Source organism: Castor canadensis, chromosome X, assembly GCF_047511655.1.
Source record: "Castor canadensis chromosome X, mCasCan1.hap1v2, whole genome shotgun sequence".
NCBI lineage: Eukaryota > Metazoa > Chordata > Mammalia > Rodentia > Castoridae > Castor > Castor canadensis.
In genome coordinates, this window is record NC_133405.1 from 46,490,429 (window position 1) to 46,561,360 (window position 70,932).

General features: G+C 47.6%; 1 protein-coding gene across 7 annotated transcripts; it reads left to right on the forward strand.

Moving 5' to 3' along the window:
- The first annotated feature begins 578 nt into the window (after positions 1–578).
- On the forward strand, positions 579–60,326 carry Tsc22d3 (TSC22 domain family member 3). 7 transcript variants are annotated; one of them, XM_020186770.2, is made up of 4 exons: positions 579–758; positions 998–1,423; positions 57,681–57,732; positions 58,790–60,326. In XM_020186770.2, the coding sequence occupies exons 2-4, from the start codon at positions 1,104–1,106 to the stop codon at positions 59,018–59,020; spliced, it is 603 nt and encodes a 200-aa protein (XP_020042359.1). In that variant the 5' UTR covers positions 579–758; positions 998–1,103; the 3' UTR covers positions 59,021–60,326. The 7 variants fall into 7 exon arrangements, with proteins under 7 accessions (XP_020042359.1, XP_020042358.1, XP_020042357.1 ...); XM_020186769.2 differs by having other exon boundaries at positions 1,012–1,423; XM_020186768.2 differs by lacking the exon at positions 579–758 and having other exon boundaries at positions 780–1,423.
- Positions 60,327–70,932: the final 10,606 nt, after the last annotated feature.

Here is a 70,932-nt window from a genome sequence, read left to right on the forward strand (position 1 = left end):
GCAAGTGCGGAGAAAGAGAGGATGCAGAGGGAAGAAACGGAGAGTCTGAGCGTGACTCTGTGGCTTTTGCTTAAGGCATTTATTGGGAACTTCAGAGGTGTGCCTGGCGCTCTATGACTGCAGAAGTGACTTATGTCGCTTGGCGCCTCCAAAAATCGGTTCGGAGGCTTCAAGCCACGCCACGCCACGCCGAGCCTTCGACGCGGCGTTCCTCCTGCAGGGGAACTCCTCCTCGGGGGTGCTGGAAACGTTTGCCCTCCCGCCAAGCTCGAGACCCACAAGGCCGGGCGATCGCGGGATTGGGAGGCGCGGCGTCCCGGCCCGCCGGCTGTTGGCAGATTTCTGGCGGAGGATGCGCCATGAGCGTTGAGGGCGCCCGAGCTGAGGAGAGCCGGGGCAAGCCGGGCCGGGCTCCGCAGGAGGGCGGGCGAGGGTGCGAGCGGCCGCGTGGGCGCAGTGTGCCGGCGGGAGGGCGGGGCGGGGGGCTGGACCCTGGCGGCCAGGGAAGCGGTGGCTGGGCGTCCTCCGCCAGCCCCTCAGGGGTAATTTATATGCTGTCACAGCCCGGTGCGGACTCCAGGGCGTGCAGCGGGCTCACTTGCGCACTCGTGCTTAGCTCCTGCCACCGCTGCTCCGCAGGCACAGCCCAAGGGAGCCTGAGAGCCTGTGATCGCGGAGGGCGAGAGCCAAAGGGGGAGGGAGCGAGGGCGCGCCCCGGCTCTCCTGGTGCCCTGCGCCCGCCCTTCCTGCCGCCACAGGTCCGCCCCGAGCCTCGTTCACACTTGGGAAACTTGGGAGCGCGCTGGGGCCACGGGTGGCACCTCGTGGGGGCGGCCCCCGCCTCAAGAGGAGGAGGAGGAGGAAGTGAGCCCGAAGGATCCGCTCAGAGCTGTTTGTCCAGCTGTTTCTATTCGCACCCCAAGCAGTACAACCAGAAGGGGGCCCGAACCGAAGGTGGCTGGCTTTAGGGACTAATTTCCAACTCTTCTCCTCACAGCTTGTCTTTTCCAGGCACCCTGGAGTCCCCTCAAGCCAGCCCGCAGGGCGCGCACCTGCCAGCCGACCCTGACCTCACAGACCAGGCGGCCTCCAAGCCTGAGAAGATGGCCCAGTCCAAGAATGACTGCCGCTCACCTGTCGGTCTCGACTGCTGCAACTGCTGCCTAGACCTGGCCAACCGCAGCGGGCTTCAGGGAGGCAGCAGCGGGGAGAACAACAATCCAGGCAGTCCCACCGTGAGCAACTTTCGGCAGCTGCAGGAGAAGCTGATCTTCGAGAATCTCAACACTGACAAGCTCAACAGCATAATGCGGCAGGATTCGCTACAGCCAGTGCTGCGGGACCCCTGCTACCTGATCAATGAGGGCATCTGCAACAGCAACATCGATCAGACCATGCTCTCCATCCTGCTCTTCTTCCACAGGTGGGTGACTGGGCATCCGAGTGGGAACACATCCCCGCTTACAGCACCCTCTGCCGAATCCTTACCTCTGACAAAACCAGGAAGTTCACCGGAGTGGGGGGGACTGGGGAGGTCTGACTCGCTGTCTGTCACCACTGGACCTTGAGGCTAGTTATAGTCCTGCAGAGCCTAGGGAAGGAAGGCCTGGCAGGTGCAAGCCTATTTTGAAGAGTGCCTGCAAAGTCTTGCCAAGGGGATGCCGGGGCCCAGAAGATAGGCAGACTCCATATAGTTTAGAGGTAGCTGTAGGTATCCCTTTCTCAAATGCATACATTTGCCGGCGAAATGGCTCAAGTGGTAGAGTGCACCTGCCTAACAAGCATGAGGCCCTGAGTTCAAACCCCAGTAGTGCCAAAAAAGAAAAAGAGGACTCAAATGCATACATTTTCACAGACCCTTGAGCCTGCCTTGAGGTCCTCTTGGAATCTTGAGTTCTATCCGACTCAAAAGCCCATTTCGAAATGTGTAAACTCGGATTGAAACTGCAAGGATTTTTAAATTACTGAGTGGCCCTGAGTGACAGTAAGGGCAAGTAAAATGTCAAGATAAATTAGGCTGCTAGTGGTGGAAGGAGGAGGATGGGGGATAGGAAAAGTCAGAGACCTGTGAGAATTTTTGGACCCCACCCCCTCCTTGGACTTCAAATGTAGGTAAAAAGCAACCCCAGAGAGCATCTTAGGACATCTCCTTGAGTGCCTGAAGAATTGTGTGTGTAGCAGGAGGATGGGTGAGTCCATATCCATGCAAGCATGTATTCCAGTGCACCTCTGACGTTCTAGAAATCCCTCTGGGGAGGCAAGTGAGGAAAGGAGAGAGGAGAAAAACACAGTGGGACTATCCAGGGTCTGAGACACTCGGTAAGAAGGACCTATTACTGAGGTAATTCAGAGACAGAATTACTTCAGGAAACCCTACTGTGGGTTTGGTGTTAGTGTCTAGGTGTGTGCACACATGTGTGCCAGGAGTGTGTGTGTGTGTGTGTTTGTGTTTTCAGGGGTGGATTTTATTCTTGCTCAATGACACAGGTTATGTAAGAGGGACATCCCTGCTGTGGGAGACCTTGTGGGCTCTACCTTTCTATATGAGACTGCGCCTGACCTTTCTGGTACCTCTAAGGCTCCTTCTTTTTAGCTCTGAAATTCTAGGTCATAGGCAACTGGTGTGTCCAGACAAAGTGATAAGAAATGCTGAGCACTCATAAAATACTTGGCTGGCAGTGAGACTCAGACAGGAAAATTTAAAAGCAACCTAAAAAGGCAGGAGCTCCCCTCACTAACTGCTAAGACCAGGTTTGCCTCTCTTCTCTCAAGACAAACCCACCATCACCTCCTTCTCACTCTAGCCCCCAATGGTTCCAGACTGGAACAAGCAAGGCTGTTGACTTCATTATTAGTGTCCTTCTAACAAGTTGTATTTCTCAGGCATTTTCAATGCCATTGAAGCTCTTTCCCACCTATTATTTCACTTTAGGTATCAAATTATCTCACTGTCTAAAATAAACCAGGTTGTGGATGAAACAGGTTTTGAGAGAATCTTCATTTCTGGTGAAAGATTACTACAAGTGTATTCAGCCCACAGACAGTGAAATCCTGATGAATGAAATCCCTAACAGGCTCCTAACAATCCCCTTGCTCCCTCCCTCCTTGCACTCTGTTGGAGAGTGGCTGGGAGATAAGGGTGGGAGAGAAACCTGGAAAGAAGGCCCATAGCATTTGCATTCAACTGGAAGGCTTTGGCAAAGTGTGAGAAGGGGGTGCTTCCTCTGGTTCTGGGCCTAGGAGGGTCAGGTTGGGCCTAAGTGAGAGAGGTGTGAAGCAGGGAGCCTGACATTAAAGTGTTCACTTGTGCCACACCTCTGGGAGCATCCTGGTTGTTTGGATTTCTTGAGTGGAAAGACCTTCTTTGTGGGTGTATTGATGCTTGGTTTATGGCAAATCCTGGAAAGGTGCAGGGTCAGGAAGGGTAAAGGCACTGGTTGAGGGAAGAGAGTGAACTGTCCTGTCGGGGAGGTGCGCCAGAGTACCCTGTCTTCTGGGGTCAGGAGCAAAGCAGTGTCCTAAACCACTCTTGCAGAGCCAGTCAGCAGGCTGTCAGGCTTCCTTGAAGCTGAGGAATGAGTGACAGGGTCCTGCAGGGTTCTAGTAGGATAAATCATTCTCTTACTTTCCTTGACAACTGGGATTGGAGATTCTGAATTCAGGTTAGGCTGTGTGCAGAATAGCATACTCCTTAGCAAACTAAGAGACCATTGTTGCTGGTCATGGGGTGTCTCCAATGTCTGCGATGAACATTTCCTTTCTCGATTCATTTAATCTAAGCCTGGGTTTCTTTTTTCTTTTCTTTTCTTTTCTTTCTTTCTCTTCTTTTTTCTTTTTTTAAATTTTATTTTATTGATCATTTTTACATTTCCTTACACCTGTATACATTGTTTTGGCCACCTCCCCCTCCCCTGCCTCTGGGCAGAACCGGTTTTGCCCTCTTGTTCTCCAATTTTGTTGAAGAAAAAACCGTACATGATAAAAAGGAAAACATAGCACTTTTGCTAGTTTGAGATGAAGATAGCTATACAGAGAGATTCCTAGTGTTGTTACCATGCACATATGTATTGCAACCCACATTGGTTCATCTCTGCCAGACCTCTTCCCTACTTCCTAGTCCCCTTCCCATAGTGGCCTCTGCCAGTTTAAGATTACTATACTCACTCCTCTACAGTGTGCACATCAACCATATTCAAGTTTTAGGTTTCCTTTCCTTTTCCTATTCCTCCCATGCGCATTCTCCCCTTAGTGTGTGACCCATGTCCAATAATATTTGTGCATTGGTTTTGGGTCTATAATCTGCATGAGAGAGAACATGCAATTTTTGGCCTTCTGAGCCTGACTTCCTTCAATCCTTCCTTCCTTCCTTCCTTCCTTCCTTCCTTCCTCCCTTCCTTCCTTCCTTCCTTCCTTCCTTCCTCCTTCCCTCCCTTCTCCCTCCCTCCCTTCCTTCCTTCCACAGTACTGGGGTTCCAACTCAGGGCCTTGCACTTGCTAACCAAGCACTCCACCACTTGAGCCATACCTCCAGCCCAGTTCCCTGGGTTTCTATCTTCATACTTCAGCCTTCCTTTCTATTCCTGTCCTAATTCATGATTAGACATTTCAGGTTCCTGTTTGGGTGTCTTTTTTTTTAATTTGTCAATTTTCAGAGCTGTATCTTCTGCTGGAGAAGCTCTTCTCCCCACTCCTCATCCTGTGCCCCATTCCCCTGCTGCAAGGACGCCCATATTCTTGGGAAGAGGACAGGACACACTGTGGTTTGTCTGCCTTGACACATCCCTCGATCCCAGCTTAACTCTCAGTTTCCTTGGAACATAAGAGTAGAGGAATTTGGGAGTAGGGCTGCATGTTATTTGCTTGATTTTCCTTGGTTTCTACTTAGACAGCCAGTATTCAATAAAGGTTTTTTTTTTTTTTGGCTAAATGACTTCTTAATTATTGGTGTGGCCCCATTAAAGATTTTACAACTTTATTCTTAACCTGGAAAATCCTTATTAAAGTTTCAATGTGGTTGTTCTTTTTTTCAGTTTTAACCACAAGTAGTAACTCTAGTAGCCCGATAGAAGTCCTGATGGACTGTACTGTGTATACACATAGGAATCAGCGGTAATGTGTGTGCAGCCTGTTGGAATGTAACTGGTGCCTGTAAACTATTGGGGGGAGAGGTGTATTTTAAACACCATCCCTTCATTCTTATGTTATGTAACTAATAACTATAAAGGATTAATAGCTAACATTTATTGTACATTTATAATGTATAGTGAACATTGTATCTGCATAATCTCATTTAGTAGTTGACCAACCCAAATGAAATGGGTGCTCTTATCACCCACTTTCATTTTATAGAGAAGGAAACTGAGACTTGGAAAAATCAAGTAACTTGCTTAATGCCTCACAATGAAGAGCAGAGCCATCACTCCAACTGAGATCATGGATTCTGGTGTCTGTTGCATGTCTGTGAAGAAAGAATTGTTAAGAACACTAAACAACTAAACCAACACTAAGGAAATTGTTAGAACACTAAAGATTTGTCTATGAAGTAAAGGAAACTGTAAACCCAGAACCTTCCAAATGGTCAAAATATCCTTATTAGGTAGGACGACCAAGGATTCTGGTGTTGGGACACAGACTTTTGGTGACATATTGGGACAGTCCCAGGGAAACTGGGATGGTTGGTTAGTTACCCTATTATTAGGGGATTCTACTTTATCATTTGAGTATGCTTCAAATACTGGAAAATTTAGGAAGGAGACAGAATATGCTGGGAAACAGCTGAAGTTTCCAATTTAAATGTAGCATATAAAAAAACTTCTTTTTTTTTTTTGGCAGTACTGGGGTTTGAAATAAGGGCTTCACACTTGCGAGGTAGACACTCTTATTGCTTGAGCTACTCGACCAGTCCTTGTGTGTGGTGGGTTTTTTTTTTTTCAAGATAGGGTCCCTGGAACTATTTGCCCAGGACTGGCTTTGAACTGCCATCCTCCTGATCTCTGCCTCCTGAGTAGCTAGGAGTACAGGTGTGAGGCACCTGTGCCCAGCTGAAAAAAGAAAAAAAAACTTCTTAAATTGAAATTTGAAGGGGTTTAATTCTCGAACCCACAAGGGATAAAAGGCTGAGATAGCTTTGGCAATATTCTGTTCTCATGATTATTGTTAAGTATATCTTAAGATTTTACCCAAAACTTTTTTACCAAAACTTTTTGTTTTATTTTATTTTTATTTATTTATTTGGTTTTTTGTTTGTTTGTTTTTGCAGTACCGGGGAGTTTGAACTCAAGGCTTCATGCTTGCTAGGTAGGCATTCTACCACTTGAGCCATGCCTGCAGCCCTCTTTGCTCTGGTTATTTTAGAAATAGGGTCTCACTTTTTGTCTGGGCAAGCCTAGATCTTGATATTCCTATTTTAGGCTTCCCACCATAGCTGGGATGTTAGGCATGAGTTGGGGGGGTGGGGTCTCACAAACTTTTTGCCCAGTCTGGCCTTGAACAACAGTCTTCCTGATCTCAGCCTCCCAAGTAGCTAGGATTTACAGGTGTGAGCCCAGTTTACCAAGAACTTTTAAATGAGCTCTGTTCTGCTTTTGGTCCCAGAGCACACCTGCCCAGTGGTCTGAAATATTCTGAATCTGAGTTCCCTTCAGCTCCAAAGTTTCTAGAATTCTGCTTTTAAGGTTCTGACTGGCACCAACTGGTTCTTACACACAAATGCTCAGAAAATAATAATAGCAAATATTTCTGATTGCTTCATATGTGCTAATTCATTTAATATTCTCTATCAAACTGGTATATAGTAGTATAGGGAAAAGATATAGATTCAGAGATCAGGTTTTCAAGAAAAATTCACATAAAATTATTTGTTCCTTAAATGAGTCTTAGCACAAATGATTTTATAATTTGTAATACTGGACTTGGCTTCTGAGGAGGTAGCCACTTTCATGTCGTGTTATGAGGGGCTTCCTGAGATCGTGCCTAAATTCATGTTATTTAAGAGGAAGTTTTCTGTCCCTGTACCATCTTTAAACTCATGTCGCATAGCACCAGTGGTATTCGGACCACACAGTGAGAATCCCTGAATTAGAGATTGCAAATGTCAACTAATTCACCATTCGATTTCGAGGATGGAATTCTTTGTCATAGAGAGGTTTTGAGTTTCTATGTAGTTAAGCCTGTCATTCTTTGCCTTTGTGATTTTGGCTTTTTTTTTTTTTTTTGCTCTTGATATCAAGCTTTGAAAGTTCTTCCTTAGCCCAAGTGTCTAGTGTTCTGACAAAGAATAGACACTCTTGGATTAAGGGAGTGTCTCCATTAAAACCAAAAATGCATTTGTAAAGTTAACATTCATAGTTTGGATACTTCATGAGAACCTTGACATAGAAGAAATTGTCCTTTTCTGAGGCACAAATGTGAATCACATGTGCTAGGAGGCTAGTACTTGGAGGCCAGTCCTTTTGCTGATGAGTGAGCCTGGTGCCTTACTGGCACCTACTACTATATATAGGTGTGCATATGTGTGTATGTATTATATATGCATGGATTGCATATTATATATAGTGATCAAATCTATACAGATTTGCCCTTGAACCATTTTAACTGTGCAATTTGGTGGCATCAAGTACATTCCCAATGTTGTACACCATCACCATTTCCAGAATTTTGTCATCATCTGCAAAAGAAACTGTACCCATTCAAAAATAATGTCTCCCAGCTGGTGGAATGGCTCAAGTGGTAGAGCACCTGCCTAGCAAGTGTGATCCTGAGTTTAATCCTCAGTACCACACACACACAAAAAAATAATAATGTCCTATCCCCCTTCCCCAGTCTCTGGTTACCTAGAACTTTCTGATTCTATGGATTTGCCTATTCTAGATATTTCATGTAAGTGGAATCATATAATATGTCACTTCTTTACTCAGCATAATGTTTTCAATGTTCATCCACGTTGTAGAATGTAATGGTACTTTATTTTTATGACTGAATAATATTCCATTGTTTGTATATAACACTTTTTGTTTATCTGTTCATTCATTAGTTCATTTTGGGCTTTGAAGAATGCAGCTATAAACAGAACCCACCCCTGTTCCAGTTGCTGTTTTCAGTTCTTTGGGATGTATACCTGAGGGTGGCATTTCCCTACCCCTACTTTTCAACACAATTTTTGGTCCTCTGCTCATAGCCACTTTACACATATGTAATAATTCTCATGAAATAAAGACACATCCATTTCTTTGGGGAGAATGCTGCCCTTGCCCCAGTAAGCTGCTGATGCTACTGATTACAACAAAAAGAAACCTAAGAAGCTTAACCAAGAGCTGGCAGAGTGGTTAGAGCAGTAAGAACACCTTCCTGACAAGTGTGAGGCCCTGAGTTCAATCCCCAGTACTGCCAAAAAAAAAAAACGTTTAACTAAGTGATGCTACTCATGGGGGACATGATTTGCTTTTGTGATGTTGATGAGTTGGGGACTGGAAAGAATTTTTGTGGGTATCTCTCATGAGTGACTGCACTCTAGCATACTTTTTAAAAAAGAATAGCATGTGACACCATTACACATCATTGACTTCTTTGTGTGGATTTGTTTCTCAGATCTTTGGACAGGGTGCAGCTTACTGGGAATAGGATTCCATGAGAATGAGACATGGGAAAGCCAAGTTTAGATAGGAGAAGTGGAGAGACAGGGCCAGAGTCCATAAAAGGCCCAGGTTGGGTGGGCTGCTACAGTGTGGGTCTCTGAATAGCGTAAGAGCTCATGCGGTCTGCTTGGGAGGTTCGGCTCTTAAAAAAAAGAAGATGCTCGAGGGCCATGGCTCGGGTGGTAGAGTGCCTGCCTCACAAGTACAAAGCCGTGAGTTCAAACCCCAGTTCCACCAGAGAGAGAATGTAAGAACAGAGCATTAATTTCATCTACTCAGTTTAGCGTTTGGACCCATGTGAGCCCATAACTTAGAATATAACTCTTTCCAGGGTGATCTTATTTTCCCTCCCTGCCTGAAGAGAAGGCTAATACTCCTTCCTATATTTGCACTTCCAGATAAACTGACAAGCTCTCAATTCCAGGTAGAGTGTTGGCTTCTTTCCAGACCTGGCCATGAAGGCCAGGGAGTCTGAGGAAATGGGGTCTCTGGGATCCCTGAGTGATAGACCCAGCAGAGTTCTTGCTCCCACCTGTGGGTTGGTTGAGAGGAGTGAGGTCAGTCACGTCTGCACCTGGTGGTAGCCATTGAACTTTCTCTTGTTATTGTAAGGCATCCCTCAAGATAACTGCAAAGCCCTAATTTGCTATGGCTAGTTGGATTTACATAACAAGTTGGTTGGTGTCATGCAATAGCTTTTTGAGCCCTGGAGAAAGCAGTACTGAGGGAGACTCACGCTTGGGCTCACTTGGAGGGGCACTTTGTGTGCTGGATGTACTCAAGGGAGAGCATTCCATGACCGCAAGGGTCAGAAAGATGAAGTTCCCCTTTGAGATGAAGGGAGAAATAAGGCTCAGGACATACCGTGCTGTGCCAATGCCTGCAATAATGGGACAAGGGTTAGGACTTCACTGTCATGCCACAGCTTTGGCAGACAGGGCTCTTCATGGAACCCCATGGTCTAATGAGAAGGCCAGAAGGCTAAATGCCAGCCTCAGCAACCTCAGTTTGAAGAGTCAGCTCAAGGAAAATGGTTTCCGGAGGTCACTGTCTACCGCGCAGAAATCCAGTTTTGCTGTAGAGTTGGAGTGGGCATAAAATAGGAACAGCAGCCATTTCCAAATGCTGTTCCAGGGAAATGGAAATCTTATTAGCAGGCAAGGCGAGTTCAAATGTACCTTCTAGCTAGAATCACTGCCCCAAAGTAGCTATTGCACTTGTGGAAATGCTCTAAGAGGTGTAAGATCTCAGCCAGCATGGGAGACTGAATGTAACGCTTCCCATTGTGCAGACACTAGCCCAAGGGAAAACAAGAGCTGGAAGCAGGCTTGGTCATGATGATCCAGGCCCAACATGCTTATCACCTTCCACTCCTGGGAGCCATGCTGCTCAAATAGGTCCCACATGGAGCTGGTGGAGTGGCTCAAGTGGTAGAGTCCTGCCTAGCAAGTGTGAGGCCCTGAGTTCAAATCCAAGAAAGGAAGGAAGGAAGGAAAGAAAGAAAAGTCTAGCATGAAATCAGAGGGGAGGGAGGGAGAAAGAAAAGAAAAGAAAGGAAAGAGAAAGAATGAAGACCAGCATGAAATCAGGCCCCTGCCCATGGACTGAGTATCACAGGGACCTTCCCTATCCTTCCTCAAAGGAATAATTTACTCACAAAATAGCCTTGAGTTTTCAACCCACTTTCTTTTGTCTTCTCTGCAAGGGAAATGGAGAGCAGCCGCTTACAGCTTAGGGGTCTGGCCAGGATTCCCACTGCTCTGTGCTCTGTAGGCTGGTGATTGGCTCCAGCTATCCCTGAGGAAAAAGAGGGTGAGAACTGAGAGGAAGGGAAGTGTTTCCAGTGGCTCATTCCTGACTTATCCCACCAGACACCCCTTCTTCAGCACTGCCATTTAGCTTCACTTTCCAGACTAGGCTGGGCCTAGGCCAGCCTGAGGGCCCTGACTCACCTCTGGTGTAGTGCCTTATGTAACAGTGCCAGGTTACTGAGGCATCAAGCTTCTGCTTGCTCAGTGGCGGGCTTCCCTGGGGCCAGGCATTCAGAAACCTGCTGGGGGCCTAAGTGGAGCTCATACTTTCCAAGGAAAAGCTTGCTCTCCACTATGTCAGGCAAACAGTCTGCTCAGGAGTAAGTGCCAGGCTTCAAAGGGGATCCCCCTCAGGCCTCACACTTAGCAGCAAATGCAAGCAGACAGGCGAGCTGGAGTGGATTTGGTTGGTTTAGAGGCTTTTTCTTGTGGTAGTGCACTGCTAAAGACGACCTGGTGCATGAAGGGTCCCAGAACAGTTCTTAGAAGGTCTTCTTTTGTATCTGCTTGTTGCTTCGGGGACTGTTTTGGGGAACCCAGTCTGATTGACACTAGGTGTACAGGTTTAACCAGAAGCTGGAGGAGCTGTTTAAAGGAAGATCCTTCAAGAACCAACTCTCAATCCACTCTCCACGAAGACTCAAAGTCCCCAGACTGCCCTGAATTTACAATGATTCTTAATCTCTTTCTGGCCTATTCAGAAAATTACATGACCAGTTTGGTGCATCTGAAGCAAAGTGAAGCCCGAATTACTGGAATTTATGACATTCTTCTCTATTAAACTAATCTGACTATTCACAACATAAAATATCCCCATTAATCTAATATTCCATGGGCTCAAAGACTGTGACTAATCCAATAGCTCCTCCCCTGTTTTTGCCCCAGCTTGTCCCACTGTGTTGCCACCATGTAAATGGCTCACAGGCTGAGCTAGGTAGGTGAGAACAACTGCTCTCTAATCCAAGAAAAAGAGGGAGAAACAGGGATACAAAGTTAAAAAGCTGGCTTGGGAATTACCAGCAGCATAATTTGTATCCAGAGCTCAGACTCATAAGTCTTTGGTCTGGGAGAGTGGCTCAAGTAGTAGAATGCTTGCCTAGCAAGTGCAAGACCCTGAGTTCAATTACCCGTACCACTAAAAAAAACAAACAACTCATGAGTCTTTGGACAAGACCATCTCTTGACTCAAAAGATCTGGATACCCCAAGTCACCAGACCAAAGCCAGAATCCATGGAAATTGTGGAACCAAAGCCAGAATCCATGAAAATTGTGGAACCTATGATGGAAGTGCAGAATTTTCCGTTTTCGCCACCCCACCCCACCCCACCCCCCCCCCCCGCCCCGGGATTTCAGCATCTCACATCTCTGTCCCCTCTGCCCTCTGGTTCCTATTCAGTTGCAGTAAAAAAGAAAGGAAAGGAAAAGAAAAAGAACTGGTCTGGTTTAAGGCAATTGAACCTGCCTGTCTTGGTGACCAGAGAAATGAGTGATGGCAATACCTCATTCAGCCTTGTACTGAGAGACCAAGCACTTCCTTAATCAATCCATCATTTATTGACCAAGGGCCGCTATTTTAGAGCACAAGCTATGGATTTATTGAATGCCTACCTACCTTGTTAAGCACTATAAAAGACACTGGACATCAGAGGCCAGGACCAGGGTGAGGAACTGAGGGTGCAGCTGGGGGCAGTGGAAAAAGCTGCACCCAAGGCCTGTGGGGAACAAAGCCCTGGAGCTCCTCCTTGAGAGAAAGGCCTTAAGCTTTGTGGAGCTTGGGCCTTGCCAAAGCAAACTAGGAAGGGAGAGTCTCTTTATGGCGGCGGCTTCCAGCAGAGCCTTAAAGAATGGGTTGGCTTTGGCAGGTAGGAAGTGGCTAGCTGGCTGACTGCAAGGCTTTCTGGTTGGGAGAGGGGGAGGGAGAACCTTGCCAATCTAGCAGGGCTTCTGGTAGGAAGGGGCTGGCCTGGGGTGGGAACTCTTATTCTTCCTGTGTTGAAGCTTCAGGAGCAAGAGAGAAAGGCACACTCTGGCCCTCTCTCGCTCGCTCTTTGCTTCTCTCTGACTCTGGGCAAGCTGCACCCTGGCACCCTCTCCTCAGAGGCTGGGAGAGGAAAGCACATCTCCCCTATGCCTGGAGCAAGCCCACTGGAACCAGGAGAGTTGAGCTAGGGTGGGGGTGGGGAGCAGTGGAGGATGGGCACCAGAAGAGTCTAGGGGTACAGCTTCATATTTGGGGCTCTCTGCCCTCAGAGTCCGTAAGGCCGCTTTGTAGGTGGATGGCAGAACAGCAGTGCCAGGATGCTACCCTGAGAATATACTTACCATTTGCCCAAGTCTCTCTGGCAAAAAGGGTGCTGGCAACATTGGAGGGTGTCATTTTAGCTTTGTTAGCACCTTGGTCAAAACCCCTTTTTTCCCAGATGCTATCTAAATGAAAGTCCTGGGGGCGGGCTGAGACAGGCAGGAAGCCTGAAGCTGGCAGGAAGGGAGAGGTAGCTGGGGCTGCAGAAGAAACCAGCCTCAAGTAAGCTGGGGAAGGAGGGTGCTGTTAAGGGTCAGTGCTCCTTCTTGCTTTCCAGTGCCCGCTCCCTGGGTTAGTGGTCTGGACATGTGTGCCCATAATCCTTTCCTACAAGTGGTATGGAGAATTCACATTCAAATTCATGAACAGATTAAGTCAGCAAGAAATAGTCATTGGATACCTTCCACGTGCCAGGCTCAGTGTTAGGCACTGGAGATGCAATGGGAAACACATGAAAGGGATGGTTTTAGCTGTTACAGAATAATCAGTAGGGTGGGGAAGACATGAACCAAATAGTCACACTAATGACTATGTAAATTACAAGCTAATTGTCAAGAGGAAAAAGGAATAGGCTCTGTCACAGTATAACAAACCGACTTCCCTGAGGAAGTGATATCTAAGCTAAAGAAACGAATCTCTAACGCTGAAATTCTAACCATCAGATCCAGTCAAAGGATACATTTTCAGTCAAGACTTTCTAAAGCACCCTTCAAGTCATACCACGTAGGTAGTTCTCACAACCCGAGAAATACCTCTAGGCCATGAGTGGCCAGCAGATCCAAAAAGGGAAGACTAACAACATTCTGACAAGTGGAAGAGATAAGTTTGAAGCCCATGGAGGGACTTGTACTTAATGTCATTCACTGCTAAAAATAGTCCATGACAGTATGGAAATGTGTAAAGGCTGGCCCTGGGGACCAGTGATAAAGTGGGTATAGCCTGTGGGGAGGAAAATTTGTTTCGTAAATTATTTACTGTACAGAGAAAATGAAGGGGGGGAGTCACATGAGTTTCTTTCCTCTTTGCGGGCTTCCTTCTGAGCTATGAATTCTCCTCATTGTACAGAGGCAGCGGGGCACAGAACTGCAGGCTGCACTTTTTTCAGGGCCAAGGTGAAAATTTTCTGGGTTACAAATGTCAGATATTTGTCCCAGCTGACAAGCAGCCTGAATACAGAAGGGAAGAGGAAGCCACACCTCTAGAGAATGACAAAGAAATTGATCAAAGGTCTCCAAGGAGAGAAGTGACCCCAGCACAATGGGCAAGACAGATGACAGATGACAGCTCAGGGTGATCCAAGGGAATCTGATCATGAAGGGTCAGGATAAGAGGAGCAGAACTTGTTGAGCCAACAGGAGGCTTGATGTTCCTGCCAGGTGAGGCTAAAGGAACTAAGGTCCTTGATCTAAGAGAAGTTTAAGGGCAGGAGGAGGGAGGTAGTTAGGAGAGAAGAGAGGTTGATTTTCAAATATGAGAAAAGTCATGGGCAGGGCATGGCAGATGGTGCCTGTTGTCCCAGTGATGTAGAAGGCATAGGAGGAGAATTGCAAACCAAGGCCAGCCTCAGACAAAAACACGAGACCCTATCCAAAAAATAACTAAAGCAAAAAAGGGCTAGGGATAGAGTGCATAAGTGGTAGAGTTCTTACCTAACAGGAGGCCCTGAGTTCAAACCCCGGTACCACCAAAAGAGTGGGAAAGCGAGAGCGAAAGAGAGAGCCAGAGCCAGAGAGAAAGAGAAAGAAAATTAGTTACAATTCAGTGATGGTGACTAGCTGTTTTCCAGTTACACTAGGAAAAGAACAAGGGGAAACAGGCCTAAACTGTAGCATGAAGGATTGAGATTAGATCGCAGAAAAACTTCCTGACTACAAGCATTCATAGAAGCTAGACCAAATTACCAAGGGATGTTACATGTAATTTTAAAATATGGGGAAAGTGGTGGCAGTAGCAATAAAGAACTGGATAAAAAAGTGAGAGGATTAGCTTTATAAAGTCCACGGACAGAAGGGGACAGGCAGTTGGGGAAAGCAAAGGGGTCAGGAACAAGTACTTATAAGGAAAAGGAAAGTGCATGTATGAAAGATGAAAGCACTTTCATGAAAATGCTTTCATAATAAAAATGTCAGTGAAATTTCCACTGGAGGCAAGTCATTAAAGCTAGCATACACTCTTCTGTGACTCAGTGGTGCGAGGGAATGGACTTAGGAGCTGATAGGGCCTGGCTAAACTAGTCTCAATGGGGCACTCTACCCCTATACTCTGACAATTTGGGAGAACACCCTCATGCTGAAGCCAATGAAATAAGACTGCCTACCCCAGGCACTTGTTGGGGGGACAATTTCTCCATGCACACAACAAAGATTAGACACTGGGAATATAATAGCAAACCACAAACCATGTGTGTCCCTGCCACAGGAAACTTACAATTTAGTGATCGGGACAGACATCAAATAATTACACAAATAATGATATCATTACAATTAATCATAATGAAACAAAACTGCAGAAAGCTGGGAGAACCTGTGCTGAGTGGGGCTTCACCTGGGGTTAAAAAACTTGCAAAAGAAAATTCACCTTAACACCTTGGGCACTGCCTGTGGCCCACTTCAAGTGAGCATTGCCCAAAATCAGTAGCAAGAAAAGGCAAAATGAGCCCAGTCACCATTAATGTCTTCAGATGTGGATTTTGAATATCCTCTAGCTTGCTGAAGCCCTGTCAGATAGGAACAAACCCCCAAGGAAATTTTCTTACTGCCAAGATCAGGCAACCTTGATTTAGGCAGAGTGATTTTTTAAGGGTCCGATGACCTATTAGCTGAAGATCTGGATCTGGAAGACTCTGGAAGAGCTCATCACCTGCCAGATGAACAGGGTGGAGGTCAGTAAAGAGAATAAAGAACTAATGTTTTTTATATTACACTTGAAACCACCCTCTAGAAATGACCATATCTCCAAAACACTGTGTCCCCAGTGTCCTCTTTAAACGTGGGAGGCTCTGTTAAGATCTTCTAGTTTTAGCTTCAGGGTGAATGTGTCCAGTGCTGTGGAACAGGGGCCTGGTGTTGGGATCCAGGACCCTAGAGAGATAGGGTATTGCTCTGCTTTGCCCTGACTCTCTCTCAGAGGCATGGGAGAGGGTTCTGGCCCTTGTAGGAAGTTGGGATGGGTCTCTCTGCCCTCCAAAGGTCCTGGAGGGCCACCAACTGGCTCAAAGGGCATTATCACTGGGTTCTCATGAAGCCCAGGGGTTTCACATCCTATGGACAGCCATTGACAGACTGTGACCTTGGCAAGTGGCAATCTCTCCGTTTCCTCATCTAGAAATTGGTGGCAATGTGGTTGGGAAAGTTAAGTGAGAGGACACTCCTAGAAAGCATACAGTATCCCTTCATTATCGTTAGGCAAGCCACACGTGGTACCAGAACAAAACCTTACCTGGCTGGCCTAGCCTCCCTCTCTCCCAAAATCCTTCTTCCCTCCTGCCCAGAGCCAGCCCACACCTAAAACCCAATCTGGCAAGCTTTGTCCCTGGCAAGGCTTGCTGTCCCCATCTTCTTCATTCCCACTCAAATAGAAATGACTGGGAACACTTCTGTTTTCTGTCCTGCTGAGGTGAGGAAACCGGTGAGATCTTTGACATTTTTACCAGAGATCCAAACCTAAATAAGCACAAGGGTACACTCCTGGCATTGCTAGCAAATGTGAAGGAGTTCAGAGGGCAGTGGGACTGGGAAAGCCTTTTCAAGACCTCAGCTCTCCCCTCCCAAGGTTGGTTGATGTCACCTTCTGCCTCCACATATACCTTTGACAGATACATAAAGGCTCAGAAGTGGAGGGAACTTTCTCAGTCATCTGGTCTAACCCCCCTCATACTTCATGCAAGGAAACTCAAGCCCCAAGTGGGATGGGTACTTGACCCAAACCAAACAGCCAATTAGGGAGCAGCTGGAAAGAGAAACCATGTCTCCTGATTTTCTGATCCAATGGTCTTCTGACTTCTGGTTTCTAGCTGGCTGGACACATCCCATCCCAGTAGGTACACAATATCTCCATGCCAGGAGACCAGCTTCAGGACTATCTGATGCCAACACGGTATTTTTTATTTGATTTTATTTAATGGAATTGACCAGTGGTTTGGGTGTTATGGAGTCCCAGCCCTAGAATCCTGCTTCTGCTCAGCTGGGGCTGCATGCCACAGCCACAGTCATGCAAGGGGGACAGAAAGGCCTGCTGTTCGGGTTGGAAAAGGAATCAGTTGCTGAAACATTGGTCTTTTTGAAAGTTCCAACCACAGGGGCTGGCTGGCAAAGCTGCCGTCTGGGCTCCCCCAGAAGATCCGGCCCTCCCCTCCTGACTAGGAGTTAGTTTAGGAAGCTGGCCCAACCTCAGCAGAAGATCCTGAGGGCAGCACTTGCCCCAGGAGCTCCAGTCTTCCCTCAGAGCCCCAAGGCACTCAAGGCTGTCCCACCTCCACAGCAGAGCCAGCCCAGGCTGACCTGAGGCTTCCTGAGCACTTTTTCTTGCGAGCGTGGGAAAGAGTTTCCAATTGCTCCCTCCACCTTGCCCAGAATCTAGAGAGAGAGAGAGAGAGAGAGAGAGAGAGATTGAAAGATTGAGAGATTGAGAGAGAGGAAGGAACCAACCCCAGCCAGGCCACCAGTTTCCCTGTGCAGCGGTGAGATGAAGGTGGAAAGGCTGGAGGAGCCCCAGCTCGTGGAGGAGCCCCAGCTCGGGGAGCACCCAGAGCCTGGGGAGGAGGCACAGTTCCTGGAGGAGTTACAGCTCGAGGTGGTAGAGAGTGGGTCAGATTTGGATCCAGAAGATCTGGGTTCGAGTTCAGACTTTGCCACCAATCTGATGCTTGAGCTTGAGTAAGTAACTTCCTACCCTTCTGTGGGTTGCTTTCCCTCCTTACAAAATGGGGGAGGGAGAGACGAGATGGTCTTTAAGGTGTCTTCCAATTCAGATATTCAGGAAGATGATTCCTCTAAAATCTCCATATGTGGAGGTGGCATGCACAGAAACTTGAAACAGATATTGTACACCTGAATTGAGGTCAGAATGGTGGTGTGGGGGCAGAGGGGCTTCACGTGAACAAGACAAAAAGAAAAAGAATAAGGTGATAAATGCCTAAGAGTCATGACTCCAAGAGAGGGCCTAGGCTGAATAGAATATTAGCTTTGATTTTCAAAACTCAAGGATAATGGGCTTGGAGCAGGCTGGTTAATAGTGAGAATCAGGGTATTTGGGATCTCATTAACATGCAGTTGCTAATGAACGCCTCAACCAAATGTCTCCCAGTGACCCTGTCAGTCTCCGAATGCAGACACTGATCTCAGATTTTGTTTCTTGAGTTCTTCTTGTGTGTTTTCGCAGAAATTCTCAATCAAATGGAGTGGAGGGTTTCAGATGTTCACATTCAGACCTGAAAGCCTAAGAAGAGAGATTAGACTGCCCTCCTATCTTAAAAACCTACTTTCTTGGTAAACCACAACTCTGACCAGACCCACTGCTGCATGACTCAATGCAGGTCCTTTGAAGAATCTGAGGGCCACTATATATAGCTGCTCTCCCCCCCCAGTAATGTGCAAATAAGCCACCAAAATCCAATCCACTTCATGAATGTTGGTGTCTGGTACATGGCACTGCATTCAGATTCCTTCAACATGGGTCATCACTCCCTAGTCTATAGGTGAGTGTCTATAAGCCATACCAGGTAACATTTCCCTACCCTAAGAGCTCCTTGCCAGGGCAGGCATGATATCTCGGGTCTCTATATAGCAGATCACCTACAATGTCCTCTGCCAACTTCGTATCCACCAGTGTGTCCACTGCTGGGGTGAGTGCAAAGAGAACCTTCCTCCACCTGCCCAGACACCTGCCACAGCCCTAGCACCATTAGCACTACACAGCCTGTGCCCTTGCTGCTCGTGGTGCACCCCTACTTCTTCTTGGCTCAGTTCCTTTATTCAACAATAATTTCTTAGCTGGTTTCTGGACACATGGTTAATCTTAATAATAGATTCCTAAGACTGGAAGGGATCTTAGAACAGAACAATGGTTTTCAGGGTGCTACACAATATAGAGTCCTCTTTAGCACCTTAGAGACTGTGGGAATGGGAGGAAAAAGGGAGAAGTGGAGGGGAGGAGAGGCCAGAGCAATGCTGAATTTGAGGGAGAAAAAGATTGGAGAGAGTTTGGAGGACAAGAGAAAGCAGGAGGTAGATTTTGCCACCACTCTCAGCAAACAAGGCCACAAATAATCTGTATATGTCTCTTAAAAGTTTGTAGCATTTTTGATCCTCAACTGGCTTGCTTTTTTCACCAGAGAGTTTTCAAACTGGGCTCCACTAAATCGTGTCTCCACGTGGGTGGTGAATATAAGGGGAGCTGGGAGCACTGGGAGCTTGGTGTCCAGAGCTCCCAGCCTCCCGTAGAGCAGTTCCTCTCTTTTAAGGACTTCGCATCCAGAAACCATGAGAACTTTTAGGGTAGGTTAAGGGCTAGGGACAAGAATGGGGGGGAGGATTATTGTTTGACAAAAAAGAAAGTTGGAAGCCACCAAGGGACCTTAACTCTCCAGCCAAACAAGAATCTCATTTAAAGCATCCTCAGGGGGCTAGACATGCTGCCTGGGCTTGAAAGCATCTAGCAGGAGCCAGTTCCTTTGCTGGTCAGCCTTGCTTGTTAGACAATCCATCTGTTTGGTCCAAATCAAATCAGTGCACTTCTTTCTTGCCTGTAGAATGCTTTGGCCCCTCCTCTGCATTCCTGCTGCTGGCCTCCTTTGTCTCTTGACCACCCGGGGAGCAAGCTCCCTGGGAGGGGTGTGCCTGGGGAAGGAGAAGCCAGTGTTCTCAGCTAAGAGTACGATGTGCTTCTTGGGGCCTGTGTGAGCACTGCGCTGCGCCAGGCAGACAGGCAGCCTACTGATGTGGGCTTGGGCCACTCCAGCCTATGCAGCCCCTGGGGCCAAGGTAGAGGAAGTCCACCCCACAGAAGGCACTAGCCAAGTTAAGCGAAGTCTAGTGTGGAATTCTGGGCAAGGGAAATAGCTCGAGGGAAGGAATACTTGACCTGGAATAAGGGCCCTGTGTTCTGTTGCAAACTCCAGCCTTGGCTAGGGCTGTCACCTGAAAGAAGAAAAATAATAACGGTCATGGCCTGGCCCTGAGAGGAAAGAGAGAGGGAGCCAGGCTGAGGAGAGTGTCCTGGCCATTTGAGGCAGTATGAAGCCCTGCCGGCTTTACATTGGAGCAAGAAATAAAGCCTTGCTTGTTGGTGGTGGGGCCCATTTGCGTACACTATAGAGAGAGCACTGTTTCCCCAAGTGTGGTAAACATATGCTGGTGGTGTGCAAGATGGTTTAAGGTGGTATGTGAACTAACTTTGTTACCTTATTTTTATAGCTATTTGTTTATGTAGCATACATTAGGGGAAATGCGGCTAACACATACATTGTATGATTTCAGAAATAGTATTTCTAAGGTTGTGGCATTTCTAAAAGGTGAATCTGCTTAAAGTTAATTTAGAAAAAGTATCTTGGCGGCAATAGATGAATAAATGGAGTCCAGGCTACCACACCGTATGTTAGCATGGATGGGGCCAGAGAATAAGTAACGGGAGCCATACCGCACAAGATTGTCTTTTCCGTGTGCACCTAGCTTGAAGCCCTCTCTGACAGCCTTATTCCAAGTGTAAGAACAACCTGCTATTTTTATATCCCCAGTGTCCTGCTCTGCCCCATGACACTCAACACTCCAGATTAGCAGCAGGCCTTTCCCTTCATCAAGGGTACTGTGTCTGCCACACTCCCGAAAACATGGGGTTATAGGCATATAGCAAGTTGCCGTGCTGTCTTCGCTAGCCTTCATTGATTTCTTCTCAGCATTGCTCATGAGTATATTCAACTCACATTGAAGGAGGTGTTTCTGGGAAGCAAGGCAAAAGGTTACAATTTTTCTCTGAATGCACAAAACCACAGAAGAAGGGCAGGATATATGTCACCGCAGCAAATTTCGCATGGACTTGCACTACTTTCCGAACAGATTGGGACAAGATTTGGTGGGAAATGTGTATAAAATCAAATTGTACAAGAGGGTGCTCACTTCTGCTGAGAGTTTGTGATGGGTTCTGTGTAGTAGCTTGGTTCACTTCCTCCTTCTGCTGAATGTTATTGTTAGTCCTGCTTTCTCCCGGGGAGCTCACCTTCCAGGTTGAAGGTGAGCCCTTAGGGGAAGCAGCGAGGTGATGGAGGTCATGGACCTGATCTCCTGCCTTCTGACTGGGTTGTACTGGGGAGTCTTGTGTAGACAGTCTTTCCTACTGATCTAGTCCCTTGAACTGTCTCTGATCTTCAAATATCTCCAAGAAAGGAGATACCAAGGTGTCCTTTGGTCATACATTCCAATAGTTAACAACCTCTGCTCTCTGAGATTGTTTCTCCTCATTCTGGAGTCTTCCAACTCTCCTATACACAATTTAGTAAGCTTAAATAGTAGTTATGTGCCTTGCTAACCTTCTTTTTCAAGTTTGCTAAATCTGCTTTTAAAAAATGAAAACTTAGAACCAGCTTCTATTTTTCCGTCCTTTTAGATAAAGTCTCCAAATTCTCCACCAGAGATTTCATTCCATCTTCTGTAAAAGCTAAGAATATAGCATGAATACCTTTGCTTTTAACCTGTCATCCCAATCCTACCTCTGATCAAGTGACATACATTTGCAAGACATACATGCATAAGGGAGGTTAGGAAAGGAGCAAAAATAACGGGACCAAAGAGGACCCAGTCACCTGCCCTAACTCCCTCAGCTAACTGTCCTGCAGGAAACTGGAACTGTGTAGGGTTTCATTAATGGCTGATGACCCTGCAATAGAGAAGGAAGATGACCTCATAGTTTCTACATGCTTCTTTCCTACTTAGAGCATCTAGGATCATGCTCATTTCTTAACAAAATTAAATCGTGTACTAGTGATTCTTTGTAATCTCTGCCTATCCATGTGGTCCTATTCTCATATCTGTGTAGAGTAACACTTGGATTATCCCTATATTCATTATTAACTTTGTGGATTAACCATAACAATCACAAAATCTCAAGTTGTCTTCCCGTACTTTCTAGCTACTTTCTGGGAACTTAGGGTTGTGTGGTCACTTTGATACCAGTCCAAGTAGAGCATAAATTAAGAAGGATCTTGCAAAAATAAATTATCCACTCACACATGGATTCCAAACCCAAGCACGGTTGAATTCCACATGACTGGGCAGCACTAGGATATGTGGCATAGAGAATCCAAAATAAGAAATTAATATGGAGGAAAATCATGTGTAGCTAGCTTTGAAATTACACCATGGGTGTAATTTTTTTCCAGTATTTCTGCCTTCCCACTTATTGGGGCTAATATGAAAATGAGCTCGCATCTCTGAAGTATTCAGAAACTAGGAGGAGAAACTGGATGTAGGGAGAAGTTAAGCTGAGACCAAGTATTACCACCAATACTTCACAAAGTAGAAAAGCCACTCAGAAGCAGTTGGGAGCTGGTTTTCCAGCATGCAAAATCATTTCTGTGTGTCTTTGGAATGTGTCATATGGTTGTTTATCCCATGAATTTGTCCAGAGAGGTCTGAGGCCTGCCCCCTGGGACTTAGTTTGACTTAGGGAGACAACCAAGGAGTTCCCAGAAAATCACCCTCCTCATCATAGCCCAATGGCTATCCCACTGTGCCTAGCCTGATCATTTGACCTGTGCGAATCTGCAGAAGATGGTGCAATTCATCTGAGGAAAATCACATTGGAGACAGGAAGGGGCATGGCAGCCTCTTCAGTCAAGGATTTATGTATCTGTCATAGGAGGGAAGTGTGAGCTGAGAAATGACTCCCAGAAGTGCTAGAATTGGAGGAGGCAGCCCTGCTACCTTTAGCAGTCAGTGGCGTATTCACTGAGAATCAGCAGTACCTCAGGAGGCCAGCATCCTGGCCCTTCCTCCCTTTCTCAAGTCCATTCTCCCTCCTCTCTCCTTTCCTCCCTCCTCTCTCCTCTTAAGAAAACAGAGCCCAGCTGACCAGGTGCACCCTGCCAGCGGTCAAGCAGAAGGTGAAGGAAGGATAACAGCCTTGCGCTGCTTTTTGTCTGGCCATTAAGGGATATGGGGACAGACCCCAGACCCTTGTGCCAACCACAGCAGACTTGCAGCTGATGCCATGTCACCATGGTGGTCACTAATGGCAACCTGGATAGATGGGGCTCTTCTAGTCCCTGAAGCCCACAGAGGCAAGCTGGCTCACTCAGGTAGGCTATCTAGAATTTTTCTGTGGTACTGAGGTTTGAACGCAGAGCCTTGCACTCAGTGGGCCTTGTAATCTATCACTTGAGCCATACCTCCAGCCCTGGACTATGTAGCCATAATTCTTGACCTTGTGAATGAATTGTTTTTTGCGTTTTTACTCACCATCTATGTATAATAGCTTTGGGCCCTCTACTGAGCCAGCAACTGAAATGGCGCCACATCTTTTCCTCTGCTGAGATTGCCAGTGGTGTCTCTGGGAATCCAAGCTGGGCAGCAGAACTCATCCTGAGGGTTCGTATCTCTCCTGATGCCTTGTAACCTCTCCAGTGCAAAGTGACCTCAGCTAAAAAGTTGCACCCAGCTGTCTTGGGGAGTACCCATTCTGCTCAGGGCTGTGCCCAGCACTGATAGAGGCAGGCTAGGGAAAGGCCAGGCCTTTAGGCCCAGCTCTTTGTGCCACCCTTCCCTGTTGTCTCCTAATGACTTTTCACCTCTCCTCCTCTCAGGAAGCAGGGAATGGGCCATGCTAGGTCTTGAAGCCAAGTAGGGGAAGTGGATGCCACCCAAGCTCCAGACCTAGTCCCTCCTCAACAGCACCTGTTCCCTGCATTACATAGGAAGAGATGAATATGAATTCTGGGAAAAATGCTTCAGTCTGGAAGAAGATTGTGTCTTCCTTGCTAAATGGGAACTGTTTTCAGCTGGGATAGAAGAAGCAGGCCATCCCTCAGAAAACAGTCGACTGACACTGTCTTTTCTCCCCCCATTTTCCTTCAAATAACCCCCAGCTGCTCAGGGCTCTCAACTACAGGTTGATAGCTTCTGTTGCAGAACTTCTCCAGTGTCCTGGCCTCTTAGCTATCCTTGTCCTTACTGGCCTTGCTCTCTGCTAATGCTAATGTAGCATAATGAAACCAGATAAGATGTGGTAGCTGAATGTGCTCCCCTTCCCAGGTCACAATTCTCTGTAAGACTGGACCTTCGAAAGGAGTAAGGAAAGTAAGTCACAAGCTCAGTAGAAGGCAAGTAAATTGAGCTTTTAAGGGTGTTGCCCCTTGGATCTGTGTCCCCTGAAATCATACCATGCAGACAACCACCCTCTCCATTTGTGTACAAGACCATCCTTGGGGACAGCTCTATATAAGGATGTAGTGGCTGTCATTAGCAGTAATTGGGAAAATTCTGTCTAGGTGAAGTTCCCAGTTTAGCCTGCGAAGCGTGGCTCAGTTTAGCTGAGTTCTGCCTAGGCCCCGGTCCCTCTCCAGCCAGGCAGGCATTTATGAAAGATGCAAGGAAGTCCTCCCTCCTGTGTACTTTACTCAGTTGACTTTTTTAAATATCTGAGAACGCAAGCGTGAGGCAATTACTTGTAATAGCAGAATCATTCTCGCTTGAAAGGAGGAGCCCTGACCACATACAGAACAAGGGTTAGTCCTTCAGAAGAGTCTGCTGCAAAGCTATTTTTGGCTCATTTGCTCTTCTTTCCTCCTTGAGTTCTGTTCCTTTCTAGGCCCCTCAGGAGCCTCCCTCTCCACCTCCTTCCCGGTGTCTGTGCTCACACCGCTTACGCAGGGGAAGTAACCCCTAGCCAAGTGATTCTCTCATCCAACACATTTTCCGAGATGGTCCCACTGCTCCTTCCAGAAGACCAGGGACAAAGATTGTCTGGGCCTGCATAACGACCTCTTTCCCCTCCGCCCAAGCACACCGGAATTCCAAATGCTCTCGTTTCCTTCGAGCACAAATGGCTTTTGCTGCTGATTCTGCTCTGGGTTACCCATTTCCTGCTCAGCCCTGGCACAGCAAACATGTCTCTGTAGCAACTACCTCAGGGTAATTTGAGAAGCAGCTCTAGGTCACCACATGTGGAAAAGGAATCAGGGGAAGACATGTGGAATAAGAATCTCCTAGAGAAAGATACTGGGCTTTGTAAATGGCTTTAATAATACAGAACTACCAGCACCGGCTGTTTCTCGGATGCTAGCATAATTTAGTCTAAGGTGATTTTTAAATGATTATTATATCCTCTCAGGTTCAGTGACTAACAAAATCTGACACTGTTCCATCTATCTCAGGAAGTCAGTTACCACCCGTCTCACAGCTGTGTGAAAGTCTTGGGCGCACATACCCCTATCCATCTTGGAGCCTCCTAACTTGTCCCTGCAGTATCTGATTAGTTTCTGCCTAGTCAGTCAGATGTGCCCTGTTGCTGAGCCTGTTTGGGTGGGGAGGGTGGAAAAATGGGGCAAGTGCTCCAGGAGGGAGCTGTTCTCAGTTTCCCCACCCCCAACTCCACAGCTCTCTCTCCTTGTTCTGCATCTCCCATTTCTGGGCTTCTATGCTGGTCAGGCCCAATCCCACTTGCTTGTAACACCGGCTCTGCAGTTTTGCTCACCATACTTGCTCTGCCACCTCACCCTCCCCTTCCACTAGTCCTCCTTGGCTGGTGGTAGGTTTCTGCCTGCCTGGCCACTGAGCCCACCTAAAAACGTCTGGCCAATCTGTCTTGGCCTTTTCCTCCTTGCCATATCAGGGATGCTCACTCATCGTGGGGCAGAGGGTTGGAAGGTGCTGCTTTAGCAGACTCACCATGTTCACTTGGGCCATGACTTTTTAAAAAAAAATAAATTCATTGCTGGGTCCACATTTCTTTTTGTTTGTTTTGTTGAGGCAAGGTCTTGTTATATAATGCCCAGGCTGGTCTCAAACTTGCTCTGTAGCCCAGGCTGGCCTTGACCTCATAATCCCCCTACTTCAGCCTCCCTAATTTGGAGATTATAGGTGTGAACCACCATGCAGGGCCTGGGACCATGTTACTAATAGGCCTCTGGCATGGATTGTCACATTGGCTGCAACCCTGTCCTAGAGGAACTGACAATGCAGGCCTGGAACCCATAGATAAAGCTACTGAGTAGACAAACGGTGTTGCACCCAACCCATGTCTGCCTTTCTATAGCATTCTCTCTCACCCCTCTTCTCTGTGCTGTGTCTTTCAACTCCTCCAGTGGTCAGGCTTCCCTCTGGGTCTCCAAGAGCACCAGGTGTCAGGCAAGGGTTCCTACTCTACACTCCTGATTGGTAAGTGTGCTCCTTTGGAGCCTTAGGGATAGGGATCCATTGGAATGATCTCAAGGGCAAGTGAAGGGCCTAGCCAGTGGGACCATACACCCGTCCATGCAAATTCAACCCAAGTAACCCTGCTTTCATCTGTCTTCCAAATTGGGATTTCATGTGAGGTTTTGTTTGAAAGAAGGGGTCCATTTTTTTTTTTAAATCACTGCTCTAGGTCTTTCTCTCTCCATATCAAAGTTAACCTGCACCTTATCTTCTCTCTGGCTCTAAACTCTGCCAGCAGCCAGTGGGGGGTGGTTGATGCTAGTCAAATAAGGAACCCTATGATGTGTTCTCTGGCTTGGGCTGGCTGGCAGTGCCAATGCCTTTATCCAGTTAACATGTGAGGAAAACAGGCAGGTTGGCACCTCTGCTTGTGGTGCCCTCCCCACCTATCATTAATAATAATCCCTCACATTTGCATAGAATTTGACAATTTCCAAAGTGCTTTCACAGACTTGATCTTATTTGATCCTCTGAAAAGCCTGCAAAGGCCAGGCCAGGGGCTGTTATTTACATTTTAGAGACTGTGGGAGACCATTTAATCATTGGCCTCTCTGAAGACCTTGGTAAAGGGGTGAGTTGAAGGGCTGGTTTAAAGGAACAAGAGTTGGAACAAGGGTTAGGAAAGGAATGACAAGGGGGGAGCTAAAGAAGAAGGAAGAGCCTACAGCGCCCTGGATCTACCACCCTAGTTTGGGAATCATTTCAAAAGCAGGATGGAACTTTAGGAAGGATTGACCCAAGGAGGCAAAGATTTCTCTTCTTTATGGTGGTGGCTTCTGGAGCAAGTGGGCCTCTATCTCACCTTGTCTCATCGCCACCCCACAAAGCCGAACTCTTTTGCAGTTCCTGAAGCAGAAGTCCTAGAACTGGAAAGGCCTACAGAGATCCTACTCCTAGTCTAGTCCCTCATTTTCTGGGAAAGAAAACAGAAACCCAGAAACAGAAAAACTCTTGCCCAGGGTCACACAGAGCAGAGGCAGAGCCAGATTGAAACTTCTCTCTCCCAACTTGCAGTACAGAAAGTTTTCCGCTATATAACACTACTCTGTGTGTGTGTGTGTGTGTGTGTGTGTGTGTGTGTGTGTGTGTGTGCAGGAGTGTGAAAAAGGCTTGTGGGCAGTGCCTGGAATGCCTGTCTGGTGAACTGCTGAAGCCTGGACCTTGTACCCATAGGCACTGGCTGGAGGTTAAAGCCATTTATTGGACCTGGATAGGATAGGGTGTGAGAAAGACAGGGTTCAGGGTTTCTCTCCCAAGGGGATTCACCCATATAAACTGCTCCAGGTAATTAAGATCCCAGAAGAATTGGCAGCTGCTTGCTGAACAAATTAGACTCTGCCTTTATGGGCATGTTCTGTGCTGGAGATCAGAGGGCCCTCCCTGATGTTTGGTTCATTAGTCATTGTTCCCTGTCAGAGCAAGCACTCAGAAAATTGGATGTCTGGCAACAGTCTGTATTCAGAAATTCAATAGCAGGAACAGCAACAGCAACAGCCGAGTGTCTGGGACAGTGCTCCATGCACAGTAGGTGCTTGAAAAATGCTTGTTAGCTAACTAATGAGCTAAGTAAAGAAAGCCTTTAGTCCTCTGTGCTATTCAGAACGAAACAGTGTCAATAACAGATCTGATTGCTTTTCAGCCGAGACACATTTGAACTTTTTAATAGGCAGACTGGCAAGACTTGGAGAAGAACACACTGGAGGCTACATTTCCTATGCAGACTACACTGCATGGATCACAGTGCCCACCACTTACATGGTGCACTGTATTCTGCTTGGGTTGCATAAACTTCCTGCTCCTCCTGAGCTTGCCCAGGAGTTCCTTCTAGTAGAATCCAAAAGCCTTTTTTTCCCAGTTCTAGGCTTGTTTGGCCAGAACAGAGTATGCGGTCCCAGGGTATGTGTGATGAGGCAGAAATGAGCAAGCTCCAAGCAGACATACAAGGCCAGCGGGCTCTTCCTTCTTCACCCGCTTGCCTTGGGCCAGGCCTGCCAGGTTAATTTGGACAGACACTTTCATATTGTTCTCAAATGTCAGGGAAAGATTTTTGGTTTTGTTTTGTTCTGTTTCTTATACTAAATGTTCCTAGTTCAAAATACCCAGGATTCTTTGCAAAGGTCAGCTGGCATAGCAGGACTAAGAGAATCTTAGAAGCTTTTGGCAGTCACTAAAGGTTACCACTGCTGTCTTGTCTATAGGCCAAGGGAATGAACTCTGTGAAGGATTTCAAATGTCCTTGATGGTCTTTTCCACCATGCTAGGAACCATTCGGAAAAGTACTTCTCTGATTCACTAATTATCCAGTCGCTGTTTCAAATCTGATCTGCCAAAGAGGAAAGCACTAAGAAGTTGTTGAGTACAGTCTGTTTTTGCCTTTGTGTATGAGTGTGTGTAACTGCATAAGTGTGTAGGACTTGAGTGTGTGAGTGTGTGGGGCGGGCCGTTGAAGTAATGGTGGATATATGTAAAGACATGTTTACATTGTATGCAAAAAAGGCATAGAAAATATATGATAAATATATTTATGCATGTGTGGGTACCTGAAGGGACAGCTGGAAGGATCTGGCAGGGTTGTTATTCTTGTGTGCAACATATGTGTGTACCTCCATCTGAGTCTATTCCTACGTATGAGACTTGAGAGTCAGGGTAACAAGGAGGTATATGTGAAGGAGGTATGTGTACCTGCCTATGTGGGTACAGGCAGGAGTGTGTGTGTGTCTGTCTGTCTGTCTGACTAGTGAGGGTGTGTATGTCTGGATTCTCCTCAAATCTTAGGCCTACCTGGGAGAACTGTCTTGGCTCCTCTTTCTTTTTCTGTACCCCAAGACCTCCTTAAGTTCTCTGCCTCTGCTTCCTCCTCCTTAGGGAGATATTGTCTACCATGTATCCCTCTTTATCTGTTCATGATCTTTATCATACCTCTAACCACCCCTTCTCTCTGGCCACCTGCAGTCTTCCAACAAAGTAGGGATGGATTCTGCCAGTGAAAAGGGCAGCACTCAATGATTGGGAAACAATCTCCAAGCCAATGAAATGTCTGCCTAAAGATTGTTCTTGGATCCATGGAAATCCTGTGGGTCACCCTTGGAAAGATTAACATTGTCAAGAAATGTAATATAGACATTCAATCCTTGACTTTTGGTGAATTAATTAAAACCTTGTTTTTAGTTCTATTGAGAAGGAAAATCATTTATTATCTTTAGTCTGACCCTGTGCCTTCAAGAGAACTCTTATTCTGTGAAAATAAGGGCTGAGGTAGGCAATTCACACATCCTTGTGAAATCTAAGCAGATTATCTCACCAGTGGCTATAACTGTAATAAACTAGAGTGACCTTGGTTTAAACAAACAGATGTTTTGGAGCTGACAATTGAAGTGCAAACATGACCCTAATTAATGACTTGGTTAATAGAAAGTAGTCCACTCTTTAGAGCTATTAACTAGGATCTGTCTTTAGCTGTAATATGGGTCTCCAGGCTACCTTTGGGTTCTTCTTGTTAGAAATTTTAAATTTCCAGCCACTCAGTCAGTGAGTAGCTTGTGAAGTAAGAGAGAAATAAAACCTAGAGACAGCTCTGATTCGAAGAGAGTTTTAGGAGAAGTGTTCTTAAATACTCAGAATTCCCATCAAAACCAGTCTCAGGTGGAGAAATGACCCAAACAATGTATGCATGCACATAATAAAAAATTTTTAAAAATAAGAAAACCAGTCTTATCAATAAATTCACAAACATGGCAGATGTTAATACACATTAGTGAATAAGCATGATAACTAATTTCAAACGATTTTCTATCAATAATTCACTTTGGCTCCAATGTCACATGGCTGGATTCAGGGAGACTGCCACTTCTGGAAAGAAACCCAGAGAGCACCCTAAAAACATTTCTTATTGCCCAAGAAATGGATGCAACAGAGCAGAGGATACTGGGATATGGAATTCTAGTTCCTGGGCTTAATGGCTGCTTGATGTGAGGTACTCCACCCCTATCCCAGTTGCTTATTTGTTGTTTCATCAAGATGGGACAGGAAGGGGGTGGTTAAGTCAACTGACATGCTGGCTTCGGGTGGCCCTCTCTTCAAGAATAGCTCTTTCTTTGCTGCAACCAATACATCCAGCTGCAGATTTCTGTCATCACTGGACACACTTGCAGATGAATTCAGAAATTATACTAGCCTCCCAATTGTTGTTACTGAGTTAAAAAAGCACTATTGACACTATCTTCTTGTCCATACTATACTGGTTGCCACAGGGGGAAGGAAGGGGGAGAAAAATACTGAAGACCTGCCTCTCACCCTTCAGGAGCTTTGGGTTAAGCAGGGGAGAAATCATTCAAGAACAATTATAAAGATATTTGTCCACAGATGCAAAAATAGTACAAACCAAAAGATGGGTTCTTCCATTAGGTGAGATTAGGCAGCAGTTGCAACTGTCTGAAAGCGTCATTGTTCTGTTGCCTGTGCACCCCAGTCCCCACAAGGAAGAAGAGAATGAAAATGACTAGGGTGAGTTCTGCGGCATGTGTCTGACTATTGAAAATAGTACGCATCATTGCCTTCCATGCCAAGCTCTTTATTTTAATGGAGCTTCTCCCAGATATCCAGGTCACCATATCTCATAACACAGCGTGTGCTTTTTCTGCACTGGTAAGAGCAAAGGGCTGGCAACGTGAGATAGTGGAAGGTTGGCCATGTCAGAGAGGACAGGGTAACAGTATGAATGACCTCAGCTTCCATGGTTTGAGCGCAGAGCGGGTTGGTTTCATTCTGGCCTGGGCATACCAGGGTCGGCCTTGTGGACCTTGCCATATGCCTATAATCTGGCCCCAGAGATTCTTCAAAATTTTGGAAGCTCTCTATGGCTTACCACCTTCTCAAAGATAGTAGGCACTCCCACCCTCCCACTTCCTCTTCTGTGCTCATTTCAGGCAGCACACATTGGCTTAAACTCAAGTATTATGTCTAGGCTGGGAAGGAGCAAGGTGGGTTCTAAACCCCAAATGAGTGGTAAGGGCTATCTGGATACATTCCCCAACCAGTAGAAAATCTAGGACTTCCAGAGGTTGAGCCCTCAGTAAAAAGAAGAGTCTAAAAAGGGTGAAGGAAGGAAAGAGCAAGGATCCCTAACCCAACTCAGGCCACGTGGCCCAGCAGTGTCACCAGCCATGTCTGTTGACAAGTAAAGTGGTCTAAAGTGCAGCCAGTCCCACACTGCTATCATAGCCGGCCTCAGCTTTCCAGGTGGTACTGTCCACTGTGCTGGGTCTACAGTGTCTGGATCCTGAAATTCCTGCTTGGCCTGGAGTTGGTTTATCTTCTTCCAGCCATGGCTAGCATGCAGAAGTGTTTGGCTTAGTGCCTTGACTTCTAGTACCAGTTCCTTTGCTAACCAGCAGAAGTTTCTTTTCCACTGTGGGCCTCAATGTCCCCATATGTAACATGAAAGGGTTAGGCTACATTATCCCTTCTGGCTCTGATGCCTATCTGGTGAGCCTACATGCCCTCGTTTTTTTCATGAGGTAAACATTTGGGTTGGGGTGGGGGGAGGCAAGGGACATTTGAGGACTTCCACTTGGAACCTAGGGCAAAGTTCCCAGGCCAAGTTTGTTTTTGTGTCGTGTTTGCTTCTTCCCACTGGCTTCTCCCATTGCTAAGGGTCAAGGGCCGCTCTGGTTTGGGCAGCAGGTGGGCGTGGTAGGGCAGTAGGTACACCAGGTCAGTGGTTCAGGGCTGCCCTGGGAGCCTGGGCTAGCAAGGATAGACTGTCACTTATGCTTGGCTTGGCTGCCAGAGCCTCTTACCTAAGCAGCATTGCCGGTGACCCTGCTGGGAGCTGCTGGTAGACAGGCGGGCAGTACTGCAGGGCTGGCTACGCGTGGGAATGGGTGCTATTTGGGGGGCTCCTGAGGAGTGAGGATTTCTCAGTGATGATGTGAAGAGCCCACACTGATCCCCTGATGGGATCAGGTTCCCCTCAGGAATCTGGGAAACTTGCATGGAGGTCCTGTGGGGGCTGCTCAAACTGTGGGCCTAGGGGGGGTTGCCATTAAACTGTAAATCAAGAGTGGGCAGAAGGCCCTGTGACATTACACACTTGAGGCTTTAAGCTTGGTTCTTCGTTTTCTGAAGGCTGGGGGGAGGAAGTGGGACAGGCTTCCCTAAAGCCACAGGAGCGGGGAGTGGCGGGAAGGAGGGCTTGTTCCGTGTGGGCATGTGGTGCTGGGGCTCAATCCTTTCCAGGGAAGCATTGGCAAGTTGGAAAGAGCCTAGACAGGGAGACTAGTGATGATGTGCCACACAGAAGGCAGTGTCAGCTATAACAAACAAGCACAGCCTCTCAGACAACCCCACAGTCTTACTCACAAGCACTCTCTCTCCCCATTCTCTACACACACACACACTTACATACATGAGCCATAAGCAGACGCAGAAGCCTCACTGCACACCCGTCCCAGGCCCTGGAACATGACTCCATGGCACTGATTTTCTGTGAAGATGCTGGTGGTCCAGTCCACATCACCTGCTGATACTTCACTTTTCCCAGATGTGAGGAAGGGACAAGGCCACTTGGAAGGGGAGGGGCATTTTCTAAAGCCTAAAAAAAAAAAAAAAGAAAGGAAGAAAGAAAAGAAAACAAAGCAAGGCTGAAGTCCTCCCACAGGCAGGCTCGTGCTCCGGGTGTGCTTTCGCAGGCCAGAAACTACAGAACTGGGAGTACTGCCAAGTGCTTTATCAAAGGAAACAGCCCGCCCAACAGCTGGAGATGGGCTCTTGCCAGCTGTGTGTGCCTCTCGGTCTCTCCTCCTTTTCTCTTCCTTTTTCCTATCTCCATCCATCCATCTCCTACAGCCTTCACTTACATTGGGAGAACCCACAGGCAAACTTCCTTGGACCACAGAGAGTACCTTCACGATGAGTAACTAAGCAGATCGCAGCCCCAGCTGGACTAAGGGAGGCTGTCTTGGGAAAGGATGTGTTGCCCAGAAGCTGATCTCCAGGCATTGAGCAATGGATGCTGCTGGTGCATTGCAGGAGCTTTTGCTACAGCCAGAGCCTGAAGGAGATACAGTCCAGTAGTCCCTCCTTAGGTTCCTTGCCTGCCTGGCCAGGCTGTGTGTGTTGGCAGCAACAGGCTGTTTTCCAGCAACCTCAGCAACTTTGCCATCCATATTCGTTAATTAGTTAATTACTTGGATTCATTTCTCTAAGCCTTGGGCTTCCCAGAGGGGGAGGAGACAATGTCAGGGAAGAGGAAAGCTCTGAAAAAAGCTGTTTCCCCCTGCCTGGGGGTGGCAGGTCCACTGTCAGGCACTAAGGAGAGAAAGCGCTTCATCCAGTTCAGGCTCCTGGTTTGCCTGGTAAAGTGGCCAGCACAGCCCAGAAAGGCTGCACACTGAGCTGTGTTTGTAGAAGCAAACCTAGGGAGAACGGGGTCAGTGAGGGTTGCCTAGTTCAATGAGTGACCATGCTGGGCTCTTAAGAGCTGAAGGCAACAGCCCCATCCCTGAGGAGGCCCAGGGATTCAGTCTATTCCTTGACCACGCAATCTGCATCCCTTGCCTCTGTTGACCTCTGGGAATGGCTCAAGGTAAACCTGACATCTCTAAAAGCCTAGCCACATCTCAAGGACAGCATCCCTGTTCTGTTCCTCTCTGTACCCTCAATGGCTGCCATGTGCTGGTGTCTTAAGTAATATCTGATGACTTGAGCTCTGGAGACATTCACTTTAAAGCTTGGATATGACCCAGTGGGAGGCAATAATTTGGTCTACGTGTATTCCCCAAGGTTGTCATGCGACTGTATTCATTCTTTAGCAGAGTTTTGCTGGGTGAGTACCAGCAAGATGGCAGGCACCAGGCCAGTTGCTATGGGGGTTACCAAGAGGGGTGAGGCTGAAAACTTAGATAATCTTAGCTTCTGGCACCTGGTGGGTGTTCTGCTGCTTATTCTCCCTCTCTTTCACACCCACTCTCCTTCCATTGTGGTTCTTCTTCCCCAGCTAAGCTTTTGGCTCTTTCTTCCTCTTAGCCCTCTCTTCCTACCTTCCCTGAGGCATCTTATACGAATGGACACCTTTATACGCTTAATTATAAATGTTCCTGAAGTGTTGTGAGCACCAGCTTTGGAGCCACCCAGACTTCAATTTGAATCTCTAGTCAGTCACTTCCTATCCTTGATGTGACTTTGAGTAAGTTATTTCACTTCTCTCAGCCTCAGATTTTCCCCTCTGTGAACTGGGAATGGCACAGGTAATGCTGACCCCATTAGTTTAGGGAGGGCTAATTGTGAGCACGTGTATACTGTACATGAAGTGCCTTGAACGCTGTTTGGAACAAAGTAGGCATTCAACAGCAGTTAGCTACTGGTGTTCACTACTATCTTCCTTTGTATCTGTGATGATTGAGTGTGTTTATCACACACAGCTGGGCTGATAGGACTGACTTCCTCATAAACCATAGATGTACCAGATACCCTGACCAGGACATTCCAAAGAGTTTTTTGGCAATTCTGTCTGTCAAACCCTGGCAACCACTATCCTGTGTGGAGCAAGGTGCAGAAGGCAAGAGCCTGAGATTCAGCCTACCTGTTATTCCTGATTCTGTCCCTCCCAGGTAGAGCTTCCTCTCAGGCCACAGCATACACTAGACTGTCTCCTGGACTTGGAGCCAAATGTCTTCTGGGAAGTTCTACCTTCCCCACAACTTCACTGGACTCTGGCTTTCTGACTTTCCTCACTTGGGGTCTTTGTCTCACCGCTCCACCCTGCCCTATGCTCTAACACATACCCGTGCCATATTTTCTCTGGTGTGTGGTCAACCTTGAGTGTATATGAAAGGACCATGCGAGGACTCTAACCGACCACTTCTATCATGGCCGATGTATGACCATGTCAGAGAGAGAGAGAGAGAGAGAGAGAGATGCCTGCAGTTCCTCTCTACATAAACTATGTAGCAGCAAGATTTCTCATTCCTAGTCCAAATACAGATTTTTCAACCTGCCATCAGCAGCAGCCTCTGAGCACTGGGCAGTTAGAAGGAGGCTGACATGGGCCTTGACACAATTTGTGATCGAGGTCTTCACGAATGGAGGTTTGTGGGGCTTGCCCCCTCCGGTTCCCTCACGGTCACTTCCGATGGTTGGCACCAGCAGCACATCAGCTGCAGGGAGCAAATGACAAGAGGGAAGAGATTTCAGGTCTTCTTTGGCTACGACTGATTCCTTATTTCCTCTCCTTTCCCAGTTTGGGAGCATTTGTTGCTGTCTGAAGGGCTGGGCAGTGCCAACACCACAATAAACAGCTTGTCCAGTACACACAAGCTCTTTGGACCCTGAAATGTCAGCTGGCCAACTGGCTCACAGCTAGACCCTGCTGCGTGCTGTTTGCATCCGGCCCCAACAATGCAGCTCAGCATTTGGAGAGCCATGTGTCATAGCAACAAGGCTGGGGGTGGGGGCCCCACAGTAACCTGGCCCTAGCTCTGGGAAGCCAAGCTCAGGGCCTGCACTTAGGACCCCCAGTAGAAATGGCTGCCTTAGGGATCCTGATAAGCTGGTCTCGGACGAGCAAAGTGGCCAGCCCTTCCCCTCCTGCAGCCAGACAAACTTCCTATGTCCCATATGGCTAGACTACTGACTGGTGTTGGAGGGAAAACATCTCGCCCAATGAAAGCTAGTGGGGGGTGGGAGACAAGAGTCTCTAGGGGATGCAGACTGAGCACAAAGGGCAAGAGAGAAGAGGGAGCGGCAGCAGGGTCTGGAGGCAAGAAGGCCAGGCCAGGATCCAATAAACCTGGGCTCTGCTCCCAGCCCCTGCTACCAACTCCCTTGGCGTCTTTGGTAAGATCACCCAGAGGGCAGGGTTGGGGGACCAGGCACAGGGCCAAGACCTTGCTTAGGAGGAGATGAGCTGCAAAGTCTTATTCATACATTTAGGAGGTGGGGTAGAGCATTTAACCAGGAAAACTTTCTACTGAACAGCTACCTCATTGCCTTTGACTGTCTTAGATGCATTTCGACCAGTAATGGAACCAAGCATAGGTAGCCAGAAGTTATTTCAAAAGAGAGACTTCTTCCCAAATGCCTGTCCTTTGATTTTCTTGAGAGGCCAATAGGCCTCCCTGCTGCCAGGAGTGAGAGAAGAGGGCACAACTGTCCCTGAGCTCTGGAGGTCCTTGGGATCATCCTCACTTCTGCCTCTTACAGTTACCCAGGACAACTGCTCTGAAATGTTAGGCTTGTCCCTTCTCCTAGGAGTTTATATAGAAGGGGCATCTCCTAGCTCACCATCTCAGGTGCCCATGCCTCAATACCCAGTGTCCATGGATCCTCACCAGGGCACATGCCTACTCTCAGGACCTACCTCACATCTCAACCCTGAGCTTCCTCTGCTCAGTAGCAAAAATCTGCTATTTATCTAGCCCTGTGTGCTAGGGGGAATTCATGGGTTGCAGCACTATTCAGTAGCATAAAACACAGTTTACAGATACAACTAGTGTCTGACATTCAAGAGGTGCTCAATATGTACTGGATATTTATCAAATGAATCCAGGCTGGAATAAACTCAATACTGTCACATAAAGGACTGCGTTTAGTGGTGGAAACTCTGGGCAGGACTTCTGTGGCAAGATCAATTTGGGAGCAGGAAGAAGCAGCCTGTTTGAGACCATGCAGAAAACAGCATGGGACAGCCACTCTGTGTGCATGGAGGGAAGGTAGGACACACCCGTGGTGTGGTGGGGAGGATGTCTGGGCAAAGGGCCAACATCCACTGCAGTCTGAGAGCCTCAGACACTTCCCAGCACAGGAAGGCCTCACGGTGGTGTCTAATTGACTTTTGGGTTGTTCTTTTACTGAGGGAAGGCCCAGGGTGACAAAGCCGGGTCAGGGCTGAGCTTCCAGAATCCCTACTGGAGCTTTGGGCAGCTCCTGTTTTTCCCAGCCAGGTGCCAGTTGCTAGGGAGTACCTTGAATCGGAAGAATATTGCCTGAAAGGACCTAGAAGGCTTTGGCCAGGGTCCTCACAAGTCATCTGTACCTCAACAGGTCCCCAGATCCCCTTGGTCCAGGGACTCTGAGTGCTGTGATCTGGCCTTTGCAGCTTCCCTTGCTGGATTCCTGTGCTGTCTGTGCCTTCACAGCAGGGTGAGTGAGAAAAGAGCAGCCCAGGAGGAAAAAACAAACAGAGGAAAGGTCCCTGGGTCTGTTGACGTTATAAGTGCTATTGATTTTACTAGATTTTTCCATTGGGAGGACAGTGAACTGACTTCGTTTGCAGTCAGCTCAGGCTTTGACGCCAATGTCTAGGCCATGAACTGAGAATCTGAGAGGCTATGGCTTTATCTCAACACATGCTTGATAGTCACCACCCTGTGCAAGGTCAAGCTGGGCCTCCCAGGGTGGGAAATGGGAAGGTGTGGGTGGTTCTAAGCCTCTCAAACTCCTTCCACCTTTCCCCAGGGACATTGTGTGACCCTGGCCCAAGTACTCTCAGATCTTGCAGGAGCTGGTCGTCAGTTGAGGGTGGATTTTTAAGCATGAAGAACCAGAGGAATAAATCTCAGGCAGGAAGAGAGTAGCTAAAAGAGCTCTGAATTGGGAGTTGGTGACTTGAGCTATGTTGCCATTGTGTCACAAAATTAGCCATTTGAATTCAGGCAATTTCCCCTCTCTTGGTCTGTAAGTGATAAGCAAGTTCCCTTCAGCTCTAAAACCTAAGAGGCTTGTGAAAAATGCAGACATCAGGAAGAAGGAGTAGAGCAGAGGGGACAAGAATGAAACATTCCAGGACAGTACAGGAATGGGAACTGGGAGGGAAAAGGAGGTGTGCTGCATCTTAATGGAGTGGGAGTGGCCCCGAGTGGAGGCTTGGTGGCCTCCATCCTGTTCCCAACTCTATCACTAATGAGCTACATGACAATAGGCAGGTCATTTCCTACCTTTGTACCTCATTCCAGTGGGAGGAAAGTTAGCCCCCCTGCCAACCAGGCTACTTTCTTGTTGGGAAAACTAGATACACATAGCAAACAATTAGGGAATAGAACTGGTGCTCGGCAGTGTGAGCGCACAGTAAGTGCACATCTGGAGAAAAGGAGGAAGGGTGGTGGTGGATGGTAGGCGAATGCTTTACCTGGAGGGCAAGAGAGCAGAGGAAAAGAACAGAGGCTCTTGAATTAGACAGACTTGAATGAAGCAGGGGCTATGTTCCTACCTGGCTGTGTGACCCTGGCCCAGTCATTTGCTCTACCCAAATTTCAGTTTCTCCATCCATAAAAGGAAGGAATTGAAGGAGTTGATCTGCAAGGTTCCTTTCATCTCTCTGAATATGTGAGAAAACAAAACACAATAAAAAGGAGCCAGAGATGCCAAGTAAGCCAAAGGGGAGAATTGCGTGTTCAAGGAAGGAGACAGCCAGCATGGATTAGAGATTTATGAAAGGAGTAAAGAAGGATGGCATTCTCAGAACAGCAGTGGGAGGGGTGAGGGTGGAGAGGAAGGAAAAGGAAAAGGCAAGTCCAGGTCATCTCAAAGGAGTGATTAGAAAGGACATGAATGTGTTGTTTGGTGAAAGTAGGCTTGGTTGGAGGGCATGCTGGTGAGAAGCCACAGCTGGCATGGAGTTCTGTCGTGAGTCCCAGAATCAGATGTTAAGAGATGGTGAGTGCTATAACACACTCACCAAACAAACCCCAAGTGGAAGGTGGAGAGCTGGAACACTTCCAAATTGGCAGACTCTCTTCCACTGGGGCAAGTGTGGTCAAGGGCCCATCACTGTTTGATACCCTTGGATATTATTCTTTCCTGATCTTAGCCTAGGACTATAGATAGAATCTGTGCAGGTGTGGATTCAACCTGCTAGGGGTCACATGACAATTTCATGGCAGGGCCAGGAGCAAAAGTTGGTCTGTCTCTTGATTTCAGAGCCTCGTACTCTTGTGTTACCCCATCCCCATCCTCGGGGTGCTCTTAAACAAATCCTTAATTGGAATGTTAATCTCTTAGGGGGAAAAAAAGAGTAAAGAAAAAGCAATTCCAGGTAATGGTCTCTGAGGGCCATGGGAGGCGGAAGTGTGCAGGCTGGTGGCTTTGGTGGCGGGGCCCATGCTTGGGGCACAGGGCTGGGTAAATAGGGAAGATTATGAATCTAGAGTCAACTGGATCTTCAAATCTCAGCTCCGGCTGTGTGGCCTTGGGCTGGTCACAACCTTCCTGAGTTTCTGCTTCCTCCTGTCATTTGTAATTTTTTTACATAGGATTGTTAGGAAGAATGAATGAAATAATTCACGAAAAGTACTTAGCACAGTGCCTGTTATAAAATAAACTTTTGTGCTGGTGGAGTGGCTCAGGTGGTGCAGCACAAGCATGAGGCCCTGAGTTCAAACCCTAGTACCACAAAAACCAAAACAAAATAAACTTTCAATAAGTAGTAGCTGTTACTGTTTTTATTAATTGCTATTATTCTTACTGCTATTACTGGTAATAAATGTGACAGCTTGCCATCTACCTCGGCCAACCTCCCACTTCTTTTGCTCCCTTTAGAGTCCTTCCCTACCAGGGCCACCTTCCTTAGCTCCATTATGAAACCAGCTTTCTCAGATGGCCTCTCCAAGGTGTCCCACCCTCCTCCCAACCTGCCTGCCTACATGGGGCCCAGCAGTGGACAGAAGGAGAGAGACAGGAGCACAGGCCAACAAAATGAGGCCATGCATTGCTGTCCTGTCACCAGTTCCCTGGCGAGGCCTAGCAAGGTCACCTTTTCCTTCTAATTTCCCCCTTTGGGGAGAGGAGGGTTGAAATGCAGCCCAGGGGGAGCACTTACATGAAAGCAAGGCCTTTGCACCCACAACTGGAGAGAGACTTTTTCTCCAGAACTTTCCAGACCAGGAGATGTTCCAAGGGAGATGCTGACACCCTGGATAGGGGCAGAACTATCCGATCCATGCTGTACTGGCACGGGTCTCATTCCCCAGCCCAGGAGCCTTGAGTGCTGGGGTAGAAGCCCAGGCTACTTCAGATGAGAAAGAAGACTCCTGGGTGTGGCCCACAGAAGGAGCTGATCGCTCGTGCTGGGAAATTCAGAGGGTGCCCCAAACTGCTCCACAGCCTCTCATCCCTGGGGACAAGGTGGGGTTACCAGAGAAACTCAGTGGCACTAGGCCAAGGAGGACTGAAATCGCATTGTAGTGTGCAGGTCCTAGAGATGAAATGGCCCTGCCCATTCTCTGGATTGAGAGGTGAAGGGGAAGGTAGGTGGGAAGAACAGAAGGGCAGGGCTTGCCAAACCTAGAGGTGGAGCAGGCAATTGTCTACCTGGCAAGATGTCAGGGGCCCCAAAGCAGACTCTACCCCACACATCTCCCCCAGCACATGCAACCAGACAATGGTATGTTTCTTGAGCACATGCTGGGTGTTCTGTTCCACATTGTGCTCAGCCTTTGTAGCCAATTGTCAGTCCTGTCTTGTCCTATCTCCCCCCACCCCACCCCCACCCCCCAAGCCCTTCCTCTTCAATGTTTTGATGGGGAAAGCCTAAGGTCAGGGCTGGGAAAGTGGGATCATGGGCAAGCTGGAGAGAGAGGTGGCAAGAGGCTCTTGGGTGGTGAAGGAAAGCCTGAGGGTGACAGGATGGGCGGTGAGGGGGATGAGGGTGGGGTAGATGTTCTTAAAGCAGGGTGGAGGTGCACAGGAGATCAAATGTGGCTAAGGGCCAAGTCTTAGAAGAGAGACAGAAGTTAAGAGAGAGGAAAGGGGGCAGGCCTAGGGCACATGAGCATTTTTTGCAAAGCCATCACCCTGGACCTGAAAGAGTCCTTCAAGTTCAGCAAGGGATGTAGCATAATCCCTGATACTCATTCAGGGCCTTGCTGTTTAGAAAGCACCCTCTCTCCCTCTCTCCCTCTCTCCCTCTCTCCCTCTCTCCCTCTCTCCCTCTCTCTCTCCTACACACACACACACAGAATCTCTAATTTTCATTGCAGCCCTGCCAACGTGGGTAGGGCAAGGATAATTGCCTCCATTTGGCAGATGAAGAAACTGAGAGGCAGAGAGATTAGGCAGTTTGCCCAAGGTTACCTGCACAGTTTTAATGGCAGGATGGGGCCAGAACTTTGGGCACAGTGGAGATCAGAATTGGCTTAATGGGTGTCTAGAGTAGGTAACCCTCTCCATAGTGTTATTTCAAGAATTCTGGAAAGGACCCCATAAATATCTACCCCCCACACCCCCCACACCCATACCTAAAATGTCACTCTTAGAAATTTGTTTTTTCCTGGATTGAAACTATAGCCTCTTAGAATGCAAAAGGGTGCTGCTGAAGACAAGAGTAGGGAGGGCAGGGAGGATGGTTTCAGCACCTCAGAATACTGTCTGGGAGTGTCCCTAGGAATGGGTTGGGCAGTGGATGGTGTGGAGTAGGGCAGGGGCTGTTAGGAGGGGAGAGACATGCAATGACTGGCAGACCTCCCTCCTTTTGTGTAAGGAATGGAATCAGGTCCATGTGAATACGGGCAACACTGTGAAGGGGCAAACCTACCCAGAAGCAAGGCTGGCTTGGACAGCTAGAGAGGGTGACTGTGTCAGTTGAGTCTGGAGGGCGGTTGGGGGAGGACTTCCACATAACTATGGTGGAGGGAGAGGAGAGAGCTCTGTCAGGGGCCGGAGAAGGAAGCAGTTTGTCCTAAGAAGCTGGAATTGTGGAAGGGCAGGTGGGGGCAGCTATTCAGGGAGCTGGCCTGGAGCCAGGGGTCAGTCCCAAGGGGGTGAGCAGAGGCTTGTAAGCTCTGGGCCCTATTCCAGCTCCTGACCTTGACTCACCATGTATCTCGGCACTTTTCCTACCTCAGCCCAGACACCCACCAGGTCTCTGTTATCTTGGCTTCCCATTTTTACAGAAACTGTGCAAAAGTTACTTCTCTGGCTCCTCTTCCTGACCGACCCTGCCCTTCCTACAGTCCTAACACCACCTTCCAGCGCCAGCCCAGCATCCTGCAAACCTCCTGGGGCCCATGAAAGCTTTTGCTTGCTGCCTTTGGTCCCAGATTCGCCCCTCCCCAGCACAGGCTACCCCATACCCAGGATGGTGCAGACACATCCTGTGGGAAAAGGCCTGAAGGTCTTACCAAGCCCCTGGCCTAGGCCTCTTGACCTCAGAGGTATTGTAAATGGATGCATCTGAAGAGATCATGGCAGAGAGTATTGGAGCTGGCATCAATCTTAAAAGTCACTTTTGCCATCCAGTCATTCGCTTACTCCATTGGTGAGCACCTCCTACATGCAAATTTGCAGCCCCAACCCTCTCATCTTACAGTTGAGGGGAACTGGGCCCTAGAATGGTTATGGGACTTTTCAAGGTTGTTCTGGTAGCCAGGGACAAAACCAGGCTAGAACCCAGCTTTCCTGATTACTATTCGAGTGCTTTTTCTATGTTCTTGAAAGAATAGAGCATAAGTGTAAGTATGTATTTATCTCTATACATAGAACCAGTCTTATGTATAGGCAGAACAGAGCATGACCTTTCTGGCAAAATTTAAAAATTGTTGACAAGCAGTCTCCTTTCACCATTGCCACCCTCTACCTGTGACTAAAATTATACCATTGACAAAAACACCTGTGATCTGACTGAGGAAAACTTGGTAAGGCATTGCCTACCGTTTCCACAAACAAATTACTTTGTCCTTTTAGGGCCAGCCCAAAGGCCAGGTACGTTTGATTTGTGGGAGGGAGACTAGCAGTCTCTTCCAAAAAGGGCATCGCTAGGACACCAGTGCCCCAGCCACCACCCTGAAACTTCCAGGCAGCAGGAGGGCACAGGTCACCTGAGGGAACAGGCAGAAGGAAGGTACCCGAAAAGGAAGCAGGAAGGTCCTAAAGACAGGCTCCTACTTCACAGTTTAGCCTGGAGGCCAGCCCTGCACGGACACAGGATGGGTGACTTTTTGTTTCAAAATACACGTTTACATTTGGTCTTTCCTTATGCTGGATTATATTGAATCTTTTGTTCCTTCTCTAGTCTGGCTTCTGGGTAGTTTTTACCCATTTGCCATTACTGAGGGGCCATCCTTGAGAATGGCTAAACTTTAGTCTGCCAGTTCCTGCATTGAAATGCAATTCCATCCCATCCACCCATTTGAGGTGGTAGAGGGGGAGGGCTCACTCCTCCTGGGAATTCGTTGTCTTGGGATTCTTTTACTCAGTGGAAAGAGCTGCCCCAAGGACCTTCCCACCATGACCCTGATAGGGATGCTTTTCCCATTCCCCTGCAGGTGAAAAGGGGTCAGTGGGAAGGGAAATCAGTGCAAGTTCCAGGCACTGCGTGAAACCTTCCTCAAAACAAGGTGCAAAGGGCCGGCATGAAGCTCAGTAGCAGGCTCAGTGGTGGGAGCCCTTGTATGCAGGGAGGGGAAGGGGGATCCCCCCTCCCCAGCGCAGCACCTCCAACAACAACCAAAAAAGGGCAACACCCAGTTAGAGACAGTGCAGTGCTTTAGAATCACAGACCGAGGATTCTTATCTGGCCTCTGCCACTTACTAGCTGTGCAACCCCAGACAAGTCATTTAATGATTTCCCTGAGCCCCTCTATACAAGGGACCTAGTGATAATATAATACCTCACTCCTGAGACTGCTGACAAGGTTCAAAAGACTAAGGTATATATTGTTCTTAGCACAGTGCCCTCTACGCAATCAGGACAGGGTGCTGCTGCTATTATTATTTGGACCAGATGAGGCTTTGAGATCTCCCAGTGGTAAGCTAAGCCCTCACGGCTCTCCACCCCTGCCCTCTTGTTAAATAGAGACTGGTTTTTCCTTTGTCCGTTTTGCTTAAAGCAAGGCCCACCTGCAGAGCATTTCCTACACTGGTGATTCGGGGGTGCAGTGCATTCCACCCACCTATTTTAAGCTGTTCTACATTTTCTGTCCCCTGATGTGGATGTGTTTACACAGGGGAGGACAGTCCTAGTCAAAACAAGATGAAAATACACTGCTGGCTGGGAGCCCCAGGCTAACTGGTCCTCTCCCAGCTGTCAGCACCTCACAACAGGGCTACATGATTAGGGGGGTGCTCAGCCCCCCTCTCTTGCCTCCCTCCTCACCAAGGCCCAGCATGGCTCAATGTCAGGCATTTGACTATCAACCTGATCAAGCTACAGGGAGCCCCAGGGCCAAGTTTTCTAGAGTTTTACAAGGGCTAGTAGGAGGGGTGTTGAGGATCAAGGCTACCCTCACCAGCTCTAATATGAATACGGTGTCTTCTGTCAGGGCCGCCTGGTGCACAGGCTGAGAAGGCCACTGGCTACAGAGTGGCAGAAAATGTCCACAGAGCTCCCCCAGTGACCTGCCTTTCCCCTGAAATTTCCCTCCCTAGACTTACTCCTTTTAGGTTACAGGAGATTCTAGGTGAAAAGAAATCACCCCAGGGAAGGAGACTCCATCAACCCCTCTCAGCCACAGGCTCTTCCCAGGGGTCATTTTCTCAGCTCTGCTACCTTATAGATGAGACAGTAGAGCTAGAGGAGGAGACCTTATCTAGGAATGAGGTTGTGAGCAAGCCGGTGAGATCCCCCAGACAGGCAGCACTGAAGGTGAACGTCCCCAGTATATCCAAGGCTGCCTTGCTGCTCCACATGCATGACACCTTCATAACAGCTCAGTTTTATTTACCAACAAGAGGAGAAAACAGTCACCTTGCGTGGTATATACGTGATACGGGAGGAGGCATGATTCCCATCTCAGGGATGAGGATGGGTGTGTTTAGATGCCTTCTATGCAGTCCCCCAGCTGGCTTCTAGCCAAGGTGGAAGGAGGACTCTGCTCTCCTGACATCATTTTCTTCAAACTTGATGAAGTTCATTTACAATGGTCTAATGTGGTTCCCACAGAGAACCTCCCTCCATGTATGCACGAGTCTTTCTCAGTTCTCCTATCACTACTAACTGTTTAAGGGCCCAGTACCCATCCTTGAACTAAGCCCACCATGGCAGGAGCCTATTGTAGAGAAATCCCAGTTATAAGACAGATGGCTTCAGTGTTTATTCCCCAATTGTGCTCAGGAGCCAGAAACTTCACTACCCTTAGAGCTGCCCACTCACTTGCTTCTTGACAGCTAGTATTAAATATTTGGGCACATTTGCATGTCTCCTGAAAACCCAAGGCCACCAGATAATCAGTACCCATTGTGATGCCCACCCCCCCAAGCCCCAGCCTATTCAGACCAAGCTGAGGAGCTCATCATGTTCCTGCCCTAAGAAAAACTAAAACTAAATGGCTCCCCTCTGAGAAAGACTTTGCATTTTAACAGAGGACCTCAAGATTACAAGCCCAATGGGTAAGTGTTAGGATATTTTTATCTGGATGATTTTTGTTCCTCCCACTCCATCATTCCAGTTGCATGGCTGTCACTCAGAGAATCAGGCCTGCTAGCCCTAAATCCCTCTTTGATATTGGTGCCAGATAAGACTTGGCTACTCTGCTCCTGGACTTTGTCACCCTCTACTGCTCCCTGTGGGCGACCTGTTCCCAACTGACCCAGCCCCTTTAGCTAAAGATGGAAACTAACCAAAGTCTCAGCACTAGCAAAAAACCAGGAGCACACACCCAGGTGAATTATCCCTTTTATTAAGAGATTGGGCCTTGATTCTAGATCATTAGTGGCCACTTAGTCAATTAAACTATGTTTGGATTTCCCATGTATGTTTGATTTTCAAAGGTCTTTGTGTTTTAACTGCAGAATTTCTCTCAGAGACAATGATTGGCCCCAAAGTCAAGTGTTAACAAAAGGCTAATAGATGAATTTGCCTATATTTATTTCTTCCCCACTGGTCATTAGCAAAGTTCTAACACTTAGCCAGCCCTTTTACTTATTTATTCGGCACATATTTACCACGTTCACCCTGTGTGCCAGGCACTGGTCCAGCCCTGGATGTGCAGTGGTGGATAAGAAAAGCCCCTGCCCTCACAGAGTCTGTGTTCTACCCTAGACAGCTAATGCATGCACACTTGAGCCCTTGTACTGCCCGCTTTTAGTCATGGTCCTATCTGGCTGTGCCTTCAATCCTGCTTGAAACAGTAGAGCTCCTGCTGGTGATGGATTGTACCATTGGAGAGGCTGTAAAGGTCAAAAAGTTGTGCAAGTTAGATATCCTCCATAGGGAAAGATTGCTAAGAACTTAAAAAGAATACCAAATACCAATTTCATTTTCACACCAATTCTTCAAACAACCCCTTCCCCATAAGCAGTGTGAATAACCTGTGAAGACATGAGAACAAAAATTGGAACTGGACAGAATGCTAGAAACATGACACTTTGAAACAGCATTGAAATAGGAGCCATTTTACCACTAGTGTTTGGGGACATGGGCCCTTACTCATCATGGAGTGTATCACAATTCCCACGGCCCTTTTTCACCCTCCAAAGAATTCTAGAATGCCAACTAAAGTTCATAAAGTCTGGAAATAAAAGGCAAATATATATGATTTCATCAAGGACATCTTTAATCTGTTAAAAAAATAAAATATTATGTTTCCGGACCTTAGGGTGTCATAAACATGTACACCCTGTGTGATGTCTGTTATATGGGGGAGGAACGTGACTCCCATTTCAGGAATGAGGGATCTAGCAGCATAGGATTCTAAACAGAAACCTTCTTGCAGCCCCCAGCTAAGCTATTGGCCAAGGTAGAAGAACTCTGGCTTCCTGACATCATTTTCTTCCCGCTAGACCAAGTTCATTCAGGATGGGTGCTAGAGCATTTCCCAGAGGAATGCATCATGGGAGTCCGTCTTCAATCTCCTTATCGTTACTTTCTGGAGTGCGGTACCAGTCCATGGACCAACCCGTCATTGCAGCAGCCCATTGTTTGGAGAGGAATCCCTGGAGACATGATAGATGCCTCCTTTGTTTTCTCCCAACTGTGCTTAGGCCCTGGTTCCTCAGAATGTCCAAAGGATATCTGTGAAACTCCCCTCTTCTCAACTGCAGAGCTAGTAACCATCTATACCTGGCTGTCCCTCAGTCTCCATATTTACTTTAGCTCTTCTGCAACTCTGTCAACAAACTCCACAGTATTACTAGTTTTAGGAAATAACAGGATGTCAGAACTTTTGACCAGGATTCATCAGTTTGCTGTTAGAACACTATCCCAAGACATAGGGGCTAGTGTTCCTCTTATTTTTTAAGGTGTATGAGCTTTGGCAAGTCTTTCCTGGTCAGGCCCACTGTGCTACGTTGTCCATGGGTTTTGAAGGCCTACTCTGCCCACAAAGCCTCCACCCACAATGATGTAGGCACTTCTGTCTTTGCTCGGTGGCAACAAAGGCAACTGTAAGTAAATTTTTTTTTAAATGCCATACTCTGAGTTTTGCATTTTTGTGCTCTATCTTTACTGTCGTACTGTGGCCTTTAAAAGAAGTCTGTACTTGGTAAGGTGACTTCTGTACTTCACATTCATGTTGTCAGGAAAGGCTGAGGGTTGGTTGTGTTAGACTCTTCATCTCTGTGACAAAATAACTGACAGAACAACTTAAAAGGACAAAAGAATATAGCTGGGCAATGGTGACTCATGTCTATAAACATAATTACTTGAGAGGCTTGAGATCAGGAGGATCACAGCTTGAGGCCAGCTCTGGGCAAAAAGTTCAAGAGACCACCCCCTTATCCCAAGCTATGCTGGAGGATGAAATTGGGAGGATTGAGGTTCCAGATCAGCCTGGGCAAAAATGTTTATGAGACCTCCATTTCGATGGAAAAATCTGGACCTGGTGGCACACACCTGTCATCCCAGCAAAGGAGGGAAGCATAAAATAGAAGGAGCGTGGTCCAGGCTGGCCTGAACAAAAAGTGAGAGAAAACTAACCAGAGCAAAAAAGATTGAAGGTGTGGCTCAAGTGGTAGAGCCTCTGCCTTGCAAGTGTGAAGCCCTGAGTTCAAACTCCAGTACTGCCAAAAAAAAAAAAAGAAAAGAAAAGATTTATTTAACCTGGCATATGGTTTCAGAGGTTTCAGTTGATAGTCCTTGGCTACATTGCTTCTGGGCCCGTGGCGAGACAGAATATTGTGGTGGCAAGAGCATGTGGCAAAGGCTACTCACCTCATGGTGGACAGGAAAGAGTACAGAGGAAAGGCAGGGGAGCAGGTGTAACCTTCAAAGACACACCTCCAGTGACCTACTTCCTCCAGTGAGGCCCCAACCTCCCAAAATAATGCTACCAGCTAGGAAGCAAGAGTTCAACACGTGAGCTTTTCCGGGGCATTTCCTATTCAAACACTGGTATTTTAGGTTGGAACTAAGGATTTCCAGGCTTTTGACAGAAAACATCTTTCTCTTCTAACCCTACCCCTAACACGGTCAAGTAAGAGAAATGGTTGAAAGAGTCACTCTGTTGCTGGAAGGCAGCCAGGAAGTCCAGGCCTTGGGTGGAGGGTATAGCCTTTTTAAAAATTTATAAGCCCCAAACCTAGCAGGCAGTGTAAATTAAACAGAAAAATAAAACAAAATTCCAAAACCCAGGTTGGATGCATACCACAGAAAACAGCACATTCCCCTCTGCTCTCTTTAGGAGAGGAGAGACAGTGAACAGTGGGGCAGCCTCATGGTTGGGGGGTGTGGTTGCTCACAAGCCATTGGGATGGGATGATAGTGGTAGAGGTGAGTGAGTGCCAGGCTTGGATCTGAGTGGGGATGGGCATGTTTACAGCAATCCTGGGAAGTCAGACCTTTGTAGGTTCCTGTGGGGGAGTGAGTTACACCCCTCCAGTTAACCTGGGAATTGACCCATGTTTGATTGGGTGGTGACAGCCAGGGGGCTACAGGACATCTGGTTTCTATATAAGGAAGCTCGGGCTGGTTCATTGACCAAACTGTGCTGTTCGAGAAAAATCATCCCCTTCCTGTTCTCTAGCCTAGGTTCTTCTTTCTTCCTCAGTGTGATGCCCACACCCATGTCCCCAACTTCACAGGCTGGGAGTTCCCACAGGCAGCTGTGAAGTATCTTAGAAGGAGTCTGTTCCTCCTAATAGGGTGGTAAAATTTGCCAACGATTTAAATGTAATTCAGAGTAGGTTCAGGGTTATCCTTCTCATTGTAGGTCTCATTCGTGATCTAACCAAGCTTCCAGGAGGGAGAGAAAGAGATGGGAGAATAGACAACTGACCTGGAATATGCCAAACTGTAGCAGAACTTGCTATACAAAGTAGGTCTCAGTATCTGTGGTGTGACAGGGGTTCCTCAGGTAGGCCCTTTATTGGCTCTCACCTTCAGGCCATGACTTTTAATACTCTGGCTGGTCCTGTCTTGCCATCTTGCTATACCTTGTTGGCCTTATTACACTGTTGGGGTCAAGGGGAAGATTTGGAAACAGCAAAGAAAGAGAGAGAGAGAGAGAGATGAGGCCCCTCTCTGGAAGTGACTAGAGAAGCTGTTTGCATAAATGTATGTGTGTGCTTTCTTTCTTCCTGATAAGGTGTGTGTATTTCTTGTCAGCAATTCTTAAACAGGGCAGGAGGCCTTCCTTAGCCCCTCCCAGCACTCCTTTGAATTCCCTGGCTCTGCTCCCATGGCTGGGGGGCCTGCCCGGGGAGAAGCTCGCCCTGTTTCTCTCCTTTCTTTCTGTTCCAGGAGTAGCATGCCCTCTGTGCCCCTACCATTGCTCCCCACCCCAGCTGGGCTGCCTTTTCTCCATCCAGGAAGGGGGATGGTGGCTACAGAGCTGGAGGCCCTTTGCAATCTGCAGAGCCCCTCTTCACAAGTCATAGAGTCCCACAAAAGGGATCAAGGACCCACCTCAAGTGAGCCCATGGTGAATAGCTCTGCTATGAGATAAGGAAGGCCTCAAGAACACAAGGCCAGGGCCAGGGGAAGCTAATAATGCCTACCCATCATGGCCGAGGAGCCTAGAAGCCCTGAAGAGGCCTGCATTATTAACTGTCCCTTTGTTCCTTAGGAAACCTGTACCACTTCAAAGGTCACCCATTTTATAGTGGGCCCACAATGGAGCCAGGTGCTCCACCTCAGAACCCCTGCCCTCTGCACAGGCCCCTTGCCTGCTGCCTCTGCGTCCCTGACAAGGTCCTCTTGGTTCTTGTCTTCCAGGCATTTCCAGGAGCCCCAAGTCCTTAACATGCCACTCAAAGTAACCCTGGCAACTGCCAGAGAAAATGACTTGGGATTTCAGCTCTTGGGATGACTCCACAGAGCAGAGGGAATAGGGGAGAGGCCCTGCCGGTATCTCCTTGGCCCAAATAAGCTGGTGGAGGGCTTGTGCAGAAAAACAGACATGGCAAATGGCCATGTTCTTGCCACTGTCTTTCCCAGCCCCTGGAAGGCTATAGTGCACCAGGATTTCCAGAGGGTGGGCTGTGAGGAGGGACCTGCTTGCCTGCCTGAAAATGCTCGCTGGTCTGTGGGGGAGGGTAAGGAATTTTAGCACCTGCTTCTAAGGGAGTTGGAAGTAAGGGTAAGATTGTGAACTGACCAAAGGAGGAAGGCAAAGAGGTTGGCAGGGAGAGGTGAGCCCTAGGCTAAACAAAGAAGCCCTTTGCAGAAGGAAGGGACTGGCTTTGTCCCCTTACTTTGCAGTCCTCTAGGGTAAAGGAAGAAATTCAGAGTGAGGGTCCTTCCATACACTGTCCGCCAGTGTCAGAGGATCCCTAGGCTCCATTTTAACCCAAGTTTTGTGTCTGCTGCATTACACCTCATTCAAGTAGGATGGAGAAAAGCCCCACCCATCCTATGAGGTGAAGTCATGCCAGGAATGAGAGTGGTGGGGTCCTCCTGAACTCCACACTCCTGCTGTGCACCCCCAAGCCCTAGGCTTTTCCTGAAATGAACTTTTCACTAAGGTCTACCTGATAGGGAGAACTTCTGAACTTGCTACAGTCCCAGAATATTCTGGAAGAAAGCACAATTTTTTGACTTGTATTACCAGTCTGCTTTTTAAAATTTCTCTGAAAGGTGCCCTGAGCTTTGAATTAGCATTCAGTCGGATTTGAATTGAATTGATTTGAGTCAAATTGAGTGTTAATGGCAGTGAGTGTGGGGAGGAGGAGGGAGGATGTGATTCCATTTACCAAGGTTAATTTTACAAACCTCTTTTTCAGGAATATCTATTTCATGCTTGTAGATGGATATTGGGGAGGGTGGAAAACGAGAAGAGGGCTTGGAAAAATTATGGAGGTAAATTTTCCCAGCTGCAAGGCATAAGGGGAAGGAAGAGAGGCATAAATATTGACACAAGGTTCATGAAATTTAAGATCTTCTGAGCTTAAACTGCATTCCTGGATAAATCACCAATACTTCCAGTCCTGCTGAGATGCCAGGACAACTCCCCCTCATATTAAGCCATCAAAGTTGGGGTGATAAAGGTGATTTGACAAGAGCAGTTTTTGACTTCCCTGAATGAGGGAACCTGGGGCAGCAGGGGTAAGAGTGCTTTGTTAAAACAGGGTTCAGTTCCTCCTGCCATTCCTAGTGTCACTCAGATTGTTTGTGAAGCTCACACGGGACCCTGTCCAGGAGAGAACTGAAAGGCACAATTCATTGCTCTTGCCATCACCCAGTGCCAAGGCATGCCCAAAATCATTTGCTGGAGCTGCTTCTCCAAGAGCATACCCATCTGTCCTCCAGGATTCTCCTTAGGCCCCTTCTTCCTCTCCCCGCCGCCCCTCCTCTGCCTTCTGCTTCTGTATCCTCCTCCCCATTTTCGGACCCCTCAAAGTCAGGCCTCTGGGCTCTGGCCATGCAGGGCAGTTCACATGATCAGCAGAGAACAAGGCACTTTCTCTGTCATTGTCTTTTGCTTCTTGCTTCCCTCCTTCTGGACTTTGGGAATTTTCCATGAAGTCAAAGTAAGTGGTGATGGCCTTCCTGTCTTTAGTCTTCCACACTGGAGTGGAACCAGAGGGGAAGAGAGAAGACAAGAGAGAAGCAAGGACAAATTAAGCCATGGCATTTCAGCCTCCTTTTTCCCCCAGCCTCTTCAGGAAAAGGGACAAGTAAGTAATTAGAACTAGATGGAGCCTCAGATGGAAGGGGGTCGTGGTGAAGGTGTAAGAAGTATGCGGGGGGGGCGGGGTTTTTCAACCCGTCCCATTGACTCTGGACTAACGACTAGTGCTCAGTATCCTTTTGCATTTCCTCTTCCAGCTTCTAACCCAGTTGTTTGCTTTGTGGCTGCTCCTGCACCTCTCGCATCATGTCTTTTTCCGCTTCTCCTGACACAGGACCCTGTGTTTTGCTGGCAACATTGCCGAATCCTTGGGTGGAACATTCCCTGTAGAAAATAAGGAAGACTTGCCTACAAATAGTTTCCTTATGGCTGTGTGGTACACAATGTTTCAAGTGTGACAAAAAGGGAAGTGAGATGTTCCCCCTCACTGCCTCCCCCAATTTACCGCACCCACCCAAGCCTGCTCCCCACCCCTCATCAGCTTACAGAGATCCTGCCCGAGGCTTCTGCTGCCTAGACTTTGCCCAGACACCAGTCCACTGTCCCGTGGGAACCCAAAGTGTCAAAGGCTCTTGTCCTGGAGAGTCTGGCTTTTGAAGTGGAACAGACTGGTGGGAATGCTACGACTTCCAACTCAAAGAGAGTAAGCTGGAGTCCAGAGCTTCCTGAAATGGGGAGAATGGGGTCACATCCTCACTATATCACTGTCCACTAGAAGGTCACCCCTAAGAGAGGTAGGGCCAGCTATGTCTGTTTCATTGCAAAGTCCCATGGAATTAGGGCTAGAACTGAGAGCCAGTAGTGAGTCTGGCACGGCATGCAGGCTCTGGATCCTGCCTACAATGTAAATTGTGGGATGTAACAATTAGGGGAGCTTAGAAACAATTACCAGTGTTGGGGTTGCTGAGCTGTTTAACTGCCTAGGCCACTGTCTTCCTGTGTGGAGCCCACCTTCACAGGACAAAAGGACACTGCTAGTCTCAGATCAGCATATAACTCCGAAATATTAGATCAGATAATGGATGTCATGTACAACACAAACTCCCACCCACTGCAAGGTTTGGTGCAGCTATTCTGGGCAGAGGAAATTTCTGGTGCGCCAAGGATTAAGCAGAAAATCCTTGGGGTTCCTTCTGCTCCCCACCTTGGACCTACCCCGATCTCCCTTGTCCTTGTTTGTGTAGAGACATTCAAGTCCATTGTCTTCCTTATGGGACAGGGCCCTTGCATTCAATCATTCTCTGATAATGGAGGGTCACAGGGGCTCAAGATGACCACTTCACCCTCAATGGAACTGGAGCATATGGGTGATGAGAGATTAGCCTGTGTGGGCTGAACTGAGGACATCTTTTTGAAGTTGTTTCTTTGTGAACTAAATCCCTGATAGGAGCTTGTTTTCCTGATGCCCTTGTTCTAACAGATGAGCACAGCAGAGGTGGAAAAGGGGACTTTGTTAAGGGTGCCAGTGAGTGGGGCCCCAAGAACTTGACATTTTAGCTTTTTCTTTTCCTTAGTGGTGCTGGGGTTTGAACTCAGGGCTTCCTTCTTGCTAGACAGGTGCTCTACCACTTGAGCCACGCCCCCAGCACGGAACTTGATGTTTGACTGGGCTGTGATTTTTATTCAGAGACTGCACACGTTATTTAGAATGTTGTACACCCCAGGACTACATATTCCATTCAGGAAGCCACCTGGCTGGATTACTATTTCCCATTTCCTAGAAAGACATAGCTTTCTTTGCGGACTTCTTGGCTGTCTTTTGAAATGATGTGAGTGAACTCGGCCTTCTAAAGCATCTTGAGACAGTTCGGGTATTCTTCCCATCCTCAATGTTCAGAAAAGCTGGCTGCGCTTGGAGAGCTCAAAGTCGGCCTCTGGACCTCTCCAGTAGTGCTGCTGGCATCCCAAGGGTACTTTCCCTGCCCTTCGCTCCTCTCTGACACTTCCAACCCATTCCCTCAACTGCCTGACTCATTCATAAGAACTTCTGCTCTTTCAACAAGCCTGCTCCCTGACCCACTAGCAGCCATAAGTAGGTGTAGTAGTAGGAAGCAACTTGGTTTCTAGGTCGGGAAGACTTGGGCTGGAGTCTGAGCTCTGCAGTTCATTAGCTCTGCCACCTTGGGCAAGGTAGCTTCTGAGACCCCCCCCCCACAGTTTCTTTGTCTGTAGATTGATGGTGATAGTGCCTACACTGCAGGATTTGTGGCACAACCATCAGTGTCTGCCCATAGCCAATGATCCAGAAATGGTAGCTTTTATGATCAGTGAGTCTCTAACTCAGCTTGTTTTTATAATTGAAATATAATTAGCAAACCATCCAAATGCAGCCTTGCCAGCAAACTTAACCCCTTTTCCCTCCCCATTCCCAAAGTACCTGAATTTCCTTGCCTTTGTCTCCACCTAAGGGAGTCAACATCAAAAGAGCTGTTTTACTTCTGTTTTATGCCCTGTTTTCTTAGTGGTATTTCATTCTTGCCATCCAGCTTGTCTCTCTCTTCTCCTTTCTTCTCACCATCTCCCTTGGAATCTTAGGGTGGGTAGCAGGAGTTTAGAAAAAAATTAACAAGCCAATGAAAGACCAACTCAGAGACTCTTCCTGGACCAAGAAAACTCTGGGTGGCACAGAGATAAGATGAATAGATCAGAGAATTTCAGTAGCAATTAAGCTCCTGATTTAAGGGGTTTTTCCCCTCAGATGACATTCTTGATGACCTATGAATATTATCTGCACTTTGTCCTGTCTACTGCATGCAGCTCAGTGCAAACACCAGGTTTAGAGAGACTGACATTAACAACATATTGAGATTGGCATTATCTCCCACGTAAAGTGGGGTGAAGTGGCTTGGAGAGTTCATTGATCAGTCCACCGCAAACACAGTGGCCATTGTATCTGGAAGCTGAAAACGGTGGCTGCTCAGTGGCAAAACTACACTGGAAGCCCAGAGGGAGTCAAGGTCTTCAGACTGGGCTTGGCTGGGGCCTTGGCCAGGGTGTCAGTGCCAGGTACCTGTTAAGAAAAATATCCTCAAGCAAATAATAATTACCTTCTTTGCTGATAAGAGGCCCCAGTACTTTTCCAAGAGCATGATTGCATTAGGATATTTCTTCGGACCACCGCCTGTGCAGCATTGATTCATGGGTACTGGCCTCAACCTCATTCAAACTATTGTATATGTGGTGGAACCAAATGTTCCTCTAGTCCCAGGTTGGTGTAAAAAATATTGGTTGTTGCATCACCTGTCCCTTTCCCTGCCCAGGTTGCAATTTCTGATTGCAATTCTATTGCTGTCCACCAGGTGGCCTCACTTTGGAAGGAGCAGGAGGAAAGACCCTCAAGTCTCCAGTGCCTTTTTCAGCTTGAGGATGAAAATATATTTTGATGGAAATATATGTAACTCTTTTCTTAATACAAGGTCTTACTGCACAGCCCAGGATATCCTCAAACTCACTATGTGGCCCAGACTCCAAAGTCTCCTGCCTCCATCTATGGAGTGCTGGGATTACAGACATGCCCCACCATGCCTGGCCCATGTGTAACCATTATTAGGCAACAATCAATTCATTTTCCTTGTGGCTTGGAGTCAACTTTTTCATGAAGTACCCTCTAATGCTGTATGTATGGCTGTACCCATCACAGGCCAGGTGTTTCCCTGGGGTAGTTAATATATAACCTTGGTTTGTAGTTTTCTTGTTGTTTTTTTATTCATAGGAAAGCAACAAAATTTTGTTTGTTTAAAAAAAATAGGGATATCCTGGTGTGGTGGTGCACTTCTGTAATCGGCAGAACTCGGGAGTCAGAGACAGGAGGCCTGCCTGGGCAACACAGTGAGACCCTGGCTCCTCTCGGCCTACTCTTTTACCCACCTAGCTCTTCCTCATATGTGTTGATTCACTAACCTGAATTTGAGACACCCTCTCCTCCTCACACATGCATGTGCAGATCAGTGCAGATCTGTGCCTATACCACATATGTGACACTGACCTGGGCACATGTCAGTGCACAGATACTCGCACACCTGCACATCCCAAGGAAGAGATGAGTGGAAAGACTCTGGAGTTTGAGGCAGGCTGGTGAGCCAGCTAGCTGGCTAGGTGAAGGGACAGCTGTTTGCTGAGAGATTGAACACGCAGGCGAAAGAGTATGTGTTCAGAGGAGAGACTGAAGGCAGCCAGCAGAGAAAATAAGGCTCCTAACAGGCGGAGTGGGTGTCCAGGCAGAACGACAGAAGAGCATTGCAAAACCATGGAAGTATGCTGGCTGACACCTGAAGAACAGCTTTTAAAAGCAGCACCGCCCTCTACTGCATGCTTTTCACCTCCTGTTAAGAGCCTTTCTTATTTCTCTAGAAATCAGCCCCAATTTGGTTTTTATAAATCACAGAGTCCTCTTTGGAGATGCCAGTTGGCACAAGAAAGTGCTGAACTGTTTACAGTCCTAGCCTAAGGTTCAGGGAGGGGATGTGGTTTAACTGGGCCACAAAGCCCGGTACAGCACTCATTTGCATGGCCCCTGACGCCATGTGACGCAACCGGCCCCTCCTATATAAAGAAGCAGGAGCCGAAATATCTCTGAGTCTGGGTTGGACTGGCGGCTGTGGAGTTTGTGACACACTAGGTGACACCCCTGGAGTCACTTCCTTTGAACTCCAGCTGGAGTGCCTGCCTAGATTTGGGTCCGCTTGCTCGGCAGCCCTCGCCCCCTCCTAGCCCCAGGCCAGACTCCAGCGCAGAGCCCAGCCCGGTGCAGCGCGCCAGCAGCCAGCGGCCGCCCAGCCCGCCCAGGCACCCCGAGCCATGAACACCGAAATGTATCAGACCCCCATGGAGGTGGCGGTCTATCAGCTGCACAATTTCTCCATCTCCTTCTTCTCTTCCCTGCTTGGAGGGGATGTGGTTTCCGTTAAGCTGGATAACAGGTAACCCCGGCCCCAGCTCCGGAGCTGAGAGGGGCGCTGGCGGGAGCTGGGCTCCGAGCCGGATCTCCAAGCTAGCCTTGCACCGCTGGTCCCTGCTCCCCGCGGTGCAGCATCCTGGGAAGGGGCGGGGGGAGGGGACGCAGGAAGGGGGGTCACAGCCGCGCTGGGATCCGCCGTCGGAGCGTCCCTGAGGCTGCTGCGCGGTGAGAACCAGCTGCTGCAGCCGCAGAGGCAGCCGTGGGCCGAGGGGCGGCGGGCAGAGCAGGGCAGGGCAGGGCAGGGAGCTGGCCGTGCATCGCTGAGGACCAGGCCAGAAGCTTCCGAGCTGGGAAGTAATTCTTAGCTAGGTTCGCCGCCCGGTAGGTTTCCTAGGACCTTCTGGGCCGGGCGCCCCATTGTTTGCCAATCTCCTGAGCAGGCCATGCTGGCCCGTGCGCCCCAGGACCCGCGCGCTGCTCCACTCGGTTGGAACTCAGGGCGGCGGCCGCACAGACAGAGCTAGCTTGGGTGGGGAGGTGCATGCAGCTTCCTGCAGGGGCCAAAGAGGGACCTGAGGACAAACTGCCAGGGAGGCCACGGGAGGAAGAGGCGGGGAAATGGAGGACTTGGGCCGCAGCTGCCTGGTACAGAATCTAACCAAGTGGGTTAACGGGTCGCTTTCCTTTTTGTCTTGGCAGTGCCTCTGGAGCCAGCGTGGTGGCCATAGACAACAAGATTGAGCAGGCCATGGTGAGTGAGTGGCATTACTGCGTCATTCCATCCCCATACTTAGCTGCTGCTTATGTAACTCTGGGCAGGACTGAGGGGGTGGGTGCAAAGGCCTTAGCCAAAAGCCTGAGGAAGCCAACTTCCTGTTTCGCAGCTCCCTGGAGACCTTAGGTAGAACCTGCTCACAGTGACCCTTTTAGGGCATTTCCAGTCTGCCCTTGCTGGCCTCCCTCCTTCCGACCCCTCCTGTATCCCAGGGCTTTGCAGCAGCCTCTTGCTCTCCCCCCAACACACAGACATACCACCACCACCACCACCACCTTGCAGGGCAGAGAGCTGAGGCTTGCATTCCTCTGCCTCCTGCAGTTGGCAGGGGCCAGAGCTCATTGGATGCATCTGCACTGCAGTGCCTCTGCAGAGCCTGGGCTGGGGGCAGGAGTTGGAAGGAAACAGAGTAAAGCACTCCACCCTCTGCCTGCTTCTTACCAGGTAGAGGTCACAGCCACTGAGCAGCCAAGATGGCTGTGGGGGCTGGGACTTCCTGCACTTAGAAGCCCCTTAACTGTACTCAGGAGCCTGATGTCACAGTTCTTTGGCCCCGGTGAAGTCATCAAATTCAGAAAACATGCAGCCATCTCTGCCCCTACCTGTCCAGTGTCCCATCTCTTCCAGTTTTCAGAACAGCTGCAACTCGATATACTGTGTCATGTGGAAGAAAGGAGATGCCAAAAGAGCTAATTTTATATTCTTGGTGAAGATTTGGAAAGCAGACCGACAATATGGGGTGCACTGCAGGTCCCCTTCCCCTGCCTCCCACCGCAGCAGCAGAGGTCTCTAAACAGCTAGACTGGGAAGTCATCAGAAACTTGGAAGGGAAGCTGTCTGGTTTAAAGCTGGGCTTTGACCCCAGCAAGGCCCAAATCCTGCACCTGTCCTGAGTGAGGGTCTAAGTGCTTCGGAGAAGGGAACATGAGGAATGGGACTACAGGGCAGTGACATGAAGCAGGCAGGCTGATGGCAGGGTGAAGGTGCTGTGGATGGCTAATGAATGGCTTCGTTGTAATTTCTTCCACGGCAGGATCTCGTGAAGAATCATCTGATGTATGCTGTGAGAGAGGAAGTGGAGATCCTAAAGGAGCAGATCCGAGAGCTAGTGGAGAAAAACTCCCAGCTGGAGCGCGAGAACACCCTCCTGAAGACCCTAGCAAGCCCAGAGCAGCTGGAGAAGTTCCAGTCCCGGCTGGGCCCTGAGGAGCCAGCTCCTGAATCCCCACAAACGCCCGAGGCCCCTGGTGGTTCTGCGGTGTAAGTGGCTCTGTCCTCAGGGTGGACAGAGCCACTAAACTTGTTCTACCTAGTTCTTTCCGGTTTGTTTTTGGCTCCCCAAGCGTCATCTCACGTGGAGAACTTTACACCTAGCATAGCTGGTGCCAAGAGATGTCCCAAGGACATGGCCACCTGGGTCCACTCCAGTGACAGACCCCTGACAAAGAGCAGGTCTCTGGAGGCTGAGTTGCATGGGGCACAGTAACCCCAAGCCAGTGAGCCTCTAATGCCACTGCGCCCTGGGGGCTCCCAGGTTCCTGGGCAACTTAGTTGCAGCTGGCAAAGGAGAAAGGTAGCTTGCGGTGTGACGCCAGTTTGCTCCAGAAAGCATAAGGGGTCTGTCTCATTTCCATGGACATCTTCAGCAGCTTCACCTGACTACGACTGTTCCTATGAAGAAGCCACTTGTGTTTTAAGCAGAGGCAACCTCTCGCTTCTCCCCAGCCTCGCCAAGGCAGGGGCACAGATGGGAGAGATTGAGCCAAGTCAGCCTTCTGTTGGTTAATATGGTATAATGCATGGCTTTGTGCACAGCCCAGTGTGGGATTACAGCTTTGGGATGAGCGCTTACAAAGTTCTGTTTGGTTAGTATTGGCATAGTTTTTTCTATATAGCCATAAATGCATATATATCCCCATAGGGCTAGACCTATATCTTAGTGTAGTGATGTCTACATATCCACATACACCTACATGTTGAAAGGCCTAACCAGCTTTGAGAGTATCAACTGGTCCCTTACCTCTTAAAGCTAATTCTTTGACTGTGCTCATTTACCAAGTTGATCAAGTTCGTGCTTTAGGTTAAAGTGAGACTCAGAGTAAAGGCAGGGAGAGGGGACCAGCCTCAGATTGTGGCCACAGATGCCTTGCTGCTGTAGCCCTTTCCCCATTTGTCCACTGAAGATGTGTGAAGTCCTCTTTGGAATGCCAAACCCACCATTCACTGGTGCTGACTACATAGAATGGGGTTGAGAGAAGATCAGCTTGGACTTCACATTGTCGTTTGAGAACTTTTATTTTATTTTTTTAATTCTTATGGAAAACTTTCAGGTGAATAGAAGGACGGCGTCCTGCTGTGGACAAGGGATGACTGAGGGAATGAATGGCTTTGGTCCCATGGGGCCTGGGGGATGTTCCCAGGGAACTTGTCTCTAAGGGGGTTCTGTGACAGTGAACACTTTCCACTTTTTGACACCTTATCCTGATGTATGTCTCCAGGATTTGGACTATGAGTTTTCAAATGTAGCTTGAAATTTCAATAAACTTTGCTCTTTTTTTTCTAAAAATAAATTTGGTATCTGACTGAGTGAAGTGGACTGGGTGGGGGAGGCCTCTTACCCAGTGGCGGGAGGCTGTTTGGCTGACCCACCAAATATTTGTCACATACCCCCTAAATGCTAGGCCTGTGCTCCCTCCATGATCACAGATCATCCACACAGTCCCTACATGAAGGACGTGCTCTGGACCCTCACTGTGTCCAAAGTCACACAGCTATTATGTGGGTTGGACTTAAACTAGCAGCCCTCTCTGCCCTGCTCTGGCTTTTATGGGACAGCTGCAGAGTGAGCAATGAGTTGACTACTAATATCCAACCTCAGCTTGAGGGTACCCGAAGGATACCCCCAAGAGAGCCAAAAAGGGCAGGTGCCCATGTGAAAGAGCAACATAAGGGGCCTCTTCCTTCTGAAGTCCTCATCACATCATGCAACCTCAGTACCAACCTACTTCTGACCCTTGACCTTGGCAAAGCAGCTTAGTGAGAAAAAGGAGAATGTGTGGGATGGTAAAGCTACCTCCTTAATTCTGCTACCTCCACACTGCCCAAAGAAAGATGCCTTCAGTCCCTGCTTCTCCGCTGTCACTGCTGAGCGGTCCCTCACAAAGGCCATTAGCCCGTGGGCAAGACCAAATCTAAGGCTTGGGCTCCCTCTCGGCTGTTCATTATTACCCTTTCCTGGCCCTATTTCTCTGCCATTTCCTGCTGTTTCTCTGATCGACTTTTGGTGAGCACGTAGTGTCTCTCCTACCACACCCTTTCCTGGGGCCACCTTAGCCTGAGACTTGTTTTAAGTCTACTGTGTCCCCATGGGAGATGGTTACCCCTATATAGGTGGCTCCACTCAATCTCAGCTTCCTGTACCATATACCCAGCTATCCTTTGGCCACTTGGACAGAGCCATAAACCTCAAGGTGACCGAGATGTCTTGGCCCCCTGCCTTATACTAATCACTACTCAATAGTAATCAGAGTATGTGCTTCCTTCTCTGCCCAGTTCATTCACATTGGCCTGCTCTTTTCAGCCACTAAAGCCCTTCTTCAGAATGTTACAAACCTCTCCTTGCTGGCCTCCCAAGCCCCGATTACTCCACCTGCTCCCAATCTTGCTACTCACTGTCTACACCTGCCAATGTGGTCATCACAGGCAGCTTTCACAGCTACTGGCCCCAGTACAAGCTGGATTAGTGCACTGCCAGCCCCCAGGCTGCCACTCCTACCTGACCAGGCTCCCAATCCCCACTTACTCCCAAACCCCCTCCCTTACAAATCAAGTCTGTGGACTTCTGGACTATTCTGTTTTCTGTAGACTTCCCACCCTCAATTGCCAGCTGAACCAAAACAAATAAAAAAAAAAAAAAACAAGGGTTTGGTCCCCAGTACCACCAAAAAAGAAGAAGAAGAAAAAGAAACCCAGAAAGTAGCCCAGTAACACCCACTCTCTGGTCATCAAGCCCTTTCTGTACAAGAAAGGGGAAAAAACTTGTCCCATAGTCACATAGTGGTAAACAGAGAACAACTTTGTTTCCTAGGCAACCCCGCCTAAACAGAGACAAACACTGCAACTTCCGAGGCCACAGTGGTTACTAGAGCAGATAAGAGGAACTGTGGAGGTTCGTTCTGTACACACAGGAGCAGCTCTTTGTTGTTCCACAGAACAACAGAAGAAGAAGGCAGAAGGAGAAAGGCAGAAAAACCTAGTGTTCCTGGGCTTTCATGGTCTGAGGTTCTGGGCTCCACTGGCCCTGCTGCACTGAGGATAAAGAAACAACCTCATCTGCAGTTCTTGGGCCTGAATATGCTACCTCGCCTCACCATGTGACCTCCCATCTACTGCCTCATCGATCCTCTGGGCAGCCTTCCTGGTATAGCCGCAAGGATCACAAAAGCCCCTCTCCACAGCCCCTGCTTGAAGGCAGAACATTCTGTTTCCTGCCTTTCGAAAAAGAGGCAGTTACGATTTACCTCCATTTGACAGACAAGAAAACTGAGTGCCAGGGAGCTGTGCTACTCCCATAGTTCCCACAAATCCCATGGGGCAGTGGTTCCCCTTTAAAATATCAAAAATAACTCAGACCTCCCCAATTCCATAGTAGTTGAACTTTCAATTGAGAGAGAGAGAGAGAGAGAGAGAGAGAGAGAGAGAGAGAGAATAATGACAGTGACTGAATTCAGTGAGACTTTTTGTGGAGAGAGAGACAGAGAAAGATCAAGAAAGGAAGGGAGGGAGAGAGGAAAAGAAAAAAAAGAAAGAAAGAAAGAAGGAAGGAAGGAAAGAAGAAAGAAAGAAAAAAGGAAGGAACAATGACAATGACTGAATTCAGTGAGACTTTTTTTGTGGTACTGGGGTTTGAACTCAGGGACTTGCTCTTTCTAGGCAGCACTTTACTACTTGAACCACACCTCCAGCCCTTCTGATTATTTTTGAGATAGGGTCTTGCTTTATGCCCAGGCCTGGACTATGATTCTCCTATTTGTGCTTCCCCATGTAGCTGGAATGATGTCACATGCCACCACGCCCAGCCATTGATGGGATGGTGATCTCTCTAACATTTTGCCCAAGCTGGCCTCTAACTGTAATCCTACTGATCTCTATCTTCTGAGCAGCTTGAGCCACTGTAGTTGGCCTCAGCAAGGCTTTTAAAAAAATTGTCACAAAATTTGCCACAAAAGTATTGTGGATTTGAAAACTAGAACAGTAATGCAAACGTTAATTAGCTAGATTTAGTGGTTCCAGTAAATAAATAAATATATATATATATATATAATGTTGTACACAATAAAATACACATAAGTTTACCTGTCAATTTAAAGAAAAGACACTGGAAGAGAAATGTGGGAATAGATGATTTATGAAAAAGGACTGCTTGGGCACTAGGTGAAGGCTCTTAGGCTGGGGACTGAGCCACAGAGGAAGGTGGTCCTGAGAGGGTTCCTGAGAAGGAAGCAAGAGAATGAGATAAGGAAACAGGGCAGAGAAGACTCTAGAAAGACCAGAGGAAAGAAGGCGCACACCCCACTGTTCCTCATGGTATTTTGAAGTTGTCCTAACATAATCTGACTTATTCTGGAAAATCTTGCTCTCAAATTTCACCTCTTCTCCTCCTAGTTGGTTAGGGACTGATGGACCAAATTAGAGCTTTGTAGGCCCTCAGCTTGCCTTATTCAGAGAAGCTCACTGGAACCCAAATACTGAATACTTAACCCTCTCCACCAGATCAGGCAAGGTTTAACAGAGAACTCCAGCAGTCAGCTATTCCAAGCAAAAATGCTTTCCAGAAAGGAGCTAGCTAGAAGAAACGATTTCAACACTTTATAATAATAGATATTACTTACAAAGTACTTGCCTTATGGCACACACCATTCTGATCCCTTTTACATTTATTGATTCTTAATCCTCTCACAAACACATGAGGTATGTCCTATTAAGTTCCCCCTTGTGAAGGACTGAGGGTGTAGCCTAGTGATATGACACCTGCCTAGCATGTGCAAGGCCCTGGATTTAATTCCCAATACCTCGACCTCCCCCCCTCCCCAAATTCCAATTTTACCGATGAGAAAGCACAACTACTAAGGCACAGAGAGGTTAAGCAGCTTGCCCAAAGTGAATGTCAGAGCCTGGATGTAGGAGAGGCCAGATGGGTGCATTAAGAAACAGGATGGAGAATCTGAAGTTTTCATAATTTCTCTCATGTAACCAGAAGTGTGCCAGTGTACAGTGGTCACGAGGCAGGGAGGTAGGAAAGAGACCATTCCAATTAGAAGAGGGACTAACCTTAAGGAAAAAATGACTAATAAGTGTAAGAGGGATGGGAGTGGATAGAGAAGGAAGAAAGGGGAGGATGGGAAGCCGACTTGGCCGGTCCCCAGCCAAGTGATGGTAGATGGCATCTGATAGTTCCCAGGGAGCCATGGTAGTCTTCTGAGAAGGAAAGTGATGTGATGCAAAAGATATTTGTAGAAGATGGGTCCTGGCAGCTGGAGAGGCTGGACCAGAAAAGACTAGTGGCTGGCCAGCTGTTACTGTAATCCAGGTGTGAGGTGATGAGGGCCAGCCGGGCAGGAATAGGGGTGGTGGAAAGGAAAGCATAGAACCAAAAGACACTGAAAAGAAGTATCACTCCAAGTATGGTTTGCAGTCCACCGATGTTGAGTTTGTCGGGAAATTTAAAATGTAGATGCCAGCCTCACCCAGAGATGACAGAGGGGGTCAGAGGTTAGCAACCACCTACTAACAAATCCACAAGTCACCAGTGATGCTGGAGCATGGGAAAGTTTGAAGAGCCTCCACTAGGCACAAAGTCAGCACAACCTGGTGGCAAAGTAACCTTAAGTCAAGGATAACATGAACGTCTTTTGTTTTGGGTTTTTAATGTATATATAACAGAATTTATCATTTTAACCATTTATTTGATTGTTTTTATTTACATATGTTAATTGTACGAAGGGGTTTCATTGTGATATTTTCATACATGTATACAAAATACTTCGATCAAATATTCACCACCTCCAGTACTTCTCATCCCCCTCCCCCTTGTTTCTATAATTTAATGAGTTTCCTTATTCTACTTTCATACATGCAAATAATATACTTCAATTATACTTAACCCCCATCACCCTCTCCTTTTACTCTCCTCCCCTCCCACTGATCCTCCTCCCAAAAGAACCCCTTTTTACATTCGTGTCATTTTTTTTGGTCTAGACTCCACTTGTGAGAGAAAACATGATATTTGTCTCTCAGTCTGTCTTATTTTACTTAACATGAGGACCTCCAGTTCCATTCATTTTCCTTCAAACAACATAATTTTATTCTTCTTTATGACTGAATAATATTCCATTGGGTATATGTACCACATTTTCCTTATCCATTCATCAGTTGAGAGGCACCTAGTCTAATTCCATAGTTAGGCTGTTGTGAATAGGGCTATTAGAAAAATGAGTGCAAAGTTATCTCTATGAGTCACTTGCATTCCTTCTGATACATACCCAGGAGTGATATAGCAGGATCATATAGTAGTTCTATCTTTTTTATTTTGAGGAAACTGTGTACTGATTTCCATAGTGTCTGCACTAATTTCCATTCCTATCAATAGTGTAAAGGGTTCTTTTTTCCTGACCAGCATTTGCCATTGTTTGTTTTCTTGATGATAGCCATTCTAACTGGGGTGAGATGGACTCTCGGTGCAGTTTTGCTTTGCATTTTACTCTTACAGGAATCTCCATATGTCTCCCAAACTTGTCTCAAACTCCTGTGCCCAAGCAATCCTCTACTGTCAGCCTCCTGAGTAGCTGGGACCACAGGTGGGTAACACCAGGCCTGGTTTCCTTTGAACCAATTTTGAGTGTACAATCCAGTGGCATTAAATATATTCACTTTGTTATGCAGTCATCACCGCTGCCCATCTCCAAACCTGTCATTATACCAAACATTGGCACTCTGTGCCCAGGAAACACTAGCCTCTCTCCACCTCCCCCTGTGGAGTCCCAGGATTGGAAGAGCTTTTCAGAAGGAAGGTGAATTCCAATTTGGATTTCCAACCAAGCTAAGCATATTTACATATGCAAGTAGCTCCTCCCAGCTGTGCAAACATGAAGTCAAGAGCTGCAAGATGTGTGCATGTCTGCATGTCACAGTCGCTGGGGTAGACACAAGGCCCCAGAGAAGTGGCAGCAGAGGAGGAGGAGCAGAAGACCAAGAGCCAAGGAGGGCAGGCAGGCTATGAAGAACAAGCTAGGGAAAGCCTCAAATCGAACACTGAGATTTGCTAACCTTCTCTCATTTTAATCTTCTGGTCTAGTCTTTCTGACGTTTCCTCTTCAGAGTCCTTAGTACAAGCCCTGCCATCTTATAAAATTAAACTAGCGCCTAAAGTTACTTTGGGAAAGGCTGAGGTGGCTGAGGTATTCTAGGAAGAGGTGTTCAGGACTCCTGGGCTGCTGTCCTAGTCTTTGACTAGCAAACTAAATGACCTGGGCAAGTCACTGGCATCTCTAAAACTCAAGTTTTCCAAGCTGAAAAACAAAATGGCTATACAGGATCATTTCTAAGCCAGCCATCAGTAAGTCCAGACACCAAGAAGAGCTCCCTAGCGGTGAGACTTGGACACATTACATTCTTTCTCTAAGTCTCAGTCTCCCTTCTAGTGCCCAGATTCTATTCATCTCATACCTAGTTCTTATCATGTTGCAGTATTAAGGAACACCCAGGGAACATAGGAAAGATGATCTCTAAAACTGTCATGGTCAATCATTCTATTTTCTGATCCCCAGTGTGACTTAGATAACTGGCCCATTGCTTGTGCTCATTACTGATGCCTCTGCACGGTGATTAGGTTAATCTTGCACTTGAAATTATTAGGTCCTAGATTGCAATGAACAGCAAAGAAGATATGATTGGGAGAGTTCAGGACCAATACGTACTTTTAAAAACCATGCAACTTTGCATAGGAAGGAATCAGCTAAGCTGTTATCTCCCAGCTTCCCCCCCCCTTTATTTGGAAATGCTAGGGTTTGAACTCAGGGCCTCACACTTACTAGGCAGGCACTCTACCACTTGAGCCACTCTGCCAGCTCTGTCTCAGCCATTTTCACTTTTCAGTTCATAAGGCACTTCTGGTTGCCTATAATATGACAGCACATTTTTGAGTTCTGGATCACAAAACCAGAATGGAAGGGAGGGGCGTGGAATCTTTGGAGGACATCTGGTATAGGCCAAGGTAACTGGTTTGCCTTTGAGAGACCTGTGATTGATGCAGCTACATGGAGAGGGCAGGAAAGGATCAAGAAAGAGATGATGGTGAGGATGTGGGCAGAGAAAGACAAGAACTGGAAGAAGAGGAGTGGAAGCAAAAAAAGAAAGAAAAAGGCAGCCCCAGCCCATTGCAACCTCCTCAGCTGGGTTTCTCCAGTACTTCCTGCTGTTCCACTGGGGAATTTGCTGTCACCATGGTGACAGTATATGGTTGATGGACTTCATATACCTATATGAAACAGAACTAAAAGAACCTCTTGCAATTGCTTTGGGTGGGGTGGGAAGGGACTGAGGGGCAAGAGATGATGGGGGAAATGTAAATAATGTACAATATAAGTCTGACTGGAATTGTCACTTCGAATCCCCCCCCATAATCAATATATCCTAATAAAAAATGTATAATTAAAAAAAAAGAAGACAGAATGAATTGACCACCAAAGTCTGGTTCTGTAGGTCCTGAACTCGCCAAAACATATCTTCTTCCTTTCAATCCAGGGCACTGTCATCTCAACTGTCATGAACCTACCCACTAGACAGAGGTATCTTGAAGCACAAGCAATGGCCCAGTGAGTTAAGTCACACCTGGGATCAGAAAATTGGGTAATTCACCATGAGCGCTCTAAAGGTCATCTCTGGACTAAGCGGTTGGGCCAGAACAATAGTGCTGCATGTGGATATCCCCTGGGGAAAGTTTTTTTTTTTAATCTTGATGCCTCCTCCACAGAAATGTTGATGGAATTAGTCTGGGATTAGGGTTTGGGCATAAGTGAGTCCTGGATGATCTGTGAGAATTGTTCCCATCTCGATATCCAGATTTGCTCATGCCTTTATTCATTCAAAAAACATTAGTACCTACTGTAGGCCAACAGGAATGCAGGAGTGACCAGGTTGGGCATGGCCTTTCTGCTCCTGGGGCTTGTTTCATGTTTTCCTGATGGGAGAGAAGATGAGGCAAGACGGGAATTAGAAGGGAATTTAGGGGCTGGTGGAGTGGCTCAAGTGGTAGAGTGCCTGCATAGCAAGGGTGAAGCCCTGTGTTCAAACCCCGGTACTACAAAAAAAAAAAGGGAACTTGACCCACTTAGACTTCTCCATCCTCACTTACCACCTCTCTCAGCTTTGGAGAGCATGTGCTCCTGCCTGCTCTTCCAGTCCTGCAGTAACTCTAGTGGGACAGACTGTGCCCCTCAGAGAAGGCCTGTGCTTATCTCCATGGCAGGGACAAGAAGGCCGTTCACTTAATTGGGGAAAGGGTGCACAGTAGCAAGCCTGTTTGGGGGCAGCATGGTCCCTCTTTCTCTGAACACCTTGGTGATTAATAAAGAAGACATTCTTATCTCCTGCCTACCTCCTGGATGTGTCTCTTGACTGATTCTGATTGCAGACAGAAGGAAAGAGGTGCCACTCAAAATGCCACAACCTTACAGTAGGGACAGTAGGCAATATGTAAATAATCCTGTGGCCCCCTTCTCAGTCACCTTCGCAGGCTGTCCTCCTTTGTTTGGAATGCTTCTGGCCTCAGCTTCACCCGTTCTGTCCTCTCTCCCTGGTGAGTTCTATCTAGTCCCAAAATCTTAAGTACCAGTGCCAATGGCTCCCAAATTTGTATCTCTAGTCCTAAGGACTGTGGCTGTAGCTCAGTGGTAGCACTTTTCTAGCATGCACAAGGCCCTGGGTTCCATCCCCAACACACACAGAGATGGGGAGTAGGAGGGGGAAGGAGGAAGGAAGGAAGGAGGAAGAGAGGGAGGGAGGGGAGAGAGAGAGAGAGAGAGAGAGGAGGGAAGAAAGAAAAAGAAAGAAAGAAAGAAAGAAAGAAAGAAAGAAAGAAAGAAAGAAAGAAAGAAAGAAAGAAAGAAAGAAAGAAAGAAAGAAAGAAAGAAAGAAAGAAAGAAAGAAAGAAAGAAAGAAAGAAAGAAAGAAAGAAAGAAAGAAAGAAAGAAAGAAAGAAAGAAAGAAAGAAAGAAAGAAAGAAAGAAAGAAAGAAAGAAAGAAAGAAAACTGCCAGTCTAGGCAGTTGCCTATCATCGTCCATTCTATTGCCAAGGCCCAGTCTAAGCCACCCTCCTGTCTCCCACAAAGGCATGGCCTCCCACGTTGCTCTCCCTGCTTCCCCTATGGACCCTGTCCAAGCCCATACAGCAGCCACAATGACCTTCTTAACACAAAATCTGATCACGCTGTTCCCTTGCTTTAAGCTTATCACTGTGTTTAGAATAAAGTCCAAACTCCCTCTCATGGCCTTAGCCAACCTCTCCAGCCTTCCCACGGGTCACCACCCTGCTCTGACCAAACTCCAGCCCCACAGAGCTCCCTTCCGCCTCACACGGTCAGGGCCTCTGCGCATGCGCTTTTGTGATGGGCGGCTCCTGGCACACCGCAGCCCTGCTCTTAGCATAGCTGCTTATTCCTCCCCCTCCACTAGCCCTTCCCTTTAGAGATCTTTGCCCGCCACCCTCTCCAAAGAAATGTCCCCCATTATCATTTCTTTCATCGCACTTATCCCAGATTATAACATTTCTGCCTCTATACCTTAGCAGCCTTTCAAATCATGCACGTAAACTGGCCTGGTGATTACGTCAGTTATGAGAGCAATGATCTCCTTGTTATGTCAACGATTTTTGTTTTTGAGACAGGGTCTCGCTATGTAGCCCAGGTTGGCCTGAAACTAGAGATCCTCCTGCCTCAGCCTCCTGAGTGCTGGGATTACAGACGTACATCACAATACCTAGCAGCAATTTTTAGTTGAGACTGTTCTATGTGTCAGGCACTATGCTCCGCACTGGGGTCCTGCGAGGCACAATGTGGGGCTTCTCTGGTGGATCACTGTGACCAGAAACTGCCTGCAGTATTACTGCTATCCCTGTGACTCTTACCTAGGGGAGTCCCAGCTATTATTCCTTAAGCTATTCTAAAAGTCCACTTTTCCCCATAGCCATACATTAACCCATAAAACCCCAGCCCATTATCCAGAGTCATTTGTCCAGCCACAATCTCGTGCTGGAATGGGGTACTGGGTGTAATTATGATTAACTCTGACTGTAATAACAGAAAACATAAGAACAGGTGCTTCTAAAAGATAGTGTATCTTTTCATAAGAGAAAACTGAAGGTAGGCAGTCGGGAGTTGATACAGCCTCTCTCTAAAGTCACCAAAGACCTCACACTTCTTCAGTGTTGGTACCAACCACATTTAGCGTATTGCCTTATTGCCCAACAAGGCTGCTCAACCTCCAGCCATTCTATCCACAATTCAGGCAGCAGAAAGGGAGGAGAAGGAAGATCGCTCCTTCCTTTTGAGAAAGCTTCCTAAGAATACTACACAACACTTTTGTTTGATCTCATTGGCCGGAACTTAATCTGCCCACTGCTAGCTAAAGGAGAATTCTTTAACTGAATACATGTTGCTACTGCCAAACAAATTCATTTCGATTATGAAGGAAGAGAAGAGCTGACATTGGAGAAGGTGACTAGCAGTTTCTTTTTGGAGTGTTCAGATATCCTAAGAGATTGGAGGGGGAAGAAAAGAGAAAGAGAAAGAACTTTATTAAAAAGGTCTGTGACCACTGACTTCCATATAAGGGGACATGCTTGCCCAGGGAGCCAGATACCTTGGGAACAGGGTGAGCAGAGCGGACTCTTGAAGAGGGAAGTCTCTGCTGCCACAGAGTGAGTTTCCATGGCCCAAGAAAGGGGGCCTCAGGATGCAACCCAAGAGGACTCTCACCACAGAAGTTCCAGAAACAGGGGACCCAGACTATCCTCTTAAATGCCTTTATGGAGGCAAAGGGGATAGTGATTCTTAAAATAGATCCCTAGGTTAAAATCTGGGGCTCAATATCCAAAGTGAAATTTCTGGAAAAGGTCCTCT

Bases quoted from the DNA above. Each gene is read 5' to 3' on its own strand.
- Tsc22d3 (XM_020186770.2), top strand. From the start codon at position 1,104: ATGGCCCAGTCCAAGAATGACTGCCGCTCACCTGTCGGTCTCGACTGC. The intron at 1,424-57,680 runs GTGGGTGACTGG...TTGTCTTGGCAG, and splicing joins ATCCTGCTCTTCTTCCACAG to TGCCTCTGGAGCCAGCGTGG. The intron at 57,733-58,789 runs GTGAGTGAGTGG...CTTCCACGGCAG, and splicing joins ACAAGATTGAGCAGGCCATG to GATCTCGTGAAGAATCATCT.